Here is a 69814-nt window from a genome sequence, read left to right as displayed (position 1 = left end):
CCTTGTGCTGCCTTTGCTCCCAGCAAACCCTATTGCATTTATGCAAGCCTGCACTTCTCCCATCTCCTGGGGGATGCACAGGCACAGTCCTGGATGTGCTGCACCTGGATGTGCTGTAGGAGGCTCAGCTCTCCCTCCTTTGTCTGGCTTGTTCTGCACCCACCACGGGGCCCAGGCCAGGAAGGGGCTTTGTGAATGTGATGCCATGTTACCAGATCAGATGTGCTTGGGCCAAACAAACCACATTTAGAGCAGGTGCTTGCAGATGGTAGTTTCAGTAGGGAGCCAGCAGCAAAGCCCCTGATCTCCTTTTGTCAAAAGGACTGAAACATTTGTTACCCAAAACATCATAATTCACTCTCTCCTGAGCACTCTGTGGCTGGCATTAGCCTGTCCATCACTGTTCCCTCTTGGTCTTCAATCTTCCCTCAAGTGCCCTTGCTGATGTGACACCTCCTAAAATAAAGACAGAGAGACAGCAGCACTTTGCTACCCGCTGTAAGAGTCTACTCCTGGTGTGACTCAACAAAGATAAAATCACTTGCTGCTTGCCCAGACAGTACCAATCCTGGATGCAAATCACCTTGCGATTGCTTCGTGATAACACTGGGCTGCAGCTGGCCTATAACAATGACCCAAGGACCCAGCCATCACGCCTTCAAGACAGCTATCAGATACCCCCAGGAAGGGAGGGTGATGAGTCAATGGACTCTCCACCTGTCTCCTGATGTGTGATAAGTGGGTAGGCAGGGAGATGGAGAGGAAGGAGGCGTAGGCCCCCCCCCACTCCATCCAGACCACTGTCCAAACTCACATGAATACACAGAAAGACTTCCTGGGGAACGATACCTGGATACTTATGATTTCCTGGCTCCTGAATTCCTGAGGGACAATGCTCGGACACATACCTAAGGACTAAAAACTGTATAAAAGACTTGACCACTACTGGCTCAGAGGGAAGAAAACCGCAGAGAAAGAAAACCGCAATGGAGGGAAGAAAAACGCAGAGAGAAAAACGCTGAAGGAGAACCATGCCGCTGAGAAGGAAGGAAGCAGACTGAACCCTCTCTCCATGTCCTCTACTCATGGAGCTGACCCACGCTGCCCAGAGGGACCTCATCTGTTCTCCAGCCAAAGCCTCAGCACCCTTTCTCTACAGACCCAGGCTGCCCAGAGGGATCACATCGCATCTCCAGCCAAAGCCTCAGCACAAACCCAGCACCTCATGCAGCACCTCTCCTCCACAGACTCAAACTGTCTTGGGGTGGGTGAGGGGTGTGGTAATATAACTCCTTTCCTCTTCTCTCTCTCTCTTCTCTCTCTCCCTCTCTCTCCCCTTCTTATTTCCATTTTATGTATGTAATAAATAGCCTAGCTGTTGATATTTTGGCCTCGTTTGTGCCGATTAATTTCACAGCACGGGAATATTCAAAAGAACTAGTCTCCTTCCCTCTCCGGACCGAGACACCCGCACAGATCCAGCCTATTCTATGTGTTTTCTCACCTCCTGCAACACCAGAGAAGCACAGCAGGTTAACTGGAAACACCAGTGGCCATAGGCAGACATTCACTCCTTTCACTGGATGGATGCTCCCTTCACAGCATGCTAAGCCATCTCCCACCTCACAGACTGCAGATCTGGAGGGAGAACAGGCTGGCAGGCAGCCATTGCCACTGAATCTGAAAGCAGCAAATGTTTGCTGTACAACATTTGCTGTGTGAGTTAGAGGCAGAAGTGAGCAATGAGCGTCGAAGGCGCCCGGGAACAGCAAGGAATGTCTCTTAGCATCAGTCTGAGTAACCCCTTCCTTCCCCAGAAGAAAGTGGGACCAAGAAAAGAAGAGAGTGTATGAGATTTCATAGAGCCAGGCACAGCCTGGTAAGCCCAAATGAATTTGGGAACACAGCTAAGGAGAACAGCAAAATTTGTTTGTAAGGGTAAGATTTGGAGCTGTTCTCTTGGTTGTTGTCCATAAGCATTCATGAGACTAAGTTTTGATTCATCAGTGTGTTCCTAGAAATGGGATATTGGGAGAGACTTCGATACTCAATGGCTTGAGTGTTTGCATTTGAACTATCCATGCTGCCTCCTTCAAAGCTTTTGGTGCTCGGAAGGTATCCAGCGACAGAGCCCAACCCCACCCTGGGGGCTGGGTAAGTAAACACAGCGCAGAGAATCTTTTCTGAGCAGGAGTGGTGAAAGCAGCAAAAGCAGCCAAGTAATCAGGCTGGCCATCTATAGTTTGAAATTCATTTGCAAACCTCATTAGCACAATTAGCATCAAATAAGCAGGGCAATCACTCAAGGAAAATCTACAAAGAGGAGCAGGGCTGACTCACTCAACAGATCTTCTATTAGCTGTGAGCCTTCCTGACTCTGCCCTAAGCCCATCGACTCCACAACTTCCAAAGCACAGCAAAGCTGCCAGCACGGCAGCTCTGCTAGGCAGTGCTCTGGAAAGCTTAGTCGAAGGCCCTGGGAGCCCTCATCCCTGAGCAGGCTGAGAGCCCAGCTCTGGCTGACACCTGCCACCCAAGCCATCCTCCCACAGATGATGCACCTTACAGGCACAGAAAATGTGTAGGACCAGGGCAGATAGGTAGGACAATTCCTGTGCTCAGCACCTCCCATCTTCCACCCAGAGGACTCCCACCCCGGGTGGCCTGTAGGAAACTCCCCTGGTGGTGTCTAGGGTTGCTTCATCACCAGTGGCTGTTAATACCCAGTAAGGCAATCACCTCCCAGCCTCTCTGGCCTCTTCTGCCTGGGAAAGCTGCCAAAACCTGGGCTTCCTCCAACCCTGGGCACCCACTCACAGTGGGAGAAGTCAGTCCTATGGCACAGGGGGAGAGAGGGCTTGCCCCACACATTTGTAGTGCTCCACAGGCTGCCAGCAGTGCTCCTGGGGTACACATCTTTGAAATATCCTTCCCCCAGGAAACCTACTCAATACCTGCCACAGCTAGCACTTTTATTTGCCATCCCCTCACCCACTGGTCTTCAATCTCCGTTTATGCCACTTGTCCCTGTGGCTCCTAGGAGCAATTTCATCTGCAGATCACTTGTTTCAAACAGGGAATTTCTAAATCACCACTGTTGCCAGCAGCACAAAGCGAGCAGAACATGATGGAGGCAAAAAGATGGCAAAATAAATATTGTAAGAACAAAGCTGAAAGTAAATACTAGAAAAGAAAAGGAATTTCTACACTGGAAGAGACTGAAGGTCACCTGCAAAGGAGCACTTTTGGTCAGGGCTCAACTATTGTTTTTTACCCTCAAATGTGCTGAAAGCAGGGAGGAGCAGTGAGAGAATGCAGCAGCTGTGAAGGAGCCAAGCTCGGTGCCCTGTTTGGTCTCTGCATTTCACCTTAACTCACGTGGCTGAGAAACAGATGGAAGAAAAGTTTCCTCTGGCAAAGATTTATTTGAGCTCTTGGCCAGCAAGTGAGACCTGAGGGAGGCCTCCAGCACAAAACTGATGAAGATTAATCTGACAAGTCGTAGAATCATAGAATGGTCCAGGCTGGAAAGGACCTTCAAGGGTCATCCAGTCCAACCCCCTCTGCAGTCAGCAGGGACATCGCCAGCTAGATCAGATTGCCCAGGGCCTCACCAGCTTCACCTTCTCCAGGGATGGAGCCTCAAGCACCTCCCTGGGCAACCTGTTCCAGTGTTCCACCACCCTCATGGTGCAGAACTTGTTCCTCACATCCAATCTCAATCTGCTCTGCTCTAGTTTGAAGCCATTGCCCCTGGTCCTGTCCCTGCAGGCCTTTGCTAACGGTCTCTCTGCAGCCTTCTTGTACCCCCTTCAGGTACTGGAAGGCTGCTCCAGTACCTGAAGGCTCTCCCCAGAGCCTTCTCTTCTCCAGGCTGAACACCCCCAGCTCCCTCAGCCTGTCCTCATAGCAGAGCTGTTTCAACCTCCTGATCATTTTCATGTTCCTCTTCTGGACCTGCTCCATCAGGTCCATGTCATTCCTGTGTTGAGGGCTCCAGACCTGCACACAGTAGAATGGAATGGAATGGAATGGAATGGAATGGAATGGAATGGAATGGAATGGAATGGAAGAGACCTTCAAGATCATCAAGTCCAACCTATTATCAAGTCCAACCTATTATCCAGCACCATCTGATCAACTAAGCCATGGCACCATGCACCCCATCCAGTCTCTTCCTAAACACTTCCAGGGATGGTGACTCCACCACCTCCCTGGGCAGCACATCCCAATGACGAATAACTCGCTCAGTGAAGAACTTTCTCCTCACCTCCAGCCTAAACCTCCCCTGGCACAGCTTGAGACTGTGTCCTCTTGTTCTGGTACTGCTTGCCTGGGAGAAGAGACCAACCTCCTCCTGGCTGCAACCTCCCTTCAGGGAGTTGGAGACAGCAATAAGGTCTCCCCTGAGTCTCCTCTTCTCCAGGCTAAGCAACCCCAGCTCCCTCAGCCTCTCCTCACAGGGCTGTGCTCCAGACCCCTCCCCAGCTTGGTTGCCCTTCTCTGGACACCCTCCAGCAGCTCAACATCTTTCCTACCCTGAGGAGCCCAGAACTGGACACAGGACTCAAGGTGTGGCCTAACCAGTGCTGAGTACAGGGGGAGAATGACTTCCCTGCTCCTGCTGGCCACACTGTTCCTGATACAGGCACCAGGTACACCAGGTGAGGTCTCACCAGAGCAGAGCAAGGTGGCAGAATCACCTCTCTGTCCACACATCTTTTGATGCAGTTCAGGCTGCCAATGGCCACCTGGGCTGCAAGCTCACACTGCTCCTGTCCAGTTTCTCATCCACCAGCACCCCCAAGCCTTTTCCACAGGCTGCTTTCTAACACCTCCTCCTCCAGCCTGGACTGATAGTGAAGATTGTTCCAGCCCAGCTCCTGAGCTGTATTATGGGAGGAGATATGGACAAGGTAGAAGAGAAAGAAGAGGTCACAACTGCATTTCTCCTGCTCTTATTTTCACTGAAGAGCCTTCACCTCAAGCTTGTTTGGGTAGAGTACTTGTAGGTATGTGACCGGACTTCAGTTTGGGTGCAGTAAATATGGCTGTACCCATGGCAGCTCCTGAGAGGACAGGAACACACTGCTGCCCTGTGGGGAGCGTGTCTGTGCCTCCTGCTAGCAGCTACAGAAACTGAAGCTCCTGTGCTGCCATGCTTCCTTCTCCCTGTGCTGCAGCAAAGCTGTGGTGGTGCTGCAGGATGGCCCATGCCTTTGTTTAGCTCAGCCTCTTCCTCTGACCCTGCTGGCAGCTCCTGCACCTCCCTGTGGCACAGAGTCAGTTTCCCACTGGGCAAAGACAGACCTGAGCTGCACTGCCAAAGTGTGAGGTTTGATTGTCAGTGCCTGTCCCCCAGGAGCTGCCAGAAAGCTCCTGAGCTGATTGCTGTGCAGCCTCCGAGCACTGGTGAGGGTACAGCACTTGCCCATGGGTGCAACATCCAGAGATGCTGCCAAGCCTGGCAGGTGCTGTACCCTTACCAGTGCTCAGTGTAAGCATGACTGGGATCCAGGTGACACTGGGACAAAGGTGTTCCCAAGGGGTCACAGAGGGCCCAGGAGGCCATGTATCACTGGTGTCCATGGTGGGATTTGGGAGCAGATTCTAAGCATAGCAGCCTTCCCTTTTCCCTTCTTCCTGGATCTCTCTGCTGCTGCATGGGTGTCTGAGTCAAACTGGGTGTCCAGTGTTCCTGAGGTGTACCTCCCAGTCCAAAAGGGCACCAGGCCCCAGCAACCAGAAGTGGGAGCTGTGACATACACCAGCCACAGGAGCTTGTGAGTGTTCCTGTGCTCCAGCAGGGCTTCAGCACCTACCCACTGCCAGGGAACTCTCTTAGGCCTTGCCTACACCTAAGCAGCAGTGTTCCCTGCCTAAACCAACACCAGTTAGGTTAAATCAAACCAGAGCAGCACACTTTGCCAGCATGGTTGTTCAAGTTCAAAGAGGATCTGGGTGACAGGTGGACATCATCATGTTGATGAAAGTGTGCCTATGGCTGCAGGTTGCTTTAATAGACCTAGCTAAAAAAACTGAGCACCTGTCTGTCAGTGAAACTCCTGTCACACAGAGCTATGATGATTTAGCTCCATTGCTTCTAATCCATCCAAAACAGTGTGAAAAGCAACCACTGTGCTCAGCTTAGCTCAGACTTGATCCTGATGGACTCAGTATAAATTAACAGCAGTGTGAATGGAACAGAACTGGAAGTGTCCTCATGTACTTTGGAAGATGTAACTGGGGTCACATACTGTGTTAAACCAACCAGACTTGCAAGTAAATGTGCCCTTAGGTCTAGTTACATCATTGGTACAGCTCTGCAAGGAGACACTATGATTTTTCCCCCTTTATTAAGAGGCTTATGCTGATAAAAGCTCTGAGGTCTGTGCTTTAAATCAGCATAAGTATGGTTATAGAGTTTATGCCCCTTGCCATGGTGATGCTGTCCTACAGGGAGAAAAAGTCTTATTGTGCAGCTGTGTTTGGTCTCAAAAGCACAGAAGTGTGGGGCAAAATGTGTTAGGAGTGGAGGAAAGACAGATTTGGATCTGAGATGCAAGGCAGGGCAGGTTACCACAGAGGCAGTATAACCACTGCCCACTTTGGAGACAAGAGGAGGAAGGAGACCAAGGGCCCAGCCCCTCTGCCAAGTACCATGCAGATGCAGTCTCCTTTATCACTGCATAGGAAGGGATGGTGCCTGCACTGTGAGGAAAATAGCTGCAGCCTGCAGTTCGCTGCTGCTTGCCCATGTGATGGCCACAACCAAAACAAGGCCTTGTTTGCAGCAATCACATTTCCCCCCCCCGGGGATCTGCTCCTATCGATGGAATCGGTTGGCAGGAAATTGCTTTGCCGCTGTTCGATGTGCTGTACATCACCACAGTGTCCGAGGGCCTGGCCCACAGCAGCCAGAACCTGCTGCCCTTAGGCATTAGAGCACCCTTCCCTTCCTTCCAGACACAGAAGGCATTCTGGAAAATTTTATACAGATTACAGATTACCTCTCCCTAGGGTCAAGGTCCCGAGACTCACAGACTTGAACCACTTGCAGCAAGGTTTTCACTCACCAGCCTCTGTCAATGTGCACATCAGTGATGAGGTTAAGACAAAATTACCAAAGTACCCCTGGATGCCCTGGTGCAGCTGCACCTGCCTGGGGATGCTCAGAAAAAACCCTCACTGTGCCTGACCAGCAGTGACTGCCACCTGCAGGCACACGCTCCTCTACATCTCCTGGACAAGGAGTTTATGGGACAGGGCAACTTGAGGCTGCCTCCAGACTCCAGTTTTCTTAGGCACCAGCTTACACATTAACTAAGCAGCAGGTGTAAAGCTGAGCCCTGCCAAAGCCTCTCTGGGGAATTCAGACATCATCCAAAGGTACAGCACAGAAAGCTAACACTGCCTGGCAGGCACTGCCTACCTTTTTCCTCAAAGTTCTGAGCCACTTCTCCGTGCCTGGCTGCCTCCCTGAAGAGGCTAGCCCAGGGCTTCTGATTTACACCTCTGTGCCTTGCTAGCTTCTGGGCACAGCTGTGTGCTGCTGGCAGCACCCCAGCACAAAGGCATTTGCTTGCATAGAGAAGAAATGCTGGGCTCCAGCTCTGGGGTGGTCCCCACTGCAAAGCCAGTGCACGGGAAGGGAGGATCTTGTTGCATGGTGCAGCAGAGGCCCTTCTCCAGGACATGGGATAGTGACAGGCTGCTTTTTGGTTTGGGAGTGGGTTTACTCCTCCAGGAGAAAAATAAGCTCTGTTGAAAAATGAGGTCAAGAAAGGCACCAGAGTGTCTGATCACTCTTCCCTCCCTACAGACCACTGCCTACACCATGGCACAGCGAAAGCCCCACGCTTGATAAAGCCTATTTGGGAGCAGTCTAGGGGCCAATAACAGCAAATAATGAATGAGCATGAGCGTGCCTCTGGTCCAGAGACGTCATCCTAGAGAGCCAGTAGGGCAAATAAAACTCACCCATGCTGGCTGTAACCCAGACTAGGCAGCAAGAGGACCCACAGCCTCTGAAAAAAATTAAACTAAATCAAAGCCCATTTCCCAGTGTGGCCTTGGGACGTCAGCAAAAGCCAGACAGGATGGAGCTCCCACAACGGGCTTTGCACAGCCACTGAAAGCATTTCTCCCTGGAAATCCCTTTCTTTTCCACATAGCTTTCCGAATGCAAGCTTGATAAACCAGAACAGACAGCTCCAAAAATACATGTCCTCCTTTGCAGAGACCATCGGGGGCAGGGATTCAAAACAGAGACAGGATCACGCTCCAAGAGAAGTGAAGGGGGCAGAGCTGATTCTGGATTTCAAAACAAAGCACAGCAAAACCAAAATTCTCCCCTCCAAGTGCTGTTGGACAGGCTGGGATTCAGGAGAGACAGACCTGCTGGGGAGAGTGCAACAGAGAGACAGGAGAATGCTTAGGGGACTTGAGCATCTCCCCTGTGAAGAGAGACTGAGAGCCCTGGGGCTGTTCAGGCTGGAGAAGAGAAGGCTGAGAGGGGATCTGATCCATGCCTATCAATAGCTGAGGGGTGGGTGTCAAGTGGAGGGGGCCAAGCTCTTTTGGGTGGTGCACAGCAATAAGACAAGGACCAATGGATACAAACTTGAAGAGAGAAGGTTTCAGCTCAACATGAGGAGAAACTTCTGTGGTGTGAGGGTGCCAGAGCCCTGGAGCAGGCTGCCCAGAGAGGCTGTGGAGTCTCCTTCTCTGGAGACTTTCCAACCCCACCTGGATGCATTGCTGTGCAGACTGCCCTGGGTGATCCTGCTTTGGCAGGGGGCTTGGACTGGATGATCTTTGGAGGTCCCTTCCAACCTCTAATGTTCTGTGACTCTGTGTGTGGTGGGTTGAGAGAGGGCCTAGCTCTCCCTCCCCCACAGAGTAAGAAACCACGGCTAAACTCAGTCAGAGAAAAGCAGACTCTATTTACAAGCACACACAGGAAGCAGATTATATATAACACAATATATACAGGTATTTTACAGTATACACAGCAATATACAGCAAAGAAACACAATCAGAAACCAGACCCCCCAACAGAGGGGGCTTCCCCCTGTGCCTCCTTCACCCCCCTACCTCCCTTCTCCCCCAAAAAGGGTTCAAAAAGAGAAGAGGGTAGTTAGCAAGGCGGACAGAGGCCTAGGTACAGGGAGTTAGTATCTCTTATCTGTTGGCCAGAAGCCCAGAAGCAGTCCAGCTGAAAGGGAGAGCGAAGGAAAAGAAACTGACCGAAAGTCCCAGCCGCTGTGGGTCTCAAGACCTCCCCTCCCCCTTAATCTGCCAATGAAATTCATTTGGAATACAAAATACTTTACAAACATTTAGCCAGAGTGCCCCTTCCTCAAACAACCACACAATAAAGTCTTGGCTGGTGATGCCCCAGCCTGCCCCCCAGGAGGAGCCAGACAGCAGCATCTCACCATCCAGACATCCACTCAAGGCTTAACTCCTAATCCTTACTTTTTGAAAGCACCTCTTACACTGTTCAAACTCAGCTCTGATGATTAGTAAGAGGTTACCACTTGTAAGTGCAGGTAATCTAATAAAAGCAAAGGACAGTTAGACAGCCTGAAGGTCTCCACACCCTCATGACTGCAGACTGCCTCTTTCCTGGCCTTTTGTGTCTGTGCACCCAAGTCACTTGGCTACTGGCTCTCGTTTCTACCTGGACAGTGCCCACCTCCCTTCCAACCCAGGAAAATTCCTCACCAAGCCCTTCCTTTCCACACATCAGAGAAGCAAAAGCTCAGCAGAGTCCCCAGATGCAAACTGTACAACTGCTGCAGAGCACCTGGAAATTACCACCAGCAAACATGTCTTGAGGCCTCCGAGGCTTTTCTGCTCTTCTAGGGGTTTCCCCAAACAAAACACCCCTACCACCACATTCCTCCATCTCAGTCCCTTTGTATTCTGTGGGCCCCTGGCAAGGTGCAATACACACACATGATCATGGAAAAGATCAAGAGGTTTGTGCAGGAGGAACTTCTTCACTTTGAGAATGACAGAGCACTGGAACAGGCTGCCCAGAGAGGTGGTGGAGTCCCTGTTACCAGAGCTATTCAGAGCACACCTAGATGCTACCCTGTGCAACCTGCCTAAGGTGAAGCTGCTCTGGCAGGGCACTTGGACTAGATGATCTCCAGAGGTCCCTTCGAACTCCTATCATCCTGTGATTCTGTGTAAAGAGGTGGAAAATACAAGATTTTTTGGCTTGATTTATTTTTAAACCATTTTCCTGGCTTTCTTTTCTGGAGAGAGGAATGAAAAAGTTCTTTTTAGTGGGAAAATAAACCAAAACACAAACCCAACCAAACAACCCCCCCCCAACAACAACAACAAAACCCCATAAGATAAAACAAAAACCAACTAAACAAAAAAAAACAACCTGGAAACCCAGTGGTGGCAATGAGGTGCTTGGTGGGTGACTCCTGTCTGCTATTGAGTCAGTCACCAGCAAGTTTGCAGATGACACCAAGCTGGGAGCAGATGTTGGTCAGTTAGAGGACTGAAGGGCTCTGCAGAGGGACCTTGACCGACTGGACAGATGGGCAGAGGCCAACAGGATGGCATTCAACAAGTCCAAGTGCCGGGGGCTGCACTTTGGCCACAGCAACCCCATGCAGAGCTACAGGCTGGGGTCAGAGTGGCTGAGAGCTGCCAAACAGAGAGGGACCTGGGGGTGATGATTGACACCTGCCTAAACATGAGCCAGCAGTGTGCCCAGGTGGCCAAGAAGGCCAATGGCATCCTGGCCTGCATTAGGAACAGTGTGGCCAGCAGGAGCAGGGAGGTCATTATGCCCCTGGACTCTGCACTGGTTAGGCCACACCTTGAGTCCTGTGTCCAGTTCTGGGCCCCTCAGTTTAGGAAGGACATTGTCGTAGTTTGGGCTGGGTGCCCTCTGCTACAGGGGTGTTTCCTGTGTCCAGAAGTCCATCCCAGTGGGTGGACTCAGGAAGTTAGGTATTTCTACCATAATCCCTTGCACCACTATAAATTTTGCGGTGGGGTCTGGCACTTCCTCTTTCCTTCCCTCTCCGAGACTTGGTAACTGGGGGAGAGATCTCCCGGCCATGGGCCTGATTGGGCCCAAGGCCACAGGGGGATGGGCAGTCTCAGGCCTGGCCAGCTGAGACTAGCCCAGCAGAGGGAGGGGGAAGAAGGAGCCCTGGGGGTTTTGGATGCACCCTCAGGTGGGGATGGGATCTTTCTTTGTCACTGCGCTTTGGGTTTTCTGTAACATTCACTGCTTTCTATTTAAACTTTCATCACTTTTGCAATCCCTTTTTCTGAGTGTTTTATTCCTGCCCGTGGTGGGGAGAGAGGGGGCTGCCTCAACCCAGCACATTCTTGGTAGCAGAGGATGGTTGTTGTGGGGAGGGGGTCTGCCTCTAAAACCCACCACATTCTTGGCGAGCCAGCCAGGAGAAGGAGTTTGTTATTGTGCATTCTGCAGATCGGATTGCAAAAGATAAGAAAGTTTAAATTTAGTTCTGGGCGTCGTTCTGGCTTTTCTGGCAGTTGGGGCTCAAAGTGTTGTTGTTGTTGGGGCGATTGTGCGAGTTCTCGTGGATTGCCGGGGGACACTTGGTGCGTGGCCGGTGGCACGGAGCCCCTCCTGCTATTTCAAGCAGGGGTGGCTCTTAACCATCGGAACTGGGGCATCGCCTAAGAAGGCAAGACCTGCCTTCTCCTGGTTCTCTGCGGAGCGGCAGGGAGCGGAGGAGGGGCAGCGGCAAGCAGAGCGTGGTCGGCCCGCGGCCGCTGCGGGGAGCGGACACCCGCGGCGAGCGGGCAAGCGACTGCTGGAGGTGACTCGGACTCTGCATCGCGGCGACAGAGACGGCGGGGGCCGGGCCGGGCCGCGTTCAGGCGGCGGCGGCGGCACCGCCCGAGCCGGGCTGCGTTCAGGCGGCGGCGGCAGCTGTAAATCTTTCCCTGGTGTTTTCGGACGTGTTCCGAAAATGGCGCCGAGCACCTGGCTCCGCCTCCCTGCTTCTCCAGTGGGCTGTGGCGCAGCTCCTCCCTCTGCCGGGGGTGGAGGTTGTGCAGCCGGATGCTGTCCTGCCTCGGTACGCGAGCGCCCAGCCGGGGGGTGCGGAGTGCCTCTGACATGCATCCGTGTAGCTTTGGTCCACGTGAAAGCGGTTGGCTGCGGCACCCTGGATGGATTGAAAAAGGCAGTCGTGGAGCCGGATTGTTCCGACTGGCCTGCCCCAGGGGTGGAGAATTTGCCGCTGAATAGGAGAGTAAAGGCTTGGCTGAGAAGTTGTGAGGTATTTCCAGGTGACCAGGATGTCCCAAGGAGTCCACAAGGAATTCACACTGCAGGAGAAGGACTGCGTCGCTGGGAGGTTCCATCACATGAGGAAGAACAACTGGAATGGACTGATGCTTGAGCCTGAATGAGAGACTGTTTGAGTGGACGCCCAGATGAAGATATGGACTCTGCCGGACATGTCATCAGAAGTTTTCTGATCTGATGATGTGTTTAGAGGCAGGGATTATGGTATGAAATAAGGGGTGGCTCCTGTCGTAGTTTGGGCTGGGTGCCCTCTGCTACAGGGGTGTTTCCTGTGTCCAGAAGTCCATCCCAGTGGGTGGACTCAGGAAGTTAGGTATTTCTACCATAATCCCTTGCACCACTATAAATTTTGCGGTGGGGTCTGGCACTTCCTCTTTCCTTCCCTCTCCGAGACTTGGTAACTGGGGGAGAGATCTCCCGGCCATGGGCCTGATTGGGCCCAAGGCCACAGGGGGATGGGCAGTCTCAGGCCTGGCCAGCTGAGACTAGCCCAGCAGAGGGAGGGGGAAGAAGGAGCCCTGGGGGTTTTGGATGCACCCTCAGGTGGGGATGGGATCTTTCTTTGTCACTGCGCTTTGGGTTCTCTGTAACATTCACTGCTTTCTATTTAAACTTTCATCACTTTTGCAATCCGTTTGCCTGAGTCGTTATTTCTGCACGTGGTGGGGAGGGGACCTGCCCCAACCCATTACAGACATCGAGACACTTGAAGGTGTCCAGAGAAGGGCAACAAGGCTGGGGAGAGGCCTTGAGCACAGCCCTGTGAGGAGAGGCTGAGGGAGCTGGGGTTGCTTAGCCTGGAGAAGAGGAGGCTCAGGGGTGACCTCATTGCCCTCTACAACTACCTGAAAGGTAGTTGTAGACAGGAGGGGGTTGGTCTCTTCTCCCAGGCAACCAGCACCAGAACAAGGGGACACAGTCTCAAGCTGTGCAAGGGGAGGTTTAGGCTGGAGGTGAGGAGAAAGTTCTTCACCGAGCGAGTCGTTCGCCATTGGGATGTGCTGCCCTGGGAGGTGGTGGAGTCACCGTCCCTGGAGGTGTTCAAGAGGGGATTGGATGTGGCACTTGGTGCCATGGTCTAGTGGTGAGGTCTGTGGTGACAGGTTGGACTCGATCATCCTTGAGGTCTCTTCCAACCTTGGTGATACTGTGATACTACTACTATACAGAATCATAGAATTGTTAGGGTTGGAAGGGACCTCAAGGATCATCCAGTTCCAACCCTGGAAATAAGCACTTATGGAGACCTTGGAGTCTGATGAGCAACTGTTCCACTCCTGTGGTTTTCTTCTGACCAGGAAGAGCAGCACAGTATGGCCACCTCATAACTTCCCTTGGACTTCAGCTTCAAATGCATCATATCCTGGCATGTTCACAGAATCATAGGACAGCTTAGGCTGGAAGAGACCTCAGAGATCATCTAACCCAACCCCCTGCCATGGGCAGGGACACCTCTCAACCAGCCCAGGTTACCCAAGGCAACATCCAGCCTGACCTTGAAGATCTCCAGGGAGGAGGCATCCCCAGCCTCTCTGGACACCCCATTCCAGACTCTTGCCACCCTTGTAGTGCAGAATTTCTTCCTAAGATCCAATCTAAACCTATTCTCCTTCAATTGGAATCCCTTTCCCCTTGTCCTGTGGATGGACACTCTTGTAAAAAGTCTCTCTGCAGCCTTCCTGCAAGATCCCTTCAGGTGCTGGAAGGCAGCTCTAAGGTCCACCCAGAGTCTTCTCCAGGCTGAACAACTGCAGCTCAACCCCAGCTCCCTCAGCCTATCTTCATAGCAGAGGTGTTCCAGCCCCTGGATCATCTCTTTGGCCTCCTCTGGACTTGTTATCAAGGATTACAGAGGGGGAAATGTGCCCTCCCTCTGTGCCATCCCTTCAACTGTGTGCTTACCGCCGGAGCGTTGCGCAGGAGGGGAACAGTTGCCCATCAGACTCCAAGGTCTCCAGAAGGGCTCACTTCCAGGGAGCAGTGGGGCCCTGTCAGATCTGTTATGTGCACACAGCAATGCCTGAAATGGTTGCATGAGTTTGGCAAACCATTATTTGGTCTCTTACCACACTTGCTCACAGCCAAAGGCAGCCATTGGTAGCATCTTTCTTCTCTTGTCCCAGCTGGGTGTACCTGGGTCACTGAGCTCTTCCTTAAACTGCCTGAGGCTCTGCCAATCCCATCCAAGGCTCTGCCAGTCCCATCCAAACACCTAGACTACTCTCTTGGTCCTGGGAACTCTCTTGGTCCTGGGAACTTTGAAACTGCTCTCAATGGGGACAGCAGTACCTCCTCTGGCTTTATCAAAAAATGCTGCTTCCAGAAAAGGGTGGCATGCTGCTGTGGGGTTATTTGGAAGCAGCAGAGGAAAAGGTCAGACTTAGACGGGATGTTAAACTCTTTACTACGAGGGTAGTGAAACACAGGAACAGGTTGCCCAGGGAGGTGGTTGGGGCCCCTTCCCTGGAGATATTCAACAGGGCTCTGACCAACCTGAGCTAGTGGGGGATGTCCCTGCTGACTGCAGAGGGGTTGGACTGGATGAGCTTTGGAGGCCCCTTCCAACCCAGAGCATTCTGTGATTCTATGAATCAGTTTGTGCAGTATTTATTTTCAATAACACAGCCCCCCACTCTTGTTCAAGCTTGAAAAGTGATTTATTTCTGTCTAGGATTTTTGCAGTGTTATCCAACTGCCTCAGATAAAAGGAGTGACCATATCTCCATGACTTCTCTGGCAGTGCAACACCACCTTACATCTTAAAGGTATGCCACAGGAGCAAAGGGGTTAAATGTCCTCCCAACGGTACTACAAAAGGAGGTGCCAATGCTTCAGGGTGAATCTGGATGGCAAATCCCAGGCCTTTAATGTTCCTTTCTGTTGTTTGGAGAAGAGAGGTTTCCTCAAAGCCAGGAATATGGGCTGCAGCCCATTCCTTAAATCAAAACTCCATCCCCGCTGGAGCTCTGAGCATGAGGAGGCAGCCACAGAGCAAGCACCCAGCAGATGTCCAGCACCTCCTTGGGCCCAGTGATTTCTCCAGCTGATGAGGCTGTGCCAACCTGGTACTGCTGCTCCTTGGTGCCAGCCACTGACTTTTTGCTTGGGCTGCAGGCAGCAACCTGCTGAAGGGAGCTGCTCCCCCACCCAAATCTTAAGCAGCACTGCTGGAAGGGAAGGCGGGGGTGAGGGGGAAGCACCAAAATACTTACCATGAGGCCTGACTGCAAACCTCTGGCTGCTCAGCTTTCCCCGTGCCCATTGCTACAAGGTGACATTCAGCTCTTTCCAATATCACAATGAAATAAATGGTGTCTGAGTGGTGCCACAGCCCTCTGCAGGCTACCAGAATGAGCCTTGCAGCTATCGCTGCCCTGCACAGTAAGCCACCTCCAATCAAACAATCATGTCCCTGACAGGTACAGATTCTGACACTTGACTCCCAGTGCTTGTTTCAGGAACAGCTTTTGGTGTTTAAAGGAAAGGAAATTAACTGGGGGAAAGATTGCCCTGTGCTAATTCCCGGTTAAACTCAGAGGAAGCTGCAGAAGATAAGGTTCCCATGGCAATGGGAGCAGGTAGCACACCGCACAGATGAGCCCTGATATTCCTGCTTGCTTTCAGGGCCAGTGGTTTATCTCCACACAGCGCAGGGAAAAGCAATTACTTGGAACAAGAATCAAGGGGAAGGAGTCTGTGGCATCTCTGATTCTTTTTAATGGCCTCTCTCTGGCCTGGTTTGCTGCACTGTTTTTTGTAAGGCAGCCACGTGCTGCCAGCCAGAGGAAGGCTGCTGCAGGTATCCTGCCACTCTCTTTTCCCGTGGTTTTAGCTATGAGATTCTGATAGGCATTCAGGCAGCTTTTGCCAGGGAATTTTACAGCCCCAGGCTCCACAGGACAGAGCTGTGTGGCTCTGCTCTAAAAGCCACATCCAAGTGCAATCCCTGCAAGCCATTGCCTCACGTTCGTGAGCAGGTCTGGCAAGGAGAGACCTTCAGTTCAACACAGTCTGCTTTCAATGAACACATCTGAGCTATTCATTATCACTTTGTCTTGCCTGAGCTTATGATTATTGCACCTGATTATGTCTTCCTTCTCCCCTGGGCAGTCATCTGCAGCAAAGCTGCAGGAGCACAATCCCTCTCCCACTCTCACCCCAAAGCTGCTCTGCAGCACAGCATCAGGGCCACCAACTCCTTCATTCGTTCCTCTAGGAAGTGCCCCAGCAGTGCAGTTCAGTCTGTGGGTGTGCAGTTCCCAGGGGCTCATTTCTCCCTCTTGTGATGCAGCTGCTCTGGGACTTACCCTGCATGCCATGAACCTTCTGAAAGGACTGTCAAATACTCAGCCATTTCAGTCTCAGAGGGGTTCCCACTGGGCTGTGTAGTTTTGGCCAAAAGAGAGTCCCCTGGATAGTTATTCCTCACCCCCTTTCCCTCCTAAGAAGGCCTTGAGATCCATCATCCAGCTACGAACCCTGTCACTCTCATCCCTTTCAGTAACAACTGAACCCCTGACTACATTGCAGCCTTTTATCACTGCCTATGATATGCTCCTGTCTCTCTCTCCCTTGTACAAAGGTGACCTAGCAATGCACTTTCCTTTGTCACCCTCCAGCTTCTTACGTACTTCTGAACCAACTTATTCCCTTGTGCTAATATCCCACCACTTAGTGCCTTAACAGCCCTAACTTTGCTCCTGCATGCCTTTGCTCTCTACTCTCTCTCACCACCGTGGTTTCCTTTCATCCTCCCAATATGATAGCTTTTGGTTCTCCTTTTGTTGTTGTTGTTGCTGGGTTTTGGGTCGGTCGCTTTGTTTTGGTAACATATTTTTTGTCTTCCCCACCGGTGTCAGACCTGGAGGATACTTCTGACAAGTGTGGTGTTCTCTCCCCATGAGCTGACAGGGGGAGTTGTCCCCAGGGTGTTCAAAGAAACGCTGTCCCCGGTGGGTGCAGCCAGCTGGCTGGAAGGTGAGGGCGTCCCAGACGTTTGTCTCAGACGTGAAGCGGAGACGTGAAAAGCCCAGGAGAAAAGAAACCACTTTGGGAAGAAGAGAGCGGATCAGTCCAGGGCATGGAGGAGCCGTCCTCAGTGCCTCAGAAGTGGGTTTCTCGCTCTGTGACGGTGACCACCTCCTGGAGCGGAGGGGCCCATCCCTGGCGCTGCAGTCCGGCCGGCCCCGCCGCGCCTCGCTTGGGCTGCGGCAGATCCGGCGCCGGGGCGATCAGCTGCGCCAGCCGCTGCGGGAGGGAGGGAGGCCTCGTTAGTCAGGCTGATAACGAACTGACACCCGAGAGTGAGCCACAGGCACTGCGGGGGGCAAAGACATCCAGAGAGCTCCCAGCTCCCTGCCTCTCCTGCTGGATGGCTGTGAACAGGAGAGGAAGGAGAGCAGGCTTGCTGTAACTGCTCTCCATGGCAATGATTCCACTCCTGGGCTCCAAGCTGGGCTGTGGACTGACAATTCACAGATGTGTTTCTAGGAGGAAGCTGCTAGGGATTAGCCTCACATATATTTCCTCTGGCTGTGGGAAAAACCCCATAAAGCCCTTTTCCCCTGCTGTGTGATGTACCTGTGCTTTCTGCTGGCTTTGGTGGGAGCTGTGGAACCTTCTGACCATCAGAAAATGCTGGGCATCTCCTGCTATGGTCCAAAACAGGCTGGCAGGTGATACCTACCTCATTTCCATTTCCCTGGTAAAGCATTCTGTCCACAGACTTGTGCCTGCCCCCAGGCTATCCCAGATTCCTTCTTCCAGCCAGCCAGACTGCAATGATGCAGATGTTACAGGGCAGCTGCCTGCCCTTATCTGCCTCTGCTGTGCGGTGCTGTGGTGCTGGCAGGCTGCTCCACACAAACACACACACAGATGACTGCTGGATCAAACCTGGGCAGTTTATTCTCTACAAATGCAAAGAACTTGGAGTCCTTGGGGCAAAAGGTGCTGGCCTGCTCTTACGGGTTCATGAACTTGGATGTCTTAACCATGGAGCTGAAAGCCCTCCTGTCCCTCATGCTCCTCCCTCGCAAAGCACACGGCGAGCAGCGAGGGCAGCTCGCCCATGACTCGCTGGATCAGCCTCAGTGCTTCTGCTGCTTCTGAAGTGCCTGCCAGAATCCTGGATTTTGCTCATTTATTCGCAAGTACTCACCCCATGATTTCTGAAACCACCAGCCTGCAGCTGCTCTATGAGCTGCTCATTCTGAGTGCTCAGTCCGTGGAGCCTGAGCTGTCTTAATCAGACACATTAGGAACCAACATTTGTGTTCCTTGGTCAGTCGAGTGTGACAAGGGGAAGCAGTTTGTCTCAGGGACTGATCATAATTACCATTTACAAACTTGCTTCCAGGGAATGGTTTGCACTCTCCATCTGAGAGGCACTGTGCCTGGAAGCATCTGTGCCAGACAATTAATTCACTACATTTCTGGAGTATGGCTGAAGGAAGGGAGGAGAAACTGTTTGCAAAACGGGAGCAACTGCCCCACCAAGTGTTGTGTGGTTGGCTCCAACTGTCCCTTGAATCAGCCCAGGCTGAACAGATGATTGCTTCCTACATGCCTAAACCACATCCTTGGAAGTTTCTTCATACTAATAGATGAAAAGAACAAAAACAAAAAGGCAAAGAAAGCATTGGATTGGAAGGGACCCTCAAAGGTCATCTTCTCCAACCCCCCCCCTGTAGTGAGCAGGGACATCTGCAACTAGATCAGGCTCCTCGGGGCCCCTTCAAGTTTGACCTTGATTGTGTCCAGGGATGTTACAGTATTTCACTACACTCATTGTGCAGCACTTCTTCCTAACATCCAACCTCAGTCCACCCTGCTCTAGTTCAAACCATTGGTCCTTGTCCTCTTGCTCTATGCCCTTGCAAAGAGTTCCTCCCCAGCTTTCTCAGGTCCCCTTCAGATATTGAAATGCTGCTCTAAGGTCTCCCCAGAGCCTTCTCTTCTCCAGGCTGAACAGCCCCAACTCTCTCAGCCTGTCCCCATATCAGAGGTGCTCCAGCCCTCTGATCATCTTTGGGGCCCTCTTCTGGACCTACTCCATCAGGTCCATGTCCTTCCTGTGTTGAGGACTCCAGACCTGTACACAGTACTCCAAGTGAGGTCTCAGGAGAGTGGAGCAGGGTGGCAGAATCACCTCTCATGAGCTGGCCATGCTGCTTCAAGTGCCCGTTGCTGGCTCATGTCCAGCTTCTCATGTACCAGCACCCCTGAGCCCATTTCTGCAGGGTTGCTCTCAATCTCATCACCCCACAGCCTGTATTAGTAACAAGGATTGCCCCAGCCCAGGTTCAGGACCTTGCACTTTGTGTAATTGAACCTCATGAGATTCAGCTGAGCTGACTTCTCCAGCGTGTCTGGGTCCCTCTGGATGGCATCCTGTCCCTCAGTCTTGTCAGCTGCACCAGTCAGTTTGGCATCATCAACAAACTGTGTCAACTGTCAGCTGAGAAGCCCCTGGTCATGACAACTCATGTAATCTAAATCAGGGCAAACAGAACAACCTTCAGTCAGAAATTGGCCAAATGAATCCCTCGGATGTGCTGTACAAATCAGCATGAACACCACTCACAGCAACATTTCAGTCCAAAGGCTCAAAGCACTTTGCAGCAGATGAGAAATTTTGCTTGGTTAGCAGGCAGGCCATCCAGACAGCTCCAGCTCCTCCTTTAGACACATGAAGCCTCTGAGCTGTGGGCAGACAGGCTCTGCCAGGCACCCAGGCAGACTCCTCAAACTTGCCACAGGAAAGGGCATTACCACTCAATGTCCTGAAGCACAGGAGAGGGTTGAAAGAGGCAGGACTCAAGGTCTGAACTTGGAGTAAATCGTTTCACATCACCTTGGCATAGGGTTCTGTGCTGGGTTATGCCCATCCTGGTTGGGGGCTGAAAGAACCCAGCCCCCATCTGGACAAAAGAAACTCGATCAGGGTGGACAGAGAGAGACTTGATTTTCCCCCTCCCAGGAGGAGGGGTCCCCTGGGTCAAAGGTGGTCTATTCCACTCCCCCTTCCTGTCCAGCAAGCCTATCAAAAGGGCAGTTCCTGCTCTCTCTTTCCCTGCTTTGCCTGCTCCATCATCATCATCATCATCATCATCATCATCTGCTGCTGCTGCTGCTGCTGCTGCTTCCTGCACTGACCACATGCTCAGGGCTACTTTTCCAAGCTGCATCCAGGCTTTCTAAAGAACTAAATCCACTTCCATCCAGGGAATACCAGGCCATGCAGGCTTGGGTTTGTGTATTTTCCTCTTTATCCTTTACAGTTAAAAAATTTACCTCTTCTACTTCCAAACCGATTCCAGACTGTTTCTGTCATCAGTTCACCTCTCCCTTCCCCTACCTGGTTTTGGTTTATCTTATCTTACCAGGAAAAGGAGCGGGGAGGACTCTCTCTCTGTTACCATTTGGGCTTTTAGACTCCTGGTAAAGCTCAAACCAGCACAGGTTCCCCTGGGGTTGCTCATCCTGGCGGGTGTACAGGTGCCAGCTCCCTCCTAACCTTTTCATCTCTTCATGGCCACCGGCGGCAGCCAGCAGGCCCAAGGGCCCAAGGCAGCTGAGCAAGAACTATTTCACAGCATCCTGCTTCTCTCTCAGCTCCCTGCCTGTAAAGCCTATGCTCCTCTCATTCTCTCTCTGAAGACTCAGTGCTGCTGCTTCTGCCTGGGCATTGCACTGTCTCTTCTCCTGAGCCTGAGATGGACACTGGCCAGTTCTGCCACATCTCATTGTCACTCCCTATTAACTCACATCTCCCAAACAGCAAACAAAAGCCTTGTGGGCTCAGATGCACCTTCTCCAAGGCAAGGGAGCCAAGGGAGCCTCCCTGACAGTTGGCAGTGAAGGTTCCTCATCCCCATGACCCCACAATGTGATTGTCACCCCTACACCAAAGCCACAGGGATGCTCCTGTCCCCTGGGCACCTGCTCCCCACCCCAACCAGCAGGTTAATCTACAGTCAGAGAGGATGTGGAAGGACCAGCAGAGAAATTGTACTCTGGGGGGGTCCCTAAAAGAGAGGAGGCTGAGGGGAGACCTGGCTCTCTACAGCTACCTGAAAGGAGGTTGTGGAGAGGTTGGTGCTGGTCTCTTCTCCCAGGTAATTAGTGATAGAAGAAGAGGGATCAGCCTCAAGCTGCAGCAGGGCAGGGTTAGACTGGACAGTAGGAAGAATTTGTTCCCAGCAAGAGTGGTCAGGCCTTGGAGTGTGCTGCCCAGGGAAGTGGTGGAGTCCCCAAGCCTGGCTGTGCTTGAAGGTGGTTTGGCTGTGGTGCTTGGGGCTATGGTTTAGGGGTAACACTTGCAGAATAGGGTTAATGGTTGGGCTTGGTGATCCTGAGGCTCTTTTCCAACCTGAGCGTTCCTGTGAGTCTGTGATCCCTTGGTGGGTCATGTGGGGTGGCATCTCTGTGACACCATCTGCCTAGACATACTTCTTGCTAGGACATGGTGTCTACAAGGAAAGAGGATAGGCTTGGGCATGGCAAAGAGTATCCCTGTACAGCTCTGAGAGCATGTCCTCTTGATCAGCCACACATCTTTGCCTGTCATGTCTTCAGAGAATAACATGGTCCTGGCCCAGAACTGAAAAGGGAGCAGGGGCAAGGGACAGGAACTAATCACAAGGCACATCCTAGTCTTGCCCCTTGTTTGCACAGGCACCAGTCACTAGGGAGAGAGGAAGCAAAGGTGGGGGCATGCCAGCTGCACTTCCATGGCCAGAACGACCACCTGGGCCACAACCACCCAGCCTGTGAGCTCAGGCAGCTCCCTCTGCATCTATTGCAGCCAGCATCAGAGACACGCTGCATGTGTCTACATCTGGCACTGAGCACGGTGCATCACCATGATGAGACATTTGGTGAAGCTCTGCTGAGACTCTCCAAGCCCTCCACATTGCCAGCAAGAGCTATGGGGCATTCTGGAGAGGGACCACTCCCACCCCCTGTTCCTTCTCCAAGGAGAAATGTGTATCTTCCCTGGGGCCCTTCCCATGAGCCACCTGAATGAAGCAGCAACTGGAAGCCCAGTGACTGCAAACCCAGTACCTGCTTCAGGGGTCCTTTGGTCTTCAGGAGGATGAAGATGGCATAGAGAGGAATGCAAACCATGGAGGAGAGTGCCATCAACCAGCCCACCACGTAGCCCCAGGGTGGGTACACGTAGGAATTGTTGTACTTCAGGGGTTTGTACTCGATCAGGGAAAACAGGAAGACAGCCTGAGGAGGAGAAAACACAGACATGGCCAGAGAAAGCCAGGCAGCCTGCCCACCCCACAGGCAGCAGCTGGGTGGCAAAGACTCTCATGTCTTGCATGAATCACAGAATTGTTAGGGTTGGAAGGGATCTCAAGCATCATCCAGTTCCAACCCCCCTGCCATGGGCAGGGACACCTCACACCACAGCAGGTTGCTCACAGCCACATCCAGCCTGGCTGCAAACACCTCCAGGCAGGAGGCTGCCACCACCTCCCTGGGCAACCTGTGCCAGTCTCTCACCACCCTCATGGGCAACAACTTCTTCCTAACATCCAATCCTAATCTACCCATTTCTAGTTTTGCTCCATCCCCCCCAGTCCTATCACTCCCTGACACCCTCAAAAGTCCCTCCCCAGCTTTCTTGTAGCCCCTTTAAGAGCCAGCATGGACCTCGCTAGCTGCATTGAGGCAGAGCTTGGTGCATGCTGGACTGCACAAGGGGGAAGGGCAAGACTTCTCCACAGTATAAGGACTTCAGGTTCCTAAGAGTACAACCTAAGCAAAGCTGTTACAACACTGAGGTAGCAGTTTATTCATATCAAAAGCAGAAGGGCTCCAGAAGTGACATCTGGGCACATATTTTCCCCTCTTGGCAACAGAGCTCTCTTTGAACTGGATCGGGCTGGCTTTGAAAATTTCCTTGACAGTCAACTCCTGCTGGAGCCTGAGGACAAAGGGCTAGAAGTCTTTTGTAAGCTGTAGCTATAGAGCCCATCTCTGTTTCCACTGAAGCCACAGAAAACAACTCTCATCATCAGATGCAGGAGCAGTGCCTGGCACAGAAATCATGCAAAAGCCAGTGGAGCAGGACTGGATACAACAGGCTAGAACTTGCCTAACTTAGGGTGCATCTTCTTTAAACGCAGCTGCCAGAGAAGTTTTGCAAGAGATTTAATAACACAGCAAGCAAATGGCTGTGGAAGGACCTGTCTGAGCCACAGGAGGTCACAGAAACACAGGCTCAAGCAAGCCTTTCAGAACGGGCTGATTCTCACTGGGCTTCCAGTCAAGAGCCTCTCCAGACTTGGAGCATACATTTGCTTTTGCCGTCACAGCAAGCAAGTGTCTTTCCAGGCTCAATTAATTTCCCAGGGAGAAGATAAAGTCTTGCAAAGGAAATGCATAGCTCTGCCTCAGCTTTGGACAAGCTTCTGCTTCCCCACAGCAGTTTGGGAAAATTACAGCAACACCTTGAAGACAAATCTACTGAGAACCCAGGGATAGAGAAGAATAGATCCATAGATGCATAGAATGGTTTAGGTAGGAAGGGACCTTAGGGTTAGTCATCCAGTTCCAGCTCCCCTGCCATGGGCAGGGACACCTTCCACTAGATCAGGTCATTCAAAGCTTCATCCAGCCTGAACTTGTACACCTCCAGGGAGAGGGCATTCATGACCTCCCTGGGCAACCTGCTCCAGTGTCTCACCACTCTCACTCTAAAGAATTTCTGCCCCATCTCCAGTCCCAGTCTGCTCTCCTCAAGCTTCAATCCATTCCCTCTTGTTCAATCACTATAAGCCCTTGTAAAAAGTCTTCTAGGCCCCTTCAGGTACTGGAAGGCCACTCTAAGGTCTCCCTGGAGCCTTCTTTTCTCCATCTCCCTCAGCCTGTCCCCATGGGGAAGGTGCCTCTGCCCTCTGATCATCCTTGTGGCCTCCTCTGGACCCACACCAGCAGCTCCAGGTGCCTCTTATGCTGGGGGCAGCAGTACTAGATGCAGTACTCCAGGCAGGGTCTCACAAGAGCAGAGCAGAGGGACAGAATCCCCTCCCTTGCCCTGCTGGTCACACTCCTTTCGCTATAGCCCAGGACACAGTTGGCCTTCTTGTTGCAAGTGCACACTGCCAGCTCATGCTGAGTTTGTCACCAACTGACACCCCCAAGGCTTTCTCCTCCAGACTGCTCTTGAGCCACTCCTTACCCAGCCTACCCCTGTGCCTGGGATTGCCCCAACCCATGTGCCTAAGGCTGCCCTTGGCCCATTATGCCATGTGTCCCATTATGCCATGTGTCCCATTATGCCATGTGTCCCAGTGTGCCATGTGTCCCATTGTGCCATGTGTCCCATTATGCCATGTGTCCCAGTGTGCCACGTGTCCCAGTGTGCCACTTACCAGGCAGAGCCCCGGGGTGACCACCAGCCAGCATATCTTGATCAAGGGCCAGGGCCGGAAGCCGATCATGTCCTCTATGTTGTCGTAGAAGCGGTTGGCACCTTGGCCAGCAGGCAGCACAGAGACAAAGCCAGAGGTCAGGTCATTGCTTTCTCCTTCAGTAACTACTCACAGAAAAGCTCAGCTTTCTTTATCCCAGGTATTTACTCCCAGCACCAATCTGTCTGTCCTAGCACCACAGCAGTCAGTAGGAGCTGCTGGGGCACTAGGAGGCCCATGGGTTGTTAAGCACAGAGGAAGGGTTTTGATTTCAGTCATAGGCTACCAGAAGCTTTCAGACAGAAGTAATGCTCTGTCCCCCAGGCAGCAGCAGCTGCAAATGAGAGGGTGCAGCCCATGTGCCATAAGAGCTGGTAAGGACCTGCACAAGGCAGGGAGGGTAGACTGATTTACAGGGGTTACAGTTGAAAAGCCATGCTTAAATTGTAGGTAAGAATTAGATCCTTCCAGAGACTTCAGTTAAGGGGCTGGATGAGTTTTTTCTAAGAGGCTAAGCAAAGGTAAATAGTGATACATTTATTGAATGTCCTTGGCTCTGCAAAGTCCTGTGTAGTTTAGGAGCACAAGTTTGCTTTCTCTTTTCTCTCTGCAGCTTCTTTGCTTGCTTGGCTGCTCTGTCTCCCCTCTGCCCTTCTACTGGGTGGTCTGACTTTTGCTGTGTCTGTGAGCTACAGGGGAGGTGAAATGGGGGGGTGTGAATCTGCCCAGGGGGTACTTCTCACTGTTGAGCTGTAAACATAGGTACATTTATATGAGATTGAACACATCCCAGTGCCAGGTTCTGCACACTGGCCACAACAACCCCATGCAGTGCTACAGGCTGGGGTCAGAGTGGCTGGAGAGCAGTCAGGCTGAGAGGGACCTGGGGGTGCTGGTTGATAGTAGGCTGAACATGAGCCTGCAGTGTGCCCAGGCAGCTAAGAGGGCCAATGGCATCCTGGCCTGCATCAGGAACAGTGTGGCCAGCAGGAGCAGGGAGGTCATTCTGCCCCTGTACACTGCACTGGTTAGGCCGCACCTCGAGTCCTGTGTCCAGTTCTGGGCCCCTCAGTTTAGGAAGGAGGTTGACTTGCTGGAACGAGTCCAGAGAAGGGCAACAAAGCTGAGGAGGGGTCTGGAGCACAGCCCTGTGAGGAGAGGCTGAGGGAGCTGGGGTTGCTTAGCCTGGAGAAGAGGAGACTCAGGGGTGACCTTATTACTCTCTACAACTACCTGAAGGGAGGTTGTAGACAGACGGATGTTGGTCTCTTCTCCCAGGCAGCCAGTACCAGAACAAGAGGACACAGTCTCAGGCTGCGCCAGGGGAGGTTCAGGCTGGATGATAGGAAAAAGTTCTACCCAGAGAGAGTGATTGCCCATTGGAATGGGCTGCCTGGGGAGGTGGTGGAGTCGCCATCACTGGAGGTTTTCAGGAGGAGACTTGATGGGGTGCTGGGTGCCGTGGGTTAGTTGCTTGGGCGGTGTTGGATTGGTTGATGGGTTGGACACGGTGATCTTGAAGGTCTCTTCCAACCTGGTTTATTCTATGTATTCTATGTATTATCACCTTATATCATTTCATATGTAGTCCATCCTGTAAATATAACTTCATTTTGCTCCCAAGCTTCTGAGCTAATCTGGTGCCTTATTCAGGGGGTAAATCTCCATTCTGGGGGTGAATCTCCAAATCTGGGGGGTTGTGTCTGTGTGCAGATTCAACCCTACAGCAACAGGTCAGCAAGGGAAAGCTTTGGTGGGTTGAGCATGTGGGATTGTGTGAGTCCAGAATGCTGAAAGGAACAAAGAGAGAGGAGGACACTGAACAACCCCCCTGTTGTCACCAGGGCAGTCATGCCAAGCATGCCCTCTGAGCTGGGCATGTCCCCTGTCCACAGGAGCCTGCTTCCCATACAATAGTATCTTTTTGGCATAAACTCAGATGCCCTGGCAATCCAAACTCTGCTGGAAACCAAATCTTCCATCTGCAGTGCTGCTGTACTGTCCAGTGGCAGTTGTCCTGTCAGGGCTTGGTTTCCTCCTCCTCTTGCTATTAACTTCAGTTACCACAGTATGTTATCCAACATACTCCAGACCCACCTGGATCTTATGGTGCACAGAGTGGGATGCACCTCTCTGAAGTGCATCTAGAAGCCCTACCACCCTCCAGACCCTAACCATTGACTCTTCCCAACCAAGAGCAGAGAGGAAATATTTGCAGTGGTATAGAAAGCAGACAACATAGTGCAGAAGGACTTCAGCAGACCTTGTGGCAAGCTCTAAGGTGTCTTCAAGGAACAAGAGCCAAAGAAAAAGGTAAAATTAAGAACAATCAAAAAAATCATTCATAAGATGTCCTTATTTCTTCCTGACCAGAGCTAACCAGAGATAGACACTATATCAGACTGCCTCAGGTAAAATAGAGCAACAATATTAGACAAAACACAAAAAGAGGCTATAGCCTGGCTGTAGAAAGGGTTAGCAGCTAAGTACCTCTGGGGTGAAATAATTGAAATGTAATTCCAGTGCTTAGCTGATAAAAACCAACTTGGCCTTTAGGGGTGTTCATCCCACTGTGAACTCATGGTCATGTCACAGTTCCCACCTGTAAGCATGATGAGACCTTGCTTCTTTGCATCTTAACACCAGAAGGCTGGGCTGGACAACAGGTACTCTGCAAGGGTCACCCCTAAACCATAGCCCCAAGCACCACATCCAAACCAACTTTAAATACACCCAGGACTCCACCACCTCCCTGGGCAGCACATTCCAAGGCCTGACCACTCTTGCTGGGAACAAATTCTTCCTACTGTCCAGTCTAGCCCTGCCCTGGAGCAGCTTGAGGCTGTTCCCTCTTGTTCTATCATTAATTACCCGGGAGAGGAGACCAGCACCAACCTCTCCACAACCTCCTTTCAGGTAGCTGTAGAGAGCCAGGAGCATCCTCTGTTTCACACTAACCATCCCCAGCTCCTTCAGTCACTCTCCATCAGATTTCTTCTCCAGGCCCTTCCCAGCTTCCTTGTCCTGCTCTGCCCTGGCTCCAGCACCTCCACATCTCTCCTGCATTGAGGTGCCCAAACTGGAGACAACCCTCGAGGTGTGGCCTTCCCAGAGCTGATTCCCAGGGGACAATCCCCTCCCTGCTCCTGCTGGCCACAGCATTGCTGATCCCAGCCAGGATGCCTTTGGCTTTCTTGGCCAGCTGGACACACTGCTGGCTCCTGTTCAGCTGCTTGTCCATCAGCACCCCCAGACCCCTTTCTGCCAGCAGCTTTCCAGCCACACTGCCCCAAGCCTGCAGCATTGCTTGGGGTTGTTGTGACCCAAGTGCAGAACCTGGCACTTGGGAATGTTGGCCATGGATCCAGTCTGTCCAATTCCCTCTGCAGAGCCTCCCTGCCCTGGTGCAGCTCAACTCTCCCCCTAACCTAGTGTTATCTGTGAGCTTACTGCTGACACTCTCTGTGTCCTCATCAAGGTCATCAATCAAGATGTTGAACAGAAGTGGTCCCAATGCTGAGCCCTGGGAAACACCACTGGTGACTGGTGGATTTAACTCCACTGACCACCACTCTTTGGGCCACTCCTCCAGGCTGTGCTGTATCCAGGAGAGGACCAGCCCCATCTGTGAGTGTTTGGGGTTTGGTGAGGTTATTTTGATTTCTGTTTTTATATCTTGGCACCAAATTGCCACATTTTGTTTCCTTTAAAGTTTCCAGAAGCTGATTATGTGTGCTGTTCTTTTTTGTAAGGCTTTGGGTTATTTTCTATATCCCATGACTAATGTTTGCAGGAAAACTCTTTTAAGCCCAGTTTTTTTGAAGTGTTTAGGCTGAGGAAGGCAGGTTCTTTGAATAGCTCATGGTTCCTATCTTGAGCTGGCAAGTTAACAAGGAGCCTCAAGCAAAGACAACAAGCTGTGGCATATCAAGGGACACGCAGCCTCCTGTGGGAGTGCAGCCCACACTACAGCAGAGAACCCTGAAACTTCCAAGCTATAAATACCATGGAGCTTCAGGTAGCATTCTGAAACTATCCTGAGGAGGAAAGTGAGATGGTATAAAGCATTTCTTTTGCCAAGAGCCCAAAATCTTCCTTGGGGTGGGGGGGAAGGAGAGAGACATGGATGATGTGCCTTGAAATGTGGAACATGAGCAGAGCACAGCCTCCTACATCATTCCCTGCTGCCACAGAAACATGCTGTGGTGTCAGGTGTGTGATGGCAAAACTCAGATGGAGGAAGGAAGTTCACAGTATGTGGGAAAAGGTCACTTGGGAGGCATACAGGAACGTTGCCAGAGCAGGCAGGGATGTGACAAGGAAAGGTAAAGCCCTCTTGGGGTCTGGCAAGCACAAGAAGGGCTTCTTCAAGCAGCAAAAGCAACACCAGGCAAAATTGTGGCTGCAGAGCCGATGGGGACCGGCAGCCGGGAGGCTGCGCTGAACCGAGAGCTTTCTCCCTGGCCTTTGCTTTCTCTGCGGGGCTTTGCGGGTCGGGAGGAGCTCGGGAGGAGCCCGGGAGCAGCCCGGGAGCAGCCCGGGAGGGCCATCCTCTCGCCAGCCCGCTCGGGAGCGGGACGTGAACCGAGAGTTTTCTCCCTGGCCTTTGCTTTCTCTGCGGGGCTTTGCGGGTCGGGAGCAGCCCGGGAGCAGCCCGGGAGCAGCCCGGGAGCAGCCCGGGAGCAGCCCGGGAGCAGCCCGGGAGCAGCCCGGGAGCAGCCCGGGAGCAGCCCGGGAGCAGCCCGGGAGCAGCCCGGGAGCAGCCCGGGAGGCGGCGGGCCCGGCAGGGCCATCCTCTCGCCAGCCCGCTCGGAGCGGGACGTCAGCCGCGGGCGGTTCGAGCCCCGCCGGGGCGGTGTGCGCCAGGCCCTGGTGGCTGCAGAGCCTTGTGCCCCACTGCAGGCGCCGGGCAGCCGCCCCTGGGGCAGCTCAGGCCAGTTATGGAGCTTTGTGGAATATCATTGGTTTATGGGATTTTTAATAACTAACACTAAACCCCTGAACCATGGGGAGCTGGAGCCTGGCACTTGGAACCGTGGGGCAAGGAGGAAACACCTGTGTGAGCAGGTAAACTTTTCCCTCAGTCTGGTGGCAGAGTTAAAGGATGAAGTGGCCGAGCTGAAGGATGAAGTTTCTAGGCTCAGGTCAATAAGGGAATGCCAAAGGGAGTTAGATATGTGGGAGCAGGCTCTGCAGACCTCCCCTGATGAGGCAAGTGTCCCTGGAAACAGGGAGGGATGGATACAGGTCCCTGCCAGGGGTGGCAAGGGAAATCCGTCCCCGTCTTCTCCTCCTCCTCTGCTGCCCTTGCATAATAAGTATGAGGCCCTGCAGGCTGAGGGCAATGGGGATGAGAGGGCTGAGGAGCAGCCATCTGGGGAGATGCCTAAGGCCAAGCGGTCCCCACCAGCCATAACGATCAGCTCCAGACAGGAGCCTAAGGCCAAGCAGTCCCCACCAGCTATAACGACCAGCTCCAGAGAGGAGCCTAAGGCCAAGCCTAAGGCCAAGCAGTCCCCACCAGCTATAACAACCAGCTCCAGAGAGGAGCCTAAGGCCAAGCCTAAGGCCAAGCAGTCCCCACCAGCTATAACGACCAGCTCCAGAGAGGAGCCTAAGGCCAAGCCTAAGGCCAAGCAGTCCCCGCCAGCTATAACAACCAGCTCCAGAGAGGAGCCTAAGGCCAAGCCTAAGGCCAAGCAGTCCCCGCCAGCTATAACAACCAGCTCCAGAGAGGAGCCTAAGGCCAAGCCTAAGGCCAAGCAGTCCCCGCCAGCTATAACGACCAGCTCCGGGGAGCAGCCTAAGGCCAAGCCTAAGGCCAAGCAGTCCTCACCAGCTATAACAACCAGCTCCACACAGAAAAGGAGAAGGGTTATAGTTGTTGGGGACTCTTTCCTGGGGGGTACTGAGGGACCCATATGCTGTCCCGACCCATCCCACAGGGAGGTCTGCTCCCTACCTGGGGCCTGGGTAAGGGACATCACCAGGAGACTCCCTAAGCTAATCCAGCCCTCTGACTATTACCCCTTGCTGGTAATAAAAGCTGGGAGTGATGGAATTGATAAGAAGGGCACCAGGATGATTAAAAAAGAATTCAAGGCCCTGGGACAATTGGTTGATGGGGCAGGAGCTCAAGTGGTGTCCTGCTCAGTTCCCTCAGTGGCAGGGGAGTACACTGAGAGGAACAGGAGAACCCATGCCATCAACAATTGGCTCAGGGGAGAGCAGTGCATGCTGCCTGCCTCTACTTCAGCAAGGCTTTGGACACTATCTCCCATGACATCCTCACAGGGCAGTGGCATTGGAATAGATCACCTCCAGAGGTCTCTACCAACACCTATTGTTCTATGATTCTCAGTACAACTCTGTGCAAGCCAAGGCTGCACTGCAAATTTGGATCTAGGATCAAGCAGAAGAGACATAGAAATTGCAGGAATACAAACATGCTGAACACAAAGAGAGACACAGAAGACATCCATCCTCCATCCAGAAAACAACCTTAAACCTCCATCAGTTCTTATCCCTCTTCTCTGCAGTACAACCATCAGGTCCTGCATCTCCACAGCCAGTGTGGCATTCAGTAGGTGATGTGATGAAACACAGTGGGGACTGACATGAACATCCCCAGAGTATGTGAACAGGAGATTCACAGAGTCACAGGGGCTGTTAGGGGCTGGAAGGGACCTCAAAAGCTCATCCAGTCCAACCCCCTGCCAGAGCAGGGGCACCTAGAGCAGGTCACACCAAACACATCCTGGCAAGTTTTGAGTATCTCCAGAGAGGGAGACTCCACAGTCCCCCTGGGCAGCCTGCTCCAGGGCTCTGTCACCCTCATAGGGAAAAAATTCTTCCTTATGTTTCCAGGGAACTTCCCATGCCTCAGCTTCCACCACTGCCCCTTGTGCTGGCATTGGGCATCCCCCAGCAGAGCCTGGCTCCAGCCTCTGGGCACTCACCCTGCACATCTTTATCAACAGGAATGAGGTCACCCTCAGGCTCCTCCTCTCCAGGCTAAAGAGCCCTCAGCTCCCTTAGGTTCTCCTCATAAAGAGATGTTCCACTGCCTTCAGCATTTTTGTTTCACATGTTCTGTGTTTTGCAGGCAGATAAAACAGTAATGAAGCTTAAGAAGCCCTCAGTTTCATCACTCAGTGCTTGCTTTCTGAGCCAGTTAGAAGCTGGAGGACATGTGCAGCAGCCCTTCCATCCCAGCACATTAGAGGGATTAGATTAAGCTCCTGCAGAGAAAACCATAAAAGTTTCCCCAGAGAGATGTTTGCTGGAATGACCAAAGGCATTTGCTGTTTTCCCAAACACTCCAAGGACAGGAATGTTCTGCAGGCACAGGGCCATGCCTGCTGGTACCAGATCCGTGGTGCTGGCCAGTCCCATATACCCTCAGTGCTGCTGCCTGCTTCTCTGGCAAACCAGTTCACGTTGCACATAAATTCATGGGCATCAATTGCACATGAACTCAAGCAGAGATATGCTTACACCCTTGTGCCTGGTCCTTTGGAGCCCTTTTCATTTTACATAGCAGTAAATACACACACTCTGCAGTGTCCCTGCACAGTGTCAGCTCTGCTTGCCCAGGAAGAAAGCCTTCCCTTTTAAATCTGCATTTGTTTGCATAAATCGCTATCAGATTCCATCCCCAGGAGCTCAACAGGAGATGACCCTGGCTCTCTGCCGCAGTGCTTAAGCCTGGATCTGCTCCCTCTCTGTCTCAGACCTGCAACAGCAGCACACGAGCCAAAGCTGTGCAAAGTGCCAGCAGCAGAAGTGTTGTGGCACTGGAAGGGCTCTGCACCCTTTGGCTACCAGCTGCACACAACAGGACCCTTGTGATCAGGCAGGCAGTGCACAGCTGCCTGCAGCTACTGCATCTGAATGGAGGGAGCCATGGCCAGAGCAAGCCTGGCAGGCAGGCTGCAGGCAAAAGGAGGTTGCTGCTTTTGGTGGCTGTGCTACATGTGAACGAGAGACCCAGAGAAGGATTTTATACCGGCACAAAATGGGCTCAGCCTGGGGCCACCCACAGGCACCCACTGGCATCAGCTTCCTTTAGCTTTGTAAACAGGTCTGCTGGTTTCAGCCCAGCTCTTCTGCAGAGCCAGAGGCACTTGCTTTCTCCTGGAACAGCTGAGCCTGCTGTGCCTGCCTGGGCAACACTCCCCTGTTGTCATCGTGTTGTCAACCCCAGAAATCAAACCCCATAGCTGCTTAGGTAAGGGCTGCCTGTCCCAAAGTGGAAGGGAGAGAGCAAAAGGGGGGTTAAAAAGTCCCAACCAAAATCTCCAGCACTCCCCTCCAGGGAACACGCTTGGCAGGCCTGATGCCACCCAATCCTTCCAGAGGCAGAAAGCAGCATGCCAGGAAATCCTCGGATCTTTGTGAGAGTAGGCAGAGGGAAGCTGCCAAGTGGTGGGTGGTTGGCATATGTGCTGGGAGAGGGGAAGCTCAGAACGCATATTTGTGTTAGCAAAAGCCCTGGAATTCTTCACAGTGTAAGCAAGAGGCTCAGCCCTGCCAGCTCTGGGATGGGGAAAAAACCAACAGCATTCATTGGCACCAGGCACTCTTTTTTTCCCCACTAAGATACCTCATCTTGGCCCTCTGAGTAAACTTTGGACCAGAATCAGCCCAGAGGATGCAAAGCAGAGCATCAAGAGAGTAAAATCAGACTGTGTGGAGTGGGGCAGATGATCTCCTGGCAGAGAGGGGAAGGGCCATTTCTCAGTCCCCAGCTGCATCCTCCCTCTACCAGGCTCCGGGGGCAGCATCACATCTTATGCTGCTCATTGTAAACCATTGCTCCTCTCCACAGGTCTTTCATAGAATCACAGAACGTTAGAGGTTGGAAGGGACCTCCAGAGATCATCCAGTCCAACCCCCCTGCCAAAGCAGGATCACCCAGGGCAGTCTGCACAGCAATGCATCCAGGTGGGGTTGGAAAGTCTCCAGAGAAGGAGACTCCACAGCCTCTCTGGGCAGCCTGCTCCAGGGCTCTGGCACCCTCACACCAAAGAAGTTTCTCCTCATGTTGAGCTGAAACCTTCTCTCTTCAAGTTTGTATCCATTGGTCCTTGTCTCATTGCTGTGCACCACCCAAAAGAGCTTGGCCCCCTCCACTTGACCCCCACCCCTCAGCTATTGATAGGCATGGATCAGATCCCTCTCAGCCTTCTCTTCTCCAGACTAATCAGCCCCAGGGCTCTCAGTCTCTCTTCACAGGGGAGATGCTCAAGTCCCCTAAGCATCCTCCTGGCTCTCTGTTGGACTCTCTCCAGCAGCTCTCTGTCTCTTGAACTGGGAAGCCCCAAACTGGACACAGGATTGTAGGTGTAGTCTCAGCAGGGCAGAGCAGAGGGGGAGAAGAACCTCCCCAGCCCTGCTGGCCACACTTTTCTTGCTGCCCCCCAGGATCCCATTGGCTCTCTTGGCTGCAAGGGCAAAGGCAGGTGGCACGTTTGACTGTAACTGTGGGAGGGGGGTTCTGCACATTAAAGCACAACTGCATGGAGGTGATGAAGCCCTGCCACAGGTGATGGAACTCTCCATCCCCTGTAAATCCCACAGGGAGTGTGTGGAAGGTGACTCCATTAACATCTGGCCAGGGTCTAGTATTGCAAGCTCTAAGATGTGTTTCCCTTGGGGGGCATCTCTCCAGAATAAATCTCTCACAGATCTGCTTCTCTGGCATTGCCCAGAGGTCAAGCCCAAGCACCTGCACCTGCCACCATTTCAGTAATAGGGAGCTCCATCCAAACTAGCATCTGGATCCTGCTGTACATGAGGTATATGGAGAGACTGATTGCCCCTTTAGCAGCAGCTGCACTACAGTCAGTGGAACCTCTTTAAAGCTCTAAGCACCAAAGAGAGCAGGCAGGGACTGACTGTTCACTGCCTCTCCTAAAATAAGACAAAGGTGGCACCAAATGAAATGAGCAGGGGGCAGATTCAAAGCAAAGAGAGTGCTCCTCACACAACACTGCCACTCCTAGCACAAGAAAGGCATGGACCTGTTAGAACAGGCCCAGAGGAGGGCCATGAAAATGATCAGAGGGCTGCAGCACCTCTCCTGTGAAGAAAGGCTTAGAGAGTTGGAGTTGTTCAGCCTGGAGAAGAGAAAGCTCCAGAGAGACTTGGTTGCAGCCTTTCAATGTATAAAGAGGGCTTGTAAGAAAGAGAGGCTTATACTAGGGCTTGTAGTGACAGGTAAAGGGGTAATGGGTTTAAGCTAAAAGAAGATAGATTTAGATTGGCTGTAAGAAAGATGTCTCACAAGGAGGGCGTGAGACTGGAACAGGTCACCCAGAGAAGTTGTGGATGCACCATCATTGCAAGTGCTCAAGGTCAGGTTGGAGAGGGCTTTGAGCAACCTGCCCTAGTGAAAGATGTCCCAGGGAGGGTGGATCAGATGACCTTTAAAGGCCCCCTGCACCCTAAGCCATTCTATGGTTCTAAGTCGTTAGAAGTTGACAGCACAGTCACAGAAAGGATCATTGCTGACTCTTCTGCTGTTTCGCTCCTTCCTAAGCATCCCCTCCTGGCTGCTGGAAGAGACACATCCTGATGCTCATGCCTGCAGTCTTTTCCTTAGGTTAGCACAGCCACACTGCTTGGCATAGCCAGAAGCCAGCAAATGTGTTGAGGGTTTAGTCTAAGCTGGCATCTATGACAGCTTTGCAGGATCTTTGCAGATACTGAGCTCCTGCAGCTCTGTGAAGATAAGGAGAGAGAAGCAGCTGCTCTGCATCACACACAGCTGGCTCCTTGAGGTAAGCTTCAGGGAGATGGACTGCAGCCTGGGGGCTCATGCAGCATTCAACAGGGGAGAGATCTTCTGTAGGATATCACTAGATACTCCTCTTATCACACAGACTAACAAGCAGTTGGTTTCCTTCTGACAGTTCATGAAGCTCAGTTCAATGCTACTCCTGACTGCAGACCTCCCTGGCAGCCAAAGCAGTCCCTCCTGTTTCTTTCAGGAGTGCCAGCACGGCCTGTGCCACCAGGCAGCTGCATCATGGCAGAAGCAGCACAGAGCAGCTCTGCACCCCTGCATCCTGGGCTGCATTCACTGATGGGAATAAAGACACCATGTGAGCAGACTGCAAGAGAGCCTGAACAGGAGCAGTCACTCCTCTCTAGCTGCTTTACCAATTCAGAGGACAGATGGGAAGAGCAGCAAGGTGGTTCCCTGAGGAACATCAGGACCCTTCAGAGAGGGGCAAAACATTCCTGCTCTAAATGTGCAGCAGTTAGGAAATAGTGCAAGGAAATGTGGTGGAAAGCAGACCAGAAAGAGGGCAATTACAGGATTTCTGTGCTTCTCTACCCACTCCCACTTCTCAACATCCCCTCACCCCACCCACCCCACCCCCCTCCACACCCCCCATTGCACTAGAAAGGGCAACACTGGTTTTTGTTCTCCACTTACCATACACCCATCCTATGCAGATGACTTCAAAAAGGGAGAGGAAGAGTAGGCATGTGCCACTGGCAGCATAGTAGTCAAAGAGCTGGAAGATGTACATCCCACCCTGTTGAACAGGCAGGGAAGAGGGAGTCACAGGAGGACTATTTCATGTGAGGGACAAATGACTGAGGCAAGCAGAAGAATAACAGCAGAAACACTGCACCTAGACCCAGTGGGATAAGAAGAGCCTTCTCTTGGGGCTGCCCCCAGTCTGTCCCAAAAGCCAGTCAGGCCTGTGACAGGGGAGCACTTCATCTCCATGTTGTGCTGTTGTGGGGCTGGCTGTTCTCTGTGGCCACAGGAGCAGGAGGCAGTTTGTTTGCTTGTTCTAAATCAGCACTGTTTCAAAAGACCAGGTAGCAGTGCAGAACATTCAGATGCCTCATTTCAGCTGCATTCATCTTCACATGCTGCTCAAGGTCCAACCCTTCAGTGGCAGGGGTGTGTGTGTTCCCTGCTGTCACTCCCTTTGGGCTGAGCCCTGCACAGTTGCCATCAGCTACTTCTACAGCTCAGTGGATGACTCCTCTCAGACTTCCAGGTGTTTGCTCACAGAGAAAGCCCCTCCAGCACAGGTCAAGCAGATGCTTTCAAATAGTGCTGGGAAGCTCTAGACTGCTGGAGCAGCAGAGCAGCTGCCCCATGTCCCACCATGCATGAGGTGACATCCTGCAGTGATGGAAGCAGTTGTCTCCATGGAAGGGGGCATGCAAAAACCATGGGAACCCCTAATGCAGTCTCACTCAAAGCTCACTCAAGCACAGTGGGAGCTGCCTTCAGCAAAACCTTAGCCAGGACCCTGTTTAGGATCATTCAGCAGCACCTAAGAGGAATTCACTGTCACCGTGTAACACATGGAGGCAGCTCAGAGACGTGCTAGGCCCCAGCCCAAGCATGCCGTGTGCATGCGCAGTGCAGCACAGTACAGCACACCCCTGTGCAGCAAGAGGAGCTTGGCTGTCAGCTGCAGAGCAGGGCAAGTGCAGGGAGCACTGCACCAACAAAACACAGCTCTGCTCCTTCTGGCCCCAGGCCTCACAGGCTTCCCCTGTCTCAGGCAGGGCTCTGGTGCAGTGTTACCTACAGCTTCCCCTCCTGCTGCTCTGCCTCTTGTGGCGAGCAGCCAGTAAATGTCACTGCCCTTAGAAGAGCTTCTGCTCAAGCAGCTCATCTGGCTTCAGCCACCAGGCCTGGCATTCGCACAGAGCTGTATGCCAGGCAGCTCCCTGGCCTTCAGGACCATCTTTGTGGAAAGCTCAGTGTCATAGAATCATAGAATCAGTAAGGCTAGAAAAGACCTCAGAGATCATCCAGTTCAGCCTGTCACCCACCACCTCCTGACTAACTAAACCATGGCTCCAAATGCCACATCCAATCCTTTTTTTGAACACCTCCAGGGACAGGGACTCCACCACCTCCCTGGGCAGCACATCCCAATGGCCAATTACTCTTTCTGGGTTTAAGGCACTGGGATGTCTTAAACCACAGAGCAGAGGCCCCCAGAGGCTAGGCAGGTCCAGGAGGTGGCTGGAAGGGCTTACCTTTTGTTGTTTCATTCCCATAAGCCCTGCATCTCGATAAAAACTGCCATTCCTGTTTGTTCCTCCCCTCTTTCCTCCCTCTCTGCTGCTGGGAGGATGCACAGAGCTTTACCTCAGGTTTGGTGTGGGGGAGTGAGGCCTGGTTCAGCCTTGGCAGTGGTGCCAGCTGGGGCCTGGGGCAGCCTGGCTCGCCCTGGAGCTGGCAAGCAGAATCTGTAGCTGTCACTCAGGTATGGGGGCAGGGGGAGGGGGGGGTGAGGGGTACATTTGAGGCCTGGTCTCTTTGGCCTGGTTTGGAGGAAGATGGTGGGAAGCTTTGGCCTAAGGAGGTTCTTGGAGAACTGTGGCCAAGGTGGATTATGGATTTTGTGTATTTGATATGCTTTGTACTGTAGTATGTAGCTATGATTAATACTTCCATTTAAACCTCTAATTCCCCCAAATCCAGTGTGGAGTGGTTTTCTGTAACTCCTTTGAGAAGGTTAATGAGCATCTGTCTCTCTCCTTAAACCAAGACAGTTCTGCAGCAAGTCCTCCGACGTCACAGAGGGTGAAAGCAACACCAGCTGCGAGAGGTGCCAGCTACTGCACTAGAGATGGAGCACAATCAGGGCATCAAAGACCAGCTTGCCAGCCCCACCTGCTCCTCCAAAGCACTCTGTCAGGGTCCCTGGTGCCTGGCCAACCCCCCAGCTGCTCCTGCCTTACCTCTGTGACCAGCAGCAGGCCCAGCAGGTAGCATATGACGGCAATGGCCAGGATCAGCAGCTCCCGACGCCCCTTCTTCCGCAGCAGCTCCGGGAACATGTCGATCAGAGAGGTCACCACACTTTCCACGCAGACAAACTGCAGCAGGAGACAGGCCAGAGAAATCAGCTTCTCCCTTCCCCAAGGACACACTCCCTCTCACTGCCCTTGTTTCCAACAGCTACCCAAATCTTGAAGTTTTCTGGTTTTGAGTCTTACTTCCACCGAGGGCCAGCTGCAGCTGCTAGGGACCCAAGCACAGCTCACTGTAGTCAGCGAGGTCTCCTCTGGACCTGCAGGGTTAAAACTACAGCCCCATGGTGGGGGGATGAACTAGGAGATGAAGAAGGAACTGCATCAAACCCAGCAAAGCATGTTGCTGCCCAGCAGGAACAGCCAAGGGATGGGGAGGCAAGGGGCAGACTGTGCCTCTCAAGCAGAGTGAAGAAGCAGCTGAGACGGCACAAGGAAATTCTCTGACAGAAGAGAGGTCCCCCTGCAAGGGACCGTGGGTTCAGAGCTCAGTCCTAACAAGCACACCCCTCAGACAACACAATGTGCCAAGGCTGCCTGGGAAAGCCTAGTAAAGAAGGTGACCAAAGGTCTGGTTTTTGGGCTGGCTGTGGGCAGGACATCTGCTCCTCATCACATGGCTCATGGTCCCACAGCACATGCCGCCCATGGGGGACATAAGAGAACATCAGGCAGTGCAAGGACAGCCCAGCCAGCAGGAAGCAAAGCCACAAGCCAGACCAGGCAGGAGGAGACCTTGACCCAGAGGAAAGAGACCTCCTTTTCCAGGTGCAGGAGCTGAGGTGCTGCAAAGTAGAGCCTGAGCAGAGCATAGTTGTTTGGGTGGTGTTGGATTGGTTGATGGGTTGGATATGATCTTGAAGGTCTCTTCCAACCTGGTTTATTCTATGTATGTATGTATGTATGTATGTATGTGTGTGTGTGTGTATGTATGTATGTATCCTGCCTAGCAGACATCCCAGGATGTCCCACACTCCCCTCATGCCAGCACAGCATGTCCCCCACAGGGTGCTCTGCTGCAGTTGTGTAACAGGGCTGTGGGCAGTAAGAGATAGACACACCAGTGAGGAGAGCACACAGGGACTGATCTAGTGAGATGCAGCTGGAAGACAACAGCTCCATTCTCCTTCCCAGATTGCTCTGTGCTGGGCTTGCAGCATGCAGGGTTTTGGTGTTGGCACAGAGGTGGTAGGGGATGTAGCTGGGACACCCTCATCTACACTCAGGGAGAAACAAAGAGGCCAGCACACATAACCACTGGCATCCCATGAGGCCTGGCTCTGAGCTCCCCTAGTGTGGGAGTGCTGCAGACAGCATGGGGAACATAGGGCTGCCAGCAAAGCAAATAATCACCTTACCCTGCCCCACGGCCTTAAGGGGTGCTCAGGGTGAGAACAGGCCCCTGTGTGTTGAATGAGGATGGGGTGTTTGCTGTACCTGGCTATCCAGTCCCAAGAAGATCAGCATGAGGAAGAAGAGGCAGGACCACAGCTGAGACACAGGCATCATTGTTACTGCTGTTGGATATGCTATGAAAGCCAGACCAGGACCTACCAACAGACCACAGGGTGACCATGGGTGCCCCACCACCTGCCACCACCCCCCTGCAGCACAGACTGAGCTTACAGACTGCTTCAAAGCTCCAATCACCACAGCTCCTTGCCCACACAAGGCTGGAGGCTGTGCTGGGGAGCACTGGTGGTGCAGACGCCCATAGCCGTGGAGGATATAGACAACATCCCAGGCTTCACTTCCAAACAGTCCCCTCCCCACCAGGCTTTCCCTTTTGCCTTGGTGCTGACCTTTCCCAGACAACCCACCTGATTCTGCCACTTCTGAAATGGGCACACCCTGCTCTCGAGCCATGAAGCCCAGCACAGAGAAAATGGCAAAGCCAGCAACGAAGCTGGTGGCACTGTTGAGGAAGCAGAGCATGATGCAGTCCCTGCAGGGAGGAAGGGCAGAGGGGAATCAGTGTTTCCCACTGCAGAATGTTTCCACTTGGGATCACCCCTGCAGCCAGTTTCCCAGTGGGACAGTATGGACCAGGGAACAGCAATGCTGCTTCTGAACTCCCTCAGAAGTAAAGAGCTCAGAACAGAGCCAAAATTCAGGCTACCCACCTTGTAGTGCCCTGCTCAGGAGCTAAAGGTGGCACAGCCACCATCAGAGGCTTGGGAGCAGGAAGCCACGTGGATACACATAGGGACAGGGCAACAGAAAAGTTCACAGGAGTCAAAAGAATAAGGAAAAACAACAGAGAAAATGTGGAAATGTGCAAATCAGGAAAGAGAAGAGGTGGCTAAACAGCCACAAAAGAGGAGAATCTGAAAGCAGATGTGACAAAGCAAGGCCTGAGGAGCTAACAGCAGCCCTCCTCTGACACTGGCTGTGTCTACAGTGTCTTTATTAACTGCTCAGCCAGAGGCTGAATGTGCTGTGCCACCTGTCCTGAAGTCCTTGTGCACTTGCACATGTCCCTGCACAAACAGGGCACCAGGCTGAGGGGGCTGGGCAAGGAACCACACAGCCCAGGATTGTGGCTGAACAGCTTCACTCACAGTTCTGTGGGCACACAGCACATGTGGGCCACCCACAGCTGAGTTGCTAGCCCAAGGCACCCAAGGCGTTAGAGGAAGGCATCAGTGCAGCACTCCACTGCAGACAGAGCAAAGGGACAGCATTAATTCTCTGCCCCACAGCTGTGGCAGTCCCTGCTGCAGGACAGGAGAGGTGAGTACCATGGCATTTTCCCATCTATGCTGGGTCAGCACAGGAGGGAATCTGAAGGCTTCCCCTCCTCAGAGGGCTGCAGAAGGTGTCAGAAATGGTCCTGATGGCTTCACTGAGCTCCATGTCAGGCCATGGATAAAACAGAGCTGTAATTCAAGGGCAAGGAGGAGACCAGGCAGACTTGATTCATCTCCTTGGTAGGACCCAGATGCCCCTGGCAGTACATTACCCTGATGCAGTAAAGCACTGGAGACAGAGGGCCCAGCCTTTGTACCATCTGCCCTGCCTAGCAAGTGACAGGAGAGCTGACCGTGCTCACTCAGACACAGCCTGTGGAGTCTCCACAGTGGCTTCAGACACTCTCCAGTTCATTCCTCCTCCAGCCTCTCCTGTTTCTGAGCTGACTCACAGGGAAAAGCACTACTGAAGGCCATTTTCTGCAGCTCCTGTGTTCCCTCAGCCCCTCTCCTTCCTCTCTGAGTCTGCAGCTTCCATTCTCTGAGCAACTCAGTAGTCAAAGCAGCATGGCCCAAGGTGTACCCTGGGGACACAGCCTGCCTCAGATGCAGCTCTGTGCTGTTTGCCTCTGAGCCAGCTTCCAGAAGGAGCCCAGGCTCCTCTTACCTGTAGCAGTTGTTTGTGTATTTGTTGTAGCTGCCCAGAGCTGTCAGGCACCCCTGACAGATGGCATAAGAGAAGAGGATCTGAGTGCCTGCATCCATCCAGACCTGGAACAGAGAAGGTCAGTGGTCTCCAGACTTGGCAACCAAATAAGCCAGTGGCTGTGCCCTGTCTAGCAACAACCTGTCCACCCATGCAGAGTAACCCCTGAGACAGAGACAGGCTCAGTGCATGCAGAAACCAGGACACTTCTCTGAGATAACTCAGTTACAGGGCTGAAAGTCCTCCAGGAAGAGTCTCCTGAGGGGGCTGTATTTTCACATCCCACTTGAGGTGACACCACTTCTCCACCCTGTGTCTTTGCATTCTGGAGCAAGACAGCATCCCTGATAGCACAGCTCCAGCAGAAGAGAGCACTGCAGATGTCTTTGGTGCCTATGTTGCTCAGGGTTTGCAGAGCCAGTGGTGAGTTGTCCCAGATGAGGGGCAGTAATCCCTTTGTGTGACCCTTTGTACTCCCCTCCCTTCTCCCCTGCCTACTTTCCCACATACTGGAGGCTGTGGTGCAGGGTGAAGGGCAGAAAGTTGCTGGTCTGAGAGATCATAGCCCAGTGGGGTGTCATGCACCCAAACTCCATTTGCTCTGGCACTGCATGGGGCAAAGCTGAGCAGCCTTGTTCAGCACTGCTCTGGCACTCTGCTCTGTGGAGGAGTCCCTCCATACCCTGTGCTGTGGGCTGAGCTACATCTCCATTCCCCTGTCCTCCCAGGGGAGAGCCCTGAGCTGTGAGTCAGCAAGCAGGCAAGCAAACAGCCCATCCTGCTGCCTGTCTGTCTGCTCCCTCTCTCTGTTTTGCCTCTAAGCAGCCTTCAGCCACAGAGCTCCAGCCAGCCCAGGCACTGCTGCTGACATTCACACACAGATCTCTGCTGGGCCCACAAGTGGGAGCCTTTCAGACATGGGCACGGGCACACATCCTGCTTCACACCAAAACCACACAGTCTGCCTGAACTCAGGAGCAGGAGCTCTCACTCCTGCTGTGCTGGGCTGCAGAAGCCTGGAAAGATAATGTCAGCTTTAGTTAGGCTGTGAAAGACAAGGAGGTGTGCAGTCAATAAGCTCTGACCATGAATAAAGCATTTGGCCCCAGTCACAGAGTCACAGACTCTTAGGGGCTGGAAGGGACCTCAAAAGCTCATCCAGTCCAAACCCTGCCTGAGCAGGATCACGCAGAGCAGATCACACAGGAACACATCCAGGCAGGTTTTGAGTATCTCCAGAGAGGGAGACTCCACACCCCCCCTGTTTAAGTGTTCTGTCACACTCACAAGGAAAAAGCTCTTCCTTATGTTCCCATGGGACCTCCTCTGCTCCAGCTTGCACCCATTACCCCTTGTCCTGTCACTGGATATCCCCCAGCAGAGCCTGGCTCCAGCCTCTGGGCACTCACCCTGCACAGCTTTATCAACATGAATGAGGTCACCCTCAGGCTCCTCCTCTCCAGGCTACAGAGCCCTCAGCTCTCTCAGGCTCTCCTCATGAGGAAGATGTTCCACTGCCTTCAGCATCTTTGTGGCTCTGTGCTGGACTCTCTCAAGCAGTTCCCTGAGGTCCTTCTTGAACTGAGGAACCCAGAACTGGACACAGCATTTGAGATGCAACTTCACCAGGGCAGAGTAGAGGAGGAGGAGAACCTCTCTTGACCTACTGACCACAGCCCTTCTAATCCATCCCAGGATGCCATTGGCCTCTTGGCCACAAGAGCACATTGCTGGCTCATGGTCATCCTTCCATCCACCAGGCCCCCCAGGCCCCTCTCCCCTTCACTGCTCTCCAGGCACTCCCCTGTCAGTTACTTTGCTATTAAAATGCAGTTTCTGTTCTGCTGGCTCTCTGCACTCAGTGCATCACAGTTTTTGTATGACAGCACATAATTGCATCTGAAAAGCATGTGGGCAAAGACAGTGAGTTTGGCAGCTGCTGTGGGAGCAGTTGGGGCTTGGGCCATCTGGGAAGATGCAGGAGGTAAGCTGAGACCCTGCTTGGATGCCTCCACAAAAACACTCAGCAGTGGAATAATTAGCAAGTGTCATCTGAGTGCTCTTCTTGGGGGGTGCTGCTGCATTAAGACCTCTCTGGGCTGGCAGCTGCACAGCCCACGTGAGGAGGGGAAGGAATCTGCTGCTACACAGAGGTGCTAGGGCAGACACCCTGAGGGGATCCTCCAAGGAGGGTCCTGCTGCCTGCCCTGTGCAACCCCCATGGGTGCTGCCCACCTTCTGCCAAGCTGGGCTGCCTTGCAGGTCCTGGGTTTGGCTGCACCTTCTGCTCTAATCAAGGTTTGGCCTCCCTGGATACACAGCATCCTGTCTGCTAGGGCTGGGGGTGTTTCATGACCTCCAATCAGTGGTGGCAGGGACTGACCCTGGCCAGCCCCTGACCTGGGCAGGTGGGAGCAGTCCACAGGACAGGCAAAGGGAACCTGTTGCCCAGCTGGGACACAGCCTGCCTTACCTGTGTGCATTTGGTCTCTGCAAGCACAGGAGCCTTGCACTCCCTGGGAGGGCTGTGCTGGAGCCAAACAAGCAAACAAAGTGCTAACCAGGCCAGAAAAAGAGAAAATGAAAATCAGCAGCCTGCTTCCCCTCACCCCTTCTCTCCTGGTTTTGCTGAGCCCATGAGTGGAAAGGAGCTAACATGCTCTTATGCTGCAGATCCACAAACACCAGGGCTGTGCTGAGCAAGACCCTCTTAGCTCCTCCAAGGAAGTGTCCCTGGTTCACTGCTCTCCTTTCAGAGAAGACAGCAGCTTGATCCAAGGGCCAGGAAACTGGAAACCTTCTTTTAACCAGTGCTTGCCTGCTCCCCACCCACCTGGGGGTCTGCCAGCCTGGAAATGTCTGGCTTCAGGTAGAAGATGATGCCCTCAGCGGCGCTGGGCAGCGTGACTCCTCGCACCAGCAGGATTATCAGCATCATGTAGGGGAAGGTGGCAGTAAAGTAAACGACCTGTGGGTTCCAGGAGACAAAGGGAGAGAGGGTCAGAGGGGAGGGGTGCAGGTGTCACCTCGTTTTATACACAGACCCCCACCCCAGCACACATCCCCAGGCTCTGCTGGTGGTGACAGCTGCTGCTGCCAGAGCAGCAGAGGGGAGGGCAACAAAGGAGCCAAGGTTACCTCTCACCACTCATTTACTTCATCTACAGTTTGTTCCTCACCCACTGTTCTGCCACTGTCTGCTCTGCTGTATCTTCTCTTTCCAGTCAGTGCAATTTCCCTGCTCTCCAGCTGTTCTCCTCATCTTTCTAGAGCTTCAGAAGCAGCCTAGATCTCTGCCTGTGACTGAGTTTTAATGAGGAGTTATTAAAATGGTTCTATGCCCAGCAAGAGTCTTCCAAATTAAGCAGCAACTGCTGCCCTATCTGAGAGAGCTCTGAGGGGTCTCATTTCCAGGGGTGCTCATGCATCCTTCTCATCCCTTCAATGCCTCTGCGCTGCCAGGTGAAAAACAGAGGCAGCTCAAAGCCTTGCAAGACAAAGCAGACTCTGGGTTTTGGCAGGACCTTCTCCTCCCTTGCCCTGGTGCATGGTGTAAACAAACACTGCAGCAGAATGAATCACCTCCCATCCCTGGCCTGATGCGACAGAGCTCTTCCCCATCTGCAAAACACCCAGCAGCAAGTTGCAAGTTCCTAACATTTATTCATCATTAAAGTTCATCCGAGGAATGTGAAGGCTTCTTGACCTGATGGGTTACAGAGAGGGGCCTAAAATGACCTTTTTTCTGCTTAGTGGTAACTGGTTGAATAAGTCACAGTGTGTGGGGATTGTGGTCTCCCCCCACTGAACAGGAATGCTCACATCTGCCCTCAGAAATCACTTCTGGGAAACATTTCTATGCATCAGCTGAAAGCATAAGGAAAGGAAGCAGGGAAAGAGCACAAGAGTGGGCAAAATGAATCAAAAGGAAAAGGTTTTTAAAGCAAATGAGTCTTCATGGGGCTGTTTGAAGTTATTTTCCTGAGGTTGCCATTGTTTCTTCAAGTCTGGAGCCTTTAAAGTGCAGCAGTGTAAGCACTGGCAGGGCCTGGCAGGGTTATCAGGTTAGAGCAGCCTGGCAGTCAAGCACAGCCTCCTGTTTGCTCTGCAGCTGTTGAACAAAGCGTGCCCCTGCTCAGGATCCCTGGGACCTTGCTGCTGCTCAGCCTAACACACAGCCAGGGATGGAAAAGGAGCAAGGAGTTGCCTTAAAACCCCAAATGACTACCTGTGCAGAAGACAACTGGCCTGCCTGACCTGTGCAATCTCTCAGTGCAGAAAATCCCAGCCTGTGTTGCTGCACTGCATCCATACCACCTGGGTGGTGAAAAGTAAGCCCTATACCAGGCAAAGAACAATCATAGCATCATAGAATGGCTTAGGCTGGAAGAGACCTCAGAGATCATCTAATCCAACCTCCCTGCCATGGGCAGGGACACCTCTCAACCAGCCCAGGTGATTCAAGGCCACATCCAACCTGGTCTTCAACATCTCCAGGGAGGACGCATCCACAGCCTCTCTGGACAATCCATTCCAGACTCTTGCCACCCTTGTAGTGAAGAATTTCTTCCTAAGATCCAACCTAAACCTGTTCTCCTTCAATTTCACTCCATTTCCCCTTGTCCTATGGTTGGACACTCCTGTAAAGAGTCTCTCTGCAGCCTTCCTGCAGGATCCCTTCAGGTACTGGAAAGCAGCTCTAAGGTCCCCCCAGAGCCTTCTCTTCTCCAGGCTGAACACCCCCAGCTCCCTCAGCCTATCTTCATAGCAGAGGTGTTCCAGCCCCTGGGCCATCTTTGTGGCCCTCCTCTGGACTTGTTCCAATAGATCTACTTCCCTCTCACAGGGAGAGACTTAGCAGAGAGGGTTGAGAGCTGAAGGGAACCTGGGATGACTTAATTACACTTCCTTGTGGATCAAACAGCCTCTCAGACCCTGTCTGCCAAGATGATAGCCTCTTGTGGAGAGGCCATTGTGGTATTGGAACCAAGAATCAGAGATGTAAGATTTGCAACTTGGAGCATCTCCTCTCCAGGCAGAAGTGGAGCCTGGCTCCCCTCCTTGAGAAGGGTGGACAGCCCGGCAGCACCAGCAAGAGCCAGAGGCATCAGCCAAGGCTGGGAGCAATCCAGGGAGCAGGGCAAGCTGTTGTCTTGCTCTGTTGAAACAGGTGCCCAGTGTGCTCCTAAGGGAGGAGATGAGGTTTGACACTGAAGGGCAGGTGTCCAGTGCTGCAGGGAACACCTGGCAACACCTGGGATTTGCAGGAATCACTTCCCCTCCCTCTGCTGCTGGGACCTTCCCACGACCTTCCCACTAGGGTCATCATTAATGACCCTCCCCCAGTCTCACAGCAGCTCCAGGAGGCAAGGAGGTCCTGAGCAGGTCCTTAGCACCCACTCCAAGGCATCACAAACTGATTCACTCCAGAAGGATAACCAGTGCATCTGAGCTACATCAGGAGGAAGCGCTGGCTCCAGCTTCCCAGCCAAAGGAAGAGTGTGACCCACTGAACCCAAACCCATAGAGCCAGGGACAATGCACAGGAGGGTACAGAGGCACCTCTCCCACCAAGCATTTTGCTGGACAAAGAAGCAGGAGAGAGCCATTATCTGTTGCCTGAGCTGGGTACCGGCACCAGCTTCTCCATTTTGTTTGGTTTCAGTCACTGCCAGGGACGGGGAGCTGGCCACTGCAGAAGATCTTGTGGAAACACCAGGAGCCACAGCAGGACAGCACACTGGTGAGTGGCTGATTCCCAAGGGTTCTTGGGGAGTATCTGTCAGTCACTGCGAGTGTCTGCAAGGGAAAAGGTGAGCAAAGGCTCCCCTCAGTTCCCAGGTCTTTCCCTGTTCCACCAACTTTTCTGTCCTTCCTCTTGGGGGTCAGCCACAGCCATGTGTGGATCAGCATGGCCCCAGCACAGCACGCTCTGGCTTTGTGCTGTGTCCTGCCTCTACCTCAAGGAAAGGGGAAAAGAGCTTGGAGAAGAAATGTAAGATGGGTACAAGGAGGCTTATGGACCAGGAGGACTATCTCCATTCCTACTTTGCCTGTGGACTTGACCCCCTTCCAGATGCAGAAGTAGCAGATGATCCAGGCCAGCAGGAGACACAGAGCCAGCTCCCAGCGCACAGCGCCCAGTTTGTGAATACCATCCGTGAGCCCCAGCACTCGCTTCCTGCCGGCGTCCAGGGACAGGGAGAGAAGCATTAACACTCCAGACCACACACACCCCCCTTCCCCATCTTACCCCAGCCAAAAACCTCACAGCTTGCCCCAGGCTGCCAGCTGTGCTAATCACCCCATGTCTACCTAGAACTCCTCTCCCTGCGGGTGCTGCTCCACCACATCACCGACAGAGCACCGTCTGCTTCCCACCGCTCCCCACCGTGGCAGCTGTCCAGCAGACACTACCCAGTTCAAATCAGACAGCTAATGCCATCTTCACCCCACGGCCACAACTCTTCCTCTGGCCTCCCCATGTACTGCAGGCACCCTTTGTGTAAGTACAGATGTGGCTTCCTTCAGCCACACTCCTTGAAGGCTCCGTCAGGAAGGTGAGGCCACGGACGATCTCAGCACATCAGCTTGTGCAGTCCCCAGACACCCAGTTCCACACTGAAAATTCCTCTGCACAACCTTCTCCAAAGCAGTCCCCTCGATGTTCCTCTGCCCTTGCAAATGCTGCAGAACACCTGGACAATCATTTCTGAGGGGTCAGAGCTCTGCTAAGCAGCACGTGCAAAGAGCAGGGCAGGGAACAGGGCCCAACACTCTGCAGACTCTTTCTTTGCCCATGGGCCCATGACATCTTCTGTGTGCCCTGTGGTGGCTGCAAGGGATGAAGGGCACTCAGCTCTCTCAGAGGCACCTTAGGAGCCATAAACTGGAGAAAACAACAAAGGTGCTGCTGAAGTTGTGCCCCTGACACCCTTCTTCTTTATGAGACTTCCTCAGTTGAGTGTGGAGAGGTAGTTTGGCCCCAGGAGCCATTTCAACCTCTCCAGGCTGCAGTGATGACCCTCCTAGGGACACTGCCTGGCCTGCTGCAGGACCTGTTTCTCAGAGGTGTTTTATTGCCTCCAGCCCCACAGCCAAAGCTCCCCAAGCCCCTCTCTGACATCTCATGTATGCACCTCAGATGCCTGCCCTCCAGGGCTGAGCCTGAGCAGCCTGCTAGACCACTTCCCTCGGGCACCAAGAAAGGAATGGGGAGAAGGAGGGAAAAGACAGTTTTGCCCCTTTCTGCCAGGCTGTGAAGGACTCTTCAGTCTGCTCTGGCCCCTCATGCTGGCCTGCCAAGAGTGACCTGCAACACCCAAGACAAGTGTCCTTTGCTTACAGCAAGTCCTGAGCTTCTCTGGGCTGCTCTTTCTGTGGCCACACTCGCCCAGGCAGCTCAGGGACAGAAAGGGGAGCGCCTGGGTGTGTAGGCACAGAGCGCCTTGGGCAGGCACACTGTGAGCAGCCTCCAGTGTGGTCTGAGCTCCTCACGCCTCTGGGCTCCCTGCAGATCTCCTCCACAGCTCCCCATGTCTGGCTCTGACATGTAGCACTTGGCTTGGTCCTACAGAGACACACAGCCCTCCGCCCAGATGCTCCTAGAGCTGCAGCCTTTGGATGAGAGGAGCCTGGGCAGGGGGAAAGGGCTCACGTACTCCCAGAACTCAATCATTGGGGAGGTGGCGTTCGCAGGCAAGGTCCTGTTGTCCAGGCTGGAGCTATTCAGAATGTCCACACAGAGATCTACCAAAAGAAAAGGAAGCTGATGAGCCAGAGAAAGTCTCCAAGGCTCTTCCACTGGGGATACTCTATCCCCCTCCATATCCTAACCCTCACTCTGGCAGCAAGACTCTTCATTCTGGGCTGCAGAACATCTCATTAAGCATTTCATTAAAGTCTGGCTCTCCCCAGCTATGAATCCCAAGCCAGCAGTAGCCAGAGGGCTTCAGGAAGGGGAGAGTGGAAGGAAAGAGCATCTCCCTGCCAAACTGAAACCAGATGGCTGCAAAACATAGATTATTGGGGGATAGCCACTGTGAGTAGTCAGGATACAAAATGCCATTCTCCTCCCACACCACGCACCACCCCCTCCCCTGTGTGCATGCCTGTGTTCTCATGCACCCAGATGCCTTCCTGTTCCACCTTGCTAACCCCAGCCCTGCCACACACTGTGAAATCACTGAATACAGAGGCTCTGCCACATGGCCAAGAAATGTTAGGGGTTGGAAGGGAACTCTGGAGATTTTTCAGTCCAACCCCCTGCCAGAGCAGGACCAGAGAATCCAGCACAGGTCACACAGGAACACATCCAGACAGGGATGGAAAGGCTCCAGAGAAGGAGACTCCACAACCTCTCTGGGCAGCCTGCTCCAGGGCTCTGGGACCCTCGCAGGGAAGAAGTTCCTCCTCATGCTGAGGTGGAACCTCCTGTGCTGGAGTTTCCATCCATTGCCCCTTGTCCTATCCCAGGGCACAAGTGAGCAGAGGCTGTCCCTGTCCCTTCTTTCCTGACCCCCAGCCCTCAGCTATTGATAGACATTGATCAGATCCCCTCTAAGTCTTCTCCTCTCCAGACTAAACAGCCCCAGGGCTCTCAGCCTCTCCTCCCCAGGCAGTGCTGCAGTCTCTTCAGCATCCTTGTGGCCCTCCCTTGGACTCTCTCCAGCACATCCCTCTCCCTCTTGAACTGGGGAGCCCAGAACTGGATGCAATATTCCAGGTGTGGCCTCACCAGGGCAGAGCAGAGGGGGAGGAGAACCTCCCTGGATCTGCTGGACACACTCTCTGAATGCACCCCAGGATCCCATTGGCCCTCTTGGCCACCAGGGCACATCCTGCATTTGGCAGGCAAAAGACAATCCACCAGAAAATTGAGGAAGCTCAGCCACAGGTGGGAGGCTTCTGCATATGAGGAGAACATCTGTGGCTTTCCTTGAAAAGAGACCCTGGGTAGGGGAAATATCAACTCTTTGGAAGGTTTGTTCCCACTGCTGGGATAAAGAGGCAGAGGAAGCTGTGAGGCAATGGCCTGTGGGGTGCAGAAACTGAACATATCACAGAAATGAAATGTCTGACCCAAGAGAAAAAGGGAGGGAACTGAACTGAACTGCCACCAAAGGCAAAACAAAACCGTTCCACATGGTTCAGAAGGCCTGCCAAGGACATCAGATTACCTCACATCTACCCTGGTTTACCAGGCAGGGCCCCACTGCCTTGTATGAAACCAAAGCCAGGTCTTCTGTGCTGGGCACATGTATGTGAACTGTGGCAGGCAGGCCTGGGCAATGTGATGCTGTAGAGGCTTGTATGAGTGTGACGAGAGCAGAGAAACAGTGGTTTGAGAGGCGTTTTGCCACTGGTTCCTGCATTAGGAGGCCTGTACTGGCCAAATCCTCCAGTGCAGGAGCTGTCCCAGAGCTGATGCAAAGCTCCAGCCATGTGAGGAGGGCACTAGGCCTGGATCTCCCTGTGACAAGAGTTTCAGTGTGCCCCACTGCTGGGCCCAGCCCTCACCCTTGCTGCCGCTTGCAGGCGGCATGCAGACAGCCACCTTGGACAGGGAACCCAACCACACCGTGTCTCAGGAGACGCTGTCATCTGAATTAAAACATATGTCTACAGGACCTGATCAACTTCTGGGCACTGGGAAGGAGCAAGAAGCCAGCCAAGGGAAGGTGTACCTGAGTTCCAGGGGTTGTTGCAGCTGGCCCATGGTAGCACAGCAGTGAAGGAGCTGAAGAGGTAGAAGAGTGCCCAGGACAGGATGATGATGTAGTAGATATTTAGATAGTATCCAATGACTTGTGAGGCATATCCAATTCCTGTGAAGGAAAGAAAAGCAGGTGAGGATGGGCACACCAACCAGCTCCCAAGGAGCCAGGCTCAACCCCAAACAAAGACAGAGACCACGCCGTGGTAAGAAGGGTACAACATCAACCACAGGCCTCACTACAGAACAGGGCAAGGCCTATCTCATGGAAAGATACAGGGGTTTGGAACATTGCATGCAGATGGGAAACACTGTTGGTATCTCTGGAGAGTTCTATAGCAGAACAGGGAGAACACCTCTTGCTGATGGGAAGCTCTTTTCTGAGCCCTACCATGTCACTGCACTGCAGTGTGCTACAGAAAAGCCAGCTCTAGCCTCTAAAGAAAGGAAAAGCAGGACAGTTTCTTCCTTCTGGAAAGACTCAGGCAAAAGTAGTTCTCACAGTTGACATCATGCACTGGGGCAAAAGTACTGTCTTCACTTAAAGAACAGGCAGATACCATTTTACAGGACCACAGGATGTTGGGGGTTGGAAGGGGCCTCCCGAGATCCTCTAGTCCAACCCCCAAAGGAAGTAAAATAAAACACTCTTGTTGAATTGGAGAGAAATACAGAATTGTACTCCAAAAAAGAAGCCTGCAGCATACATGGACCCTTACCACCTAATCACAGCCCCCCAAAAACACAGGGTGCATGAGAACCTCCCCCAAAAGCCCCTTCCTCCAACCAGACCAAACCAAAGTCCCAGTGCTCCTTTCCTTCCCCCCTTCCAGTAGGTCTAAACAGGTCAAAATTGCACAGGACAAATTAGTCAGGCCCCTGCAGGCCACAAAAAGGCCTGAGAGACTCCCCTCTGTATCTTCTGGACTCTCTAGTCCTCCTGGGAGGCTTCCCTATGATTTTAAGGCATCCCATTGCCTTAAACCCAGGACAAACACAGACTCAGGAGCTGAGCCGGGTCCTGCTTGTGCCCGTCGCTCAGCGAGACATCAGAATGGCAGTTGGGTCAGAAAGGCTCACTCCACTTGTTTAAAGCTGGTTGTCAGTGTCCTTTGAGATGCCACTGCTGTTCACCCCCAAGCCCCATGCAGAGCACAGGGGGCTCCAGAGCAGGAGGTCCTGGTGTCCCTAGGGAGTTTCAAATGGCACTGCACGCCTGTGCTCAAGCAGACACAGCAGGCCTTTCCCTTGCCTGAGCAGAGGTCTCTCTGCCTGCAGAACATGGGTAACAAGCTCTCCTCTGCACAGGAGAACTCTGGGAGTTACATTCTTCAGGAGCTGGGGATTTAAGCAGTGGAGTACTATGTTGTCATGATAAATCCCATGCATGGGGAGGTTTAGTTGGATAGTAGGAAAAATTACTAAGAGAGTGGTGAGGTGTTGGAAGAGGCATTCAGGGAGGTGGTGGAGTTTCCATTGATAGGGGTGTTCAAGAAGCTGTAGATGTGGTGCTTGAGGATAGAGGTTAGTGGTCATGGTAGCTGGGCTATGGTTGGAGTTGTTGATCTTAAAGGTCTTTTCCAGCTGGAGTGATTCTGTGATTCTATGATTAGTATTAATGCCATCAAACAACCTCCTCCAGGAGTAGTGTTTCTCATACCTGAGCCTTAAGTGCAACCTCAGCTTATACCCAGGCTGCCAGACCAGGGCCTGCAGTGTGATTCCTGGCAGTCTGCAGGACACCAGTCTGCAACTGCTGACACAGCAGGCCTGGCCACAGCAATGGGCAGGGCAAGTGTCATGAGCTGGTCAGCCTTCTTTGTCCTCTTCTCTCTTACTCTCGACAGGACAAGAGGAGATGGCCTTATCACAGCATCACAGTATCACTAAGGTTGGAAGAGACCCCAAGGATCATCAAGTCCAACCTGTCTCCACAGACCTCATGACTAGACCATGGCACCAAGTGCCACATCCAGTCCCCTCTTGAACACCTCCAGGGATGGGGACTCCACTACCTCCCCAGGCAGCCCATTCCAATGGGCAATCACTCTCTCAATGAAGAACTTTCTCCTCACCTCCAGCCTAAACCTCCCCTGGCGCAGCTTGAGACTGTGTCCCCTTGTTCTGGTGCTGCTTGCCTGGGAGAAGAGACCAACTCCTTCCTGGCTACCACCTCCCTTCAGGTAGTTGTAGAGGGCAATGAAGTCTCCCCTGAGCCTCCTCTTCTCCAGGCTAAACAACCCCAGCTCCCTCAGCCTCTCCTCACAGGGCTGTGCTCAAGGCCTCTCCCCAGCCTTGTTGCCCTTCTCTGGACACCTTCAAGTGTCTCGATGTCCTTCCTAAACTGAGGGGCCCTGACCTGGACACAGGACTCAAGGTGTGGCCTAACCAATGCAGAGCACAGGGCACAATGACTTCCCTGCTCCTGCTGGCCACACTGTTCCTGATGCAGGCCAGGATGCCATTGGCCCTCTTGGCCACCTGGGCACACTGCTGGCTCATGTTTAGGTGGCTGTCAACCAGCACCCTCAGGTCCCTCTCTGTTTGGCAGCTCTCAGCCACTCTGACCCCAGCCTGTAGCTCTGCCTGGGGTTGCTTATATTGCACCATGGGAAGTTCAGATTGGGTACTAGGAACAAATCTACCAAAGAGGCTGGGGACAGGCTGCCCAGGAAAGTGACTGATTTGCCACCCCAGAGGTATTTAAGAGACATGGATGTGGTGCTGAAGGCTGTGGCTTAGCAGGGGACTTCCACTGCTGGTTAGCAGTTGAATTAAATTATCTGAAAGGTCTTTTCCACTCTAAATGATTCTGTGACCCTACAATGCAGTATTTGTCCTGGACTACATGCAGGGGGGCTGTACTGACACTTCCATCCTCCCCATGCTAGTTGGCTGTCTTGCTTCTCCTTTCTCCTTGTCCCCGAACATCTCAAAGGAGAGATTATGGCTTGGTTGGACCAGCGCAGCTCACAGCCAGCGCCAGGCAGCTTCAGTCACCTACGGGTTTGCACTGCCCCTGCACACACAGCAGTTCCTGGGAGGGATAACAGGGCTGGGAGAGAGAGGAAGGGAGGGAGAATAGAAGAGAAAGAAAAAGCAGAATATAATTTCCACAAAAGGCTGAGACTCACTAATTGTTAGAAAGTACTGCCAGGAATTGCTGCAGCTTGACTGACCTTCAAAGAGGGGACAGATCTTCCTCCAGGCAGTGACCCCTCCCTGGCTGGTGTACTGCCCCAGCGCCGTCTCCAGGAAGAACAAAGGGATCCCACAGGTGAAGAGGAAGATGAGGTAGGGGATGAGGAAGGCTCCTGCAGAGAGGGTCAGATATTGCCTCAGAAACATCTTTAAAACCTTACCCCCCTTGAAAAAAAGCTTACACCCCTTGAAAAGGTCCACAGCTGGGATCAGCTGAATAAACACAAATATTGTTCTGAATTAACTCCGCAACCTCTGCTAAACACAAAGCAAAGCAAAGCAAAGCAAGGTTTCCAAGAGCATCATTTCTCAGAAAACAGCACAAGTGTGGTGTGTCTGGTGCTCCTGCAGGACTTCTGCATTTGGCCTTGGCCAAAACCTAGAGGTAAGAAGCAGCCAGGCAAAGAGATAAAACTGGAGATGTTCTCCCTGCTTCACTCTCCTGACCTCTCTCTAGCTTTGAAGAGGATCAGGCAAGGCAAAAGAAGTCCTTGCTTCACAGAACCACATTTGCTCTGCCTTTCCCAGCAGTCACAGCCAAACTTGGACTTGCACAGAGGATGCAAATCTGGAGCCTGGTGACTTTTCTTGGGAAGTAATGCCAGGATATCAGTTTGCTGGAGACGTGTTTCATGTTAAATCTGGCAAACTGCCCCAAAAGAATGGAAACAGGAGAGGGGCAGCAGACAATCTGCTCAGCATGTTCAAAATGAGGAAGTTTAACTTCTCTTCATTTCTGTTTTTTTATTAAAATACAGAGAAATGTCTTACAAATCAGCCTAAAATAGCACTGGGATTAACCACAGAAGAAATGGAAGAGGAAGGGGAGACAGAGCAGGGTTTTTTAACCCAGAAACAATGACCAACAAACTCAATGCATCAGAAAATACGAAGACATGCTTGGAGGCCCTGCTCAGCTCCTTGACATCTTTTATCTTCTTTTTGGTGCTGCTGCCAAACCAAAACACCCAATATTCTCACTGTCCTGCTCAAAACTGCTCCTGAAATCTCAGGTTTAGTGTCAAGCTTCCTTCTGTCAGCTCTCAGCCTTTCTCATCATCTTCAGTGCAGATTTTCCTGCTTCCATTCCCCTCCCCCCACCCCAGTAGGCCATGGTGCCTGCTCTCCTCCCTGGAACAGCTGACTAGGCCCTCTCACACAGTAAACTTTGAGTCACCAGTGCCTCCCACCACCTGGAGAGCATCTCTGCTGTTTACCACCAAGATGAGAGCCTCTTTCTTTCTCAGCCAGACATTGTCCCCCAGGCCCTCTCTTCTCCTGCCAGCTCAGGCATTCATGCTGAAATTCATTCCTGTGACAGTCAGCAACCAGGAAGGCTTCCCCTTGTTTTGAAGCCAGCAATGCTGCAATAATAAGCAACATCCAAAGTTCCCTCAAACACAGCTGTTGCCCTAGCTGCAGGGGACCTGGGGCCGGAGGGAGGGCGGCTGGTTCACAGCATCAGTCCAGGTCTGCAGAGCAGCGAAGGGGAACTGCATATGCTGAGCTAGGGGCAGCTGCTCTATCAGTACTGCAAGACAGCTCTATGCCAAATCTGCAAGACAGTTTTATTGTCCTGCATACAGATGAGCCTTGCAGCAGGTCCCAGTCTCTCTCCTTCAGCACAGTTTGTGCTAGGGCTTGGTCCATTTTGGTCTCTCAGTAATGAAGGCTCTCTTACACTTCTCATGTCTCCCTTAGCCTTCTCACAGCAATCACTAGCTGAAACTCCAGTTGTGATCTCCTCCCCAGTTTGCTTCTCCACTGGAGAAGACTCAACCCTGCAGGAGCCTCCACAACCAGACCCTCTTTCCTCATGAGTGATTAACAGATTCAGGGGGTGAGCAACTGGATCAAATGTTAAAGTGCAACCATAGATAAGTTTACACTTGGTTGCTTTTCAACAAGTTAACACAGTTGGGTTTATCTCTCTCTTTACAGCTTTATAACCATCTTAGTGCATCCAAAGGTGAAGAAAGGTGATGGGACAGCACTCTCCAGTTCAGAGGGCAGAGGGGGAACAGAATGTTGGGGTTTTGCAATTTCAAAGGCTCTTCCAAGGGGGAGAACATCTTTGAGTCAATTGAGCAAGGCCTTGCCTTGTCCCATTGGGGTTTGTCAGCCATCTGCTTCCCTAGAGCCAGCAATGTACCTTCCACAGCAGCAGCAGCAGATGCTGCAAAGGCACTGTGTGAGCTGAGGGAAGGATTCTTCTATCCCAGTCTTCCCAAGCCTAGCTTTGTTGGCCTCTGAGTCACAGACTTAAATATTCCAGAGAAGTTTAATTACAGAAGAAGAAAATAGGGGGAAAAAAAGACAGGGGAAAAAAGTTCCTGACTAGATATCTAAACTGAACAAAAGCAGCCTTGTCACTGACATCAGTTAGCAAGCAGATTGCAAGGACTACTGAAGCAGATACCATAGGCATAAGCTATGCCAAGATACCATCTGAGCTGAGGCAGGACTTCCCCATGCCAAGCATGGCTCCTCTCTCACAGCACGGCTGCAGGACGTGCTGTTTGCTCCGATGCACCACGGGTGGTAACTAACCCACCCTGCTCTGACTTGCTCTGGTGGCTCCAGTACCTACCATCAAAGCCTCAGGGAAAGGCACTGGAGGATCTGCAAAAACCCACCCTAAGGCTCAAGAAAAACCCAATTCCATTTTCTTTAATCACCCTTTTATCCAACCCCTATTTGGTTCAGAGGAGACATTGTGCTGACTCCTCTTGATTTAGATAACTTCCAGTGACAGCACAGCAGACAGGAACCTGGCAGTCCTGGTCTGAGCTGCAGTGGATCAGTCCTACACTGGTGAAAACTCACAGCACCTGGGGAAAGAAAGGCCTCTGTGGCATGGGCTGCAGAGAAAGGAAGGTTAAAGTGGGGGGAGGGGGAACTCATGACACAGACGTGGAAGTCTCAGAGCGTTATTTGGAGGTGTTACTGGAATACAAGAACAAAAGTGAAGTCACTGCTGTATCTGACAGGTAATTCAATATTCCTCCCTTTCTTATAGCAAGTCAGATTTTGCTTCACGTTAGTGGTAGTCAATGATTCCCTTTTTATGGCCATGAGAAAACTCTGGGGTTTAACCATCTCACAGTCTCAGTGCAGTGCTATTGGAAAAGGAGAGCCACACAGAAAATAAAAGGAAGGGGAATGAAATCCTCCTGGGGATGGGTTTCCCTAGCAGTGGGCTGGCCACTGAGAGAACTGTTCCTGGGCCAGAGATAGCAATGTTGATTCAGGGATTATCAGGCCTTGGCAGGATGCCTGCATCATCAGAGCCTTTCCTCCTCTGTGACAGGGGTCTGACAGTGACACAGACTCACACAGAGAGTGGGGGAGAGGGAAGGTGCTGATGGCTTTCTGACCACACACAGCGTTTGATGGTTTTGGAAGACTACCTGTTTCTCAGCATGGCCTTAAGGAGAGCCTTAAAGAGTTCCTAAAGGTCAATTTGGCATCCAAACCTGGGAGAGCTGTTTTGAGAAACAGTACCTGCCAGGCAGCTGCATTCATCCCTCAGTTTTAATGCCTCTTGGTTTTGACAGGAGGAGAGAACAAGAGAGTGCATATGGGAGCACATGAGGTGCAGGAGAAACGGGCCCAGGCACTTGTCCTACAGACCTAGGAAAACTCATTCATGCTGTGAACTTACCACCACCATTCTTGTAGCAGAGATATGGGAACCTCCACACGTTACCCAGACCAATGATCTCCCCAGCCACAGACAGCACAAACTCCATTTTGCTGCTCCACTGGCCTCTCTCTTCCATTTCCTCCTTTTTCATCTCTTCAGGAGCTGCAATGGTCCCATTGGGCTCTCCTTCCTTAGCCACTGCTCTTGTCATGGCTCTGTGGGACAGAGGAATAAGAGAGTATGTGAAGCAGGGACCTGCTGCTGCAGGACACACCGCTGGCAGGAGGTGGGAGGGCACTAGTCACAAGCACAGACATGTTCCTGGTATCACCATGGCACTCCCTCATCCTCTGGCAAATGGCTTCTTTAGCATCAGTACGAAGCATTTTCCCTAGGTTATGGCTGTGAGTCAGAAAGTCTTTACTGGAGGGGCAGGGCAAAGGTCCCTAGTCCAGTGAGATGGGCCCATGGGCACCATCCCTTCAGTGGACTAATTTCCCCTTCTCCCCCACGACCTCCCTTCCTCATCCTTCCCAGACCAGCAGCCTTAGTGCACCTCCATCTGCCCCTCTGTACCCTGACCGAAGGCTCTGCCATCTGTACTGCTGCTGCAAACCTGACTGGAACTTTGGCAAGGGCAGCTCAGAGGAAGAGCAAAAGAGCTGGAGCCAAAGTGAGACACAGAGGCACAGGTTAATAGTCTAAACAAGAATGGATGGCCTACCACTGCAGGAACTGCCAGGAGCACTGCCTTTGCTCCCCTGGACACCGGGCAATACTGCCATGCAGCCTGCAGGCTCAGCAAAACCCACACACAGGCTCCTCTGACCTAGGCTGCCTTCAGTGACCAGCAGGCATGAGCACCAGCCCTCCACCTCTGCCCAACCCTGGAAAGAACAGAAAGCAAGCAAACAAAGCAAATGGACCTCACACTCAGGAGGTGTTTCAGGTCAGGGCAAGGAAGCACAGAGATTGGACAATCTCAGTTATTGCAGGGAAATGTTAGCAGGAACAAATCCCAGCCTAGGAAACACAAAGCAAAGCTGCTGCTGGAGGAAGCACTTTAAATGTGACTGGGCCCTTGGGGTGGTACAAGGAAGACATCCTCTGGTCTGTATTAAATCCTGGATTATATTTAGCATCATCTTAATTAAGCAAAGTTGTTAGAAGGTACAGTTGTCTACCACAGCCAGAGCCCTGTAATGGGCTGGCTAATCTCAGGCCAGACAAGACTAACAGGGACCAGACTCAATCTATGTTTTGACACTTGAATGTTGTTTACAGGCATTCAGTTATGAGAAGAAACTAAAATACAAAGAGAGAATGCTCCCTTTGATTTAGCTAAGAATCTCCTCCACAGCTTGTTTGAAGGAAGGCAGGATGTACAGGAGAGCCCAGCCAGCAACTGCTGGCACAGCACAACTGCTGGCAAACTGTGTCAAGGAAACCCTGACCCTAGCTGCATCTCACTGGTGGCACAGCTGCATAGATGTTGGCCTTTGAGGGGGTGACTGGCATCAGTAAGGAACATACTTCCTCATGGCAGGATTAAGAACCCACACTGGAAATGCCTGTCCAAAGCAGCAGCATCCTTGCTGTTCCCCCCAGCTGAGTGCTGAGCAATCAGGGACTTCACAGGAACTTACAGGTTTGTTGTGCTGGTGGTTTGGTAGGTTTTAAATTGCATGTCTGTTAATCCTTCCACATCTCCCAAGGGGCCATCCCAGTCTCCAAGGAGCAGCAGAACCACCCATGCTGCTTGACTCTTCCAGTGCCCCCAGATCTCTGCACCCCTTCAACTTGCTCTTCCCGGGTACAGCTCTGGAGGCAGGGGCCTCTCCCAGTCAGCAACTCATTGATGAGAAAGACCTCATCACCCTTAATACCCTCTGCCTGAGAGGATCATCAAACCTATCCATCCAGCTATTGCACGTGGATGATGCACCAGGACCATGATGGCAAACTATTCCCTCCCTCCTTGGGCCTTAATCTCTCTAGTCATAGTTATCTGGGCATGAGCCACCTCATGGGGAGAAGGAACTACCAGGGAGTCTGAGCTATCTGGGAATAAAAGCAAGTGTAGTCCTAGCATCTAACTGGCCCAGCAGCCCAGAGACACCATGCCACTTGTTTTGGTGTAGGTTTCACTGAGGCAAGGGAGAAGCAGGAGCAGGAGCTGGTTGGCCACACTTGCATTTCACACAGGACAGGGTCTTTATCCCCACATCTCGTTTGTTTCTATGAGCTGCCCAGTGCAAAGGAAACGATTTCCTAAATGCTGTCTCTCTGGATAGCCCCCCTGGGGCAAAGACAGGCAGCTTCACTGAATGTTCATCCCAAAGCAAGCAGGTTTTAGGCACAGGGCATGTTTATTCCCTCTGTCATCCAAATAAATAAAGGAAATCAGATTTCATAGTGTAATACATCACAGAACCACAAAATGGCCTGGGTTGGAAGGGACTTCCAAAGGTCACCCAGTCCAACCCCCTCTGCACTCAGCAGGGACATCCCCAACTAGCTCAGGTTGCCCACAGCCCTGCCCAACCTCACCTTGAATATCTCCAGGGATGGGGCCTCAACCACCACCCAGGGCAACCTGTTCCAGTGTTTCACTACCCTCATGGTGCAGAACTTAGAATCACAGAATTGTCAGGGTTGGAAGGGACCACAAGGATCATCCAGTTCCAACCCCCCTGCCACAGGCAGGGACACCTCACACTAGATCAGGTTGCTCACAGCCACCTCCAGCCTGGCCTTAAAAACCTCTCCAAATGCCCAGGGCAACAACAACCATTGGTCCCCTTCTGCCTTTGTGTGTGTGCTGGTTTTGGGTGGAAGAGAGTTAATTTCCTTCGTGGTAGCTGGTCTGGGGCTGTCTGAGGTTTGTGCTGAAAACAGTGCTGCTAACAGAGGGGAGCAGTGCTGCATGTCTGGGCCTCCCCTGCTTCTCACTCCACGCTGCCAGCGAGCAGGCTGGGGATGCATGGGAAGCTGGACAGGGCCAGGATGCCAACCCTGATGCACCAAAAGGGGTGGTCAACATGTCAGGTCCACCTGCCTCTCTTTCCTCAGGTTCTGAAGTCCAGGCAAGGCTCCTTTCCCCACTGCCAGGTGGCTCATCAGTTGGGTCAGATGCTGCAGCACAGCCTCCTCAGCTCTGAGAGAAGGAGCAGAGCTGCTCACGCTGTCAGATGTGAGAGTAGGTAACACAATGCTTAATGAACCTTGTTTGGTCTGGCACAGTTCTTGGCACATTCCAGTTTGCTGCAGTCCAGGGCACATTATCAAGTACAATGATGCTTAGGTCTGGGTTTACTAAGGATATCCTGAGAAGCTGAGAGGACTTGGCTAACTCTTTGGTTTCATTCTTTTAGTGCAAGGTGGCTCCAGGAGCCAGCCTCTCTCCACTAACCTTTCTGGTCTACATGTGTTTGTGTCAGCCTCACACCTGGTGTGAGGGGAAGATCACCACCAGTGAGTCACCTCCCATCACCTAACCCCAGGAAGAGGATGCCCTGAGTGCCAGCCCATGGCCTGAACCCTGGCACCAGCCTCCACCTCAGGCACACCTGGACCAGGGCTTTGGCTTTGCACTTGTCCACTGACCCCTGACCAGGCCAACACAAAGGGCAGAAGCTGAGATGTTGCAGTGGAGAACAGTGCTGTGATGAGCACAGACCAGCAGGCAAGATGAGGCACTTGTGGCTTCATTTTCCTGTTTTGAAAAGGCAGGAAGCACCCTGGCCATGGAATCCAACCTTTTGCTCTGGGAAAGGTGGTAGGTTAAATGGGTGCCCAAAGTTTGGGCCCTTCATGCCACAAGCTTCAGCTCCTCCCTTCACAGCCAAAGCCAGGCACAGCAGTGCACACCCCCAGCACATCCCTGCTTGCTTTGCCTGCTGTTCCTCTTGGCAAGCCTCTTCACAACACTCCTGAGCAGCTGATCCTGCTGTGCCTTTGCTCTGTGTGTTCTCAGGCCAGATGGAGACTCAACTTCTTGTTTCCAACTAGGAGCAATTTGGGTCTCCACAGCAGCCACAGCCACCCACTGTTACATTCTCCCCAGCAGGCAGACATTGTCTTCTCCCAGGGGCTGTCCCTCTCCTCAACACACGAGTGCAGAGAGACCTTGCCCCTCACTGTCTGCTTGCAGTTTTATTGCTGTTGCTTCAAACTTTGGAGGAAACTCTTCTGAATCCTTTGCTCCCAGCCTTTTTTTTTTTTAACCTCTGCTATAAAGATTTTCCAACTGTTTAGATGCTGTCTGACACAGTCCACAGCCTGCCTCTCTCCTGGCCCTGCTCAGCCACTGCCACCACCTTCCCTCCCCAGCTGCCTCTGGCCTTGCCAGGCTCTACTAGAGGTGCCCTGGTGTATTGTCAAGCTCAGCACTTTGAGGAGGTGCCTTTCTCCAGGACTCAAGTAGCCTCTGCAGACATCACCCCCAGTATGTCATCTTCCCACAGAGAGGAGGAGGCTGCCCCTGTGTCCAGTGCAACAGCCAGATCTGTATGAAGTGGTACTGGACTTGGTGCATGGGTGCTGCCACATTTTTCCACATCAAATTTATTGCTGAGAAAATATGGATACCCCTGTACTCTGCCCCCTCCCCAGGGAGGGAGCAGGGAGCACAAAGGCAGACACAGAGACCACACCACCAAGTTCCCAAGTTCCCTTCTTCAGAATTTGAATGGCACAGCCCTGTCTCTCCCTAGGCTCAAATTCTACCACCACAGGATCCTTTCAGGGGGCACAAAAGGCAAAGAAAGAGACACCTCAGAAGTGCTGTAGACACTCACTGGTTGAGGCCAATGTGCCAAGTGCACTGTGCAGGGATGCAAGAGCAGAGCATTGGTTGGCTTTATTGGGGCACAAACTGCAACTCAGGGTGGGGTGGCAGGAACCAGAAAGAAAGGAGAATGGAAGTGGCCTTTGAGAGCAGAACATGGTGGTCTCCTCAGCTTCTCCCAGGGCAAAAAGGCCTTATTCAGGGCTGCTCAGGTGAGATAGAGAACAAGAGAGAGACGAGAGAGAAGCTGCCTGGGGTTTTGGCACCAGAAGATGAAGCCATTAAAGATCCTTCTAAAGCTTTTCTTCCTTTAGACTTACTGCCTGCTCCTGCCTGCCATCACACCGGCGCTCCTGCTGCTGGGAAGTTACCATGCTCCATGTGACCCTTCCTGCCGTTTTATCTGAGCAGAGATGAGGGGAGGACACTCTGGAGAGTGAGCAGTGAAACAGAGTGAAAGGTGACCAGAGATGTCACTAAGAAGCAGTGGATAAGAATTCTCAGAGGAAGCACAGCTTTAAAGCACTCGGACACTGGTAGGGGCTGCCTGAGCTGCAGAAGGCAGCACTGCAGGTGATGCTGCAGGCAGCTGCACTGCATTGATGTTTCTTGGTTTCATCTTGAAACAAGCAGCAGCCAAGCACACCATGAGCTGCTATAATCTAAAGTGGTGAGAGATGAATCAGAAAGCAAGCGGGCTGGGCTGCCTCGCAAAAGGAGGAGCAGGAGGATCCAGATCAGTCTCTGGTTGTATAACGTGAGCCCGCAGCTAGCTGGCAGCTGAAAGCCCTCCTTCCATTTCAGTTCCAGGAGGTGGGGGTGGTTGAACAGAGGCAGAAAATCAGGGGTCAGTGAGGAACAGCAGTGCCAAGATACAGCTTAAGGAGCAAACCTGCTTAGATTAGTGCCAGGGGGGGCTGCTGCTGGGGTAGGTCATAGCTGCAAGGCAGACAGGAAAGCAGCAGCAGAAGGAAGTGCCTCCAGCCAGGCTAAGAGCAGCTACATGAAGGAGGATGGTTGCTCAGCCAGTTCCAACCCCCCTGCCATGGGCAGGGATACCTCACACCACAGCAGGTTGCTCACAGCCACATCCAGCCTGGCCTTCAAAACCTCCAGGGATGAGGCTTCCACCACCTCCCTGGGCAACCTGCGCCAGGCTCTCACCAACCTCATGGGCAACAACTTCTTCCTCACATCCAATCTGAATCTATCCATTTCTATTTTTGCTCCATTCTCCCCAGTCCTGACACCCTAAATAGTCCCTCCCCAGCTTTCTTGTGGGCTCCCCAAATGCTGCTGAAAAATGGCTCTTTCCAGGTGCAAAAAGAAGTGCAAGGAAAGGTGCAGCAAGAGGAAAACTGATCAGGTCTGGGCCAGGAGCCAACATTTAAATGCCTCTCATTGAAGCTCGTTGGCTTCTTTACACCCTCTAATTAACTTCCAGGTTGTGTGGGCTGCAGGGCATTCTCAAAGCATCTGTTCTGCAAGGTTCATGGGGCACAGGAGGCTGTCATGAGGATCAGCCCCTGCTCACATTTTCTCCAATGCAAAGTAAGAGCAGTGCTTCTGCAGTCAGTGAGTTTGCTGCTTGCTAACACCAGCAAGAGTGAGATCAGAACCAACTGTGAGTTTATTAATGGATCTGCATCTGTGATGTGAGCTGCAAGGATCAGAGAGTCACCCAGCTCGGGAGGGCATTGAGTGGCTCATGCCCTCTACTCTGCTGCCAGGGCAGGGGAACATCCCAGCTACCTGACAGTGGCTGGACTTGCCTGAGATCAGTGGGAAATCCCTTGGTAAAAGCAGTGCAGCAGTTCTCAGCACCAGTTCAGTCTTGGTGCCTGTGGCTTACCATCTTCCAACCTGGTCTATTCTATTCTATTCTATTCTATTCTATTCCATTCCATTCCATTCCATTCCATTCCATTCCATTCCATTCCATTCCATTCTATCCCTGCTCTGCTCTAGAGACACACAGGTGGTTTCCTACTTCAGCCTAGAAGTAGGAAGCCTAGACTAACTGATCAAGTCCACAAATGGGCTCTAGACATGATCAGAAACCAGTCTTTGCCTGTGCATCAAGCCAGACACTCTCCAGACTTCCACTCATCTGGCTGTACCCATTGGTAGCAGGAGGCCCATCTGCACGCAGCCACGTCAGGACCCCTCTGCTGTCCAGGGCACAGCAGTGACAGGTGTCCAGACACAGCCTCTGAGGAGCCCTACAGCCTCCACCAGGGGCCAGAGGTGCCTGGCAGAGGGCCACAGCTGCACCAGGTTTTCTCAGAGGCCCTGGTGTGCAGCCCCAGTGGAGACAGCACAGCTCCTGTGCTGGCTGCAGGAGCAGAGCAGGTGAGCAGCACAGAGGCTTAAGCCCATGCTGCTCCAGGACAGCAGGAGCATAGTGGGGCAGCAAGCTGGGGGCAGCCCAGAAGTGCCCACAGGGGCAGGACAGAGTCCACAGGATGGAGCTTGGTGTTTGCAGGGCTGCTGCCTCACCAGGGCAATAAATTCATGGAGCAAGACACATCTGGCAGTGCTGGGAGGGACAGACAAAAGGAGGGAGGCTGACAGCCCCCAGCACTGCAGCTTGGCTGCTCACTGCTGACCCAGGGCAGCCTGAGGCTGGAGGCCAAGGGGTTAGGGAAGGCTGGGCAGCAAAGCAGCTACCCTCTGCAGGTGAATGCACAAAAATCCTAACCTCTGCACTGCCTAAAATCTGAGCCATGCAGTTGTTTCCCTGGGGCTGGTGCTTGGGGCAGGAGGGCAGAGAAGGCAGCACCGCTGGCAGCCAGTGACTGCACAAGTCTGTGGCTCAGGGGCAGGAGAGCAGCACAGTGGATTTGGCATCACACTGCTCTAGGCACTTTCCACTAAGGGCAGGCACACCCTGTCTGACCTCCCAAAAGCACAGCCTGGGGGAGCCACAGGGAGAATGAGTGAAGAGAACTCAAGCAAACCTCTTGTGAAAGGCAAGTGGGACTGTGGCATGATGCATTACCTCAATGCCACCCAGCACAGAGAACAAGAGGAACCAAAAGCTTCTCTGGCAGAGCCCAGTGCCTCAGCACAAATGCATGCCCAGCCATCACAGCAGCCAAGCAGTGCCTCCACACCGTGCCTGTCCTTGCAGTGAATTCAGCCCAGCCACCCTGCTGAGCTGTGGGCTGGGCAGCCACCTGGCTAACCTGGGCAGGCTGAGCCATCCACAGGCAGTGCACAGGACAGGGAAGCCATGAGAAGCAGATGTGCACACACGAAGACTCTGGCAGCTCAGCACCCCCTTGCTAGCAGCCGTGCTGTGATGCCACCTTGCAGTGTGCTGGGACTGCAGCTCACCTGCAGCCTCCCAGGGCAGGGCAGCTGCCCTCCAGCCTGGGGCACCAAACCTTTCCTAGAGGAGCATGGGCAGGTAGAAATACAAAGCAGGGCTCGTTAGCCTGGCACATCCCATGGCACATCTGCACCCATGACTCCAGCAAAGCTGGGCTACTGCAGAGCTGAGAGGTCAGGTCCAAGGTTCAGCCTCTCCTATCAGTGGCTGCCAAGGTGGAAAAACTGGGGCAATGGCATTTCCAGTGGCTTTGGATGAAAGTCCTGATTAGTGGTGATTACTTCAAAAGCACTGTTGATTTAAGCAGAAGCAGGTCAGGTGTTATGAAACCCTCATGTACTCTGCTGGGGTTTGGCCACAGAAATGCTTGTATCTCCCCAAAGTTTTCTCCTGCACAAGCTGTGCTCTCTCCCTGCCTCACCCCTACAAGGCAGCAAATTCAGTGAAGCCCCTGAGGCAAGCAGAACAAGGAGCACACTCCCAGGCACATCTTTTAGGGCCACAACCTCCAAGTCAATGTGCCAGCACCTCTGCAAGACAGCACAGGAGGAGAGGGAGTCACTGTCTTGTGTTTGCAGGAGCTGAAATGCTTACAGTCTGCCTCAGCTCCTGGCATCTTCCCTCCTGTACCTGTCATGACCTCGCCATCACTGCCCTTCGTCTCTGCCTGGCCAACTCTCATCTGTCTTCTCAATCTTTCTGCTGAGTCCTTTTCTTTCTCTGTCTGCTGCTGCAGCCTTCAGTACTATTACTCTTCAGGCATCCCTCTGCTCTGCAGCGTCCCAGCAGCTCCTCAGCACTGCTGCTCTTCTCTTACCAGAATCATTGAAAGACAAAACCTCTTCCCTGGGTCGATTCAAGCTAATTATTTGCTCCCCATCTTCCAGCTCCCTCTCTTCCATTGCTTAAGGAAGCTTTTCCCCTTGCAGATGTGCTGGCCCACTCCCCAAAGCATGGCAGGCAGCTGGCAAGCAGCAGCTGGCTGTGGGAGGACCAAAGCAAGCCAGTGGCACTCCCAGTGTGACACACACACATCCAGCCGGGTCTGCTCCACAGGCAAGCACTCAACTCACCTCAGCTCAGCACAGCTCTCCCCTAGGCAAGCCTGTCCTGTCCCGTCCTGTCCCACTGCAGTCTGGGCAGGGAATCCACCCAGGGCCAAAAAGACACACCAAGAGTTAAGGCAAAGGCTCCTCTGTCTCCTCCTCTTGTCCCTCCCCACCGAATTATCACCCAGTTCAGTGTGGGTGGTGGGATGGCAGGAAGGGAGGTGCATGGGCTGGGAGACCTTTCTGCCTGGCTCCCTTACAACATGCACCTTTCCAGACCTTGAACCGTGGCCCCAGCAGGAAAGCAAGAAGGGCCAGCAGCCACGGGAGGCAGGGTAAAGGCCCAGGGTTTCCAAAGATCAGCTGCAGCGGTCAGTGCAGTGACCCCAGGGCCTCAGCCTCACGGGGAGGGAGCTCTCCCCTTGCAGAGCCTGTGGAGTGCTCTAGGCTGGCTGCCACTGGTCCCCACGGCTCTGGGCCACCAGCGCTTCAGTGGCATCCCTTCAAATCACACTGCAGATGTGCAGAACAGATCACCTCCATCTCCAGGGACCACTACACTAAACCTGCCTCAGCAGCCAAGCTCCAGGCTCACCAAAGCCATCAGGCAGACAGAACAAAAGGCAGAGAGCAGGGGGAAAGCCTGTCCCAGGCCCATGCAGCCCCTTCCACGCCAGTGCCATATGCTCCGAGTGCTAACGGCTCAGAGAGCTCTGCAGCAGGGAGAGAGACTCCTGGAGTCTTTGCTTCCACAGTGTCTCTGTGGCTCACTGGAAGTGCCTTTGCCTTGGCAGCTCTCTCTGTGTCTGCCTGAGCCCCGATGCACCTTTCCCACCCCAGCAGCAGGCATTCCAGTGATGCCATTTGCCTCTGGACTGTTCAGCTCAGATGATTTTTCCTTTCACAGTCTTTTGTGTCTTGCAATCCCTGGTTTTTATTTTGCTTTGTCTGTTGTGTGCCTGCCAAATCCCTACTGACCTTTCCATGTGCCCATGCAGCCAAACCACACCAGCACACGCAGTGGAAGCTAGGATGCATCCAACACGTGCTCTGAGCAGCCTGCTCTAGTGCGAGGTGTCCCTGCCCATGGCAGGAGGATTGGAACTGGATGATCCTTGTGGTCCCTTCCAACCCTGTCAAGCCTGGGCTGCAGCAAGAGAATCACAGCCAGCAGGTCAAGGAAGGTGATTCTCCCACTCTGCTCCACTCTGCTGAGACCCCACCTGGAGCTCTGTGTCCAGGTCTGGAGCCTCTGTGCCAGGAAGGATCTGGAGGTGCTGGAAGGTGTCCAGAGAAGGGCCACAAGGAGGAGCAGAGGGCTGGAGCTGCTCTGCTGTGAGGACAGACTGAGGGAGTTGGGGTTGTGCAGTTTGGAGAAGAGAAGGCTCCAAGGAGACCTAATTGTGACCTTCCAGTATCTGAAAGGGGCTACAGGAAAGCTGGGGAGGGACTTTTGAGGGTGTCAGGGAGTGATAGGACTGGGGTGGGGGGGAAAAGGGGGGGGGTGTGGAGAGCAAAACTAGAAGTGGGTAGATTCAGATTGGATGTTAGGCAGAAGTTGTTGCCCATGAGGATGGTGAGAGCCTGGCACAGGTTGCCCAGGGAGGTGGTGGAAGCCTCATCCCTGGAGGTTTTGAAGGCCAGGCTGGATGTGGCTGTGAGCAACCTGCTGTGGTGTGAGGTGTCCCTGCCCATGGCAGGAAGGGGTTGGTCTCTTCTCCCAGGCAACCAGCACCAGAACAAGAGGACACAGTCTCAAGCTGTGCCAGGGGAGGTTTAGACTCGAGGTGAGGAAAAAGTTCTTCACTGAGTGAGTCGTTCGTCATTGGGATGTGCTGCCCAGGGAGGTGGTGGAGTCACCGTCCCTGGAGGTGTTCAAGAGGGGATTGGATGTGGCACTTGGTGCCATGGTCTAGTCATGAGGTCTGTGGAGACAGGTTGGACTCGATGATCCTCGAGGTCTCTTCCAACCTTAGTTATACTGTGAGACTGTGATACTGTGTCCCTGCCCATGGCAGGGGGTTTGGAACTGGCTGATCCTTGAGGTCCCTTCCAACCCTGACAATTCTGTGATTCTATAATGTGCTCTGGTGGCCAAGAGGCCAATGCCATCCTGGGGTGG

At 52.8% G+C, this 69814-nt stretch overlaps 1 protein-coding gene across 1 annotated transcript; it reads right to left on the bottom strand.

Moving 5' to 3' along the window:
• Positions 1 to 17325: 17325 nt before the first annotated feature.
• SLC6A12 (solute carrier family 6 member 12) lies at positions 17326 to 67748 on the bottom strand. Its single transcript, XM_009911622.2, has 15 exons — positions 67717 to 67748; positions 58539 to 58735; positions 54853 to 54987; positions 51645 to 51785; positions 49620 to 49707; positions 48007 to 48139; positions 44792 to 44926; positions 41920 to 42023; positions 40383 to 40507; positions 40000 to 40112; positions 38491 to 38628; positions 36203 to 36305; positions 24718 to 24818; positions 22394 to 22564; positions 17326 to 17572 (listed from the first exon to the last, which is right to left on the bottom strand). Exons 2-15 carry the CDS (start codon positions 58729 to 58731, stop codon positions 17429 to 17431), a joined length of 1824 nt encoding a protein of 607 aa, XP_009909924.2. The 5' UTR covers positions 58732 to 58735; positions 67717 to 67748; the 3' UTR covers positions 17326 to 17428.
• Positions 67749 to 69814: the final 2066 nt, after the last annotated feature.

Source organism: Dryobates pubescens, chromosome 15 (assembly GCF_014839835.1).
Source record: "Dryobates pubescens isolate bDryPub1 chromosome 15, bDryPub1.pri, whole genome shotgun sequence".
Lineage (NCBI taxonomy): Eukaryota > Metazoa > Chordata > Aves > Piciformes > Picidae > Dryobates > Dryobates pubescens.
Note: the sequence above shows the minus strand (reverse complement) of the source record. Positions and strands in the feature narration are given on the sequence as shown.

Coding starts and splice junctions, on each gene's coding strand:
- SLC6A12 (XM_009911622.2), bottom strand. CDS start 58,731: ATGACAAGAGCAGTGGCTAAGGAAGGAGAGCCCAATGGGACCATTGCA. Junction 51,786..54,852: donor GATCTGTCCCCTCTTTGAAG/GTCAGTCAAGCT, acceptor TTTCCTTCACAG/GAATTGGATATGCCTCACAA. Junction 42,024..44,791: donor CCAGGCTGGCAGACCCCCAG/GTGGGTGGGGAG, acceptor TCTCTGTTCCAG/GTCTGGATGGATGCAGGCAC.